The following is a 61,324-nucleotide window of genomic DNA, read 5'->3' on the forward strand; positions in this document are numbered from 1 at the left end:
CAATGCCTATACCACCCTCACATCTGTAAAGTGCCTTGGTAATGTTTATGACACTTACTTGTGTATGGTATTCTGGGGGTTAAAGCTCCCTTCTTGAATCAAGTTCTATACATGCCATTTTAAAATTCATAGTCATTCAATGTTGAGCTCACTTTAAACATATTAATCCACCAATCCGTCACAGAATTTCGAAGCTGAGCCCACCAACTCTCTATTCTCTAAAGACAGGACATCATTGCAAATCATACAAACATGCACACAAAATATAGTAATACACTACGACTGTAGTATAAAATTCACAGTTGGTACAACCATACGCATGCAACAAAATTTAACAATATCTACAATTGTGCTCCAAAAATCTGAAATTTAAACTCAACTGTGTTAGTTGTTGAAGGTCCAAAGCGAAAGCTTCTTTCACCGCTAAATTCATCATCATGCTCATGACGTAATGCCATGTGACAAGCTGCTAAAGTAGTGTTTTCAGTACCGTGGTCTGACCGTACAATACTCGGACATCCTGTATATACAGTGTATCATATACAAGAATTTAAAGAGAAAATAATGTACCATTGTTTTCTAAAACAGACAGCAAATATGGTAGTAAGATGACATTGGGATCATTGTTGGTAGTCATCACTTTTAGCCATATGACTTTCCGCGAATACCTGAAAAATTAGCGAATCTAACTATATGATAAAAATTTATGAAAGAATGCTAACGCTTACCCATCGATGCAACCATGAATAGCAAAGCCATAAGGTTTTAGTTTATCATAGCCATCTAAGTGCCACACAAAATCCGGTCCCTGTTGTTGCATAAAATCAAATTACAGTTGATGCACTGGCACAATACTTTGTTTTGATACACACGCCTTTTAAGCTGATGTTTCCTTCTTCGTTTAGCTCCTTGTGGATCAAGTATAGACATCATCATTTGAACTGTATTCCTATATTTATGGTCACAAAGAAAGACAATTGCCTGCATAAATATTATAACAATTAATTCATATACCTTTTAACAACCAGTTTATGTCTTTGCTTTAAAACTACCCACATCTGTCTATAACCAATGTTGTTTCTGCATCCTTCTAGTTCTGCCTACAATGAAAAACATTATTGTTAGTTACTATGGAGCAATTTTACCTAAATGTGGGATAGTGCTTTCATCAAATGCTGCTTTTAACGTGATCGCTACTTATTGTTGAACACAGGAGTAAAATCATGCAATAGTTTTGTATCAAAAAATTGTGACTAATTAAATGCAAAGAATGTAAGTACATGGATATAGAATGCATTCAGCCCCACTGAGTAGGAGTTGTGGACTACACAGACATTTCAGTAGGTCTCACACCAGTCACGACTGTTTTTGTCAACAAGTAAAAAAAGAAAAGAGCTCATCAAATACCTGAGAAGCCTCAATGCAACTGCATTTTTGTCAGTACAACTGAGCTAGCTAACATGAACAGATCTGGGTCAGATCCAGATATTCAATAAAGTGGGTAAAACTAATTAGATTAGAAGAAAATGTGGCTCAAAATATGACCCAGATAATCCAAATGATTTGACCCACTGGCATCCACCCTATTTTGGGATCACACAAGACTAGAAAGCCACCAATGGAAAACAGCTGGCATGAAGGTTAGAAATGAGTATCACAGCTACCATTCTATGTTGCTGCCCTCCTTCAATACTATATTCCACCATGCAATCACAAAATGTAATTACATAGGAATAAATAATGCTTACTATGCTTCCAATCAATTTTGATTATAGGCCATGCCCTCTTTACAGCTGTTGTGGTTCATAATAAAATAAAGGTCAAGTTGAGGCATACATGGGTATCTTTTCTTTTCTTGATAAAACACAGCAAAAATAAAACATACCGTAATGCCACACCTTCAATAATAGCTGCACATAAGTGGTACCACAACTAAGTTTGAAATTAAAGGCTTAATTATTACTAAGCATCAAGTAGTGGTCAATTTTGAATAGTCGACCAACAGAACAGTGTTTCATCTTTACGTACATTAAATACCTCACATGAGAGAGCCTAGTGTTATGAATTAAACCACAAAGCCTATCAAGCACCAATTATCGGTACAAGGTACATATTATTGGCATCCTGTACTTCAGTGATTGATCAATATTATCAACAGACAAGGTAAATCTGTATGCAACTACCTGAAGATACCTTGAGAGATGTTTACAGAATATACAAATTTGAATAACTCTGTGAGACCAGCCGTTCAAGAGATATTCAGGTTAGACTCAACAGCAAGCTGCCTTTCAATGCAAAACCATATTATTAGCCATGTAGCAAACAATAATGCAACAGCCCACGGTGGTACTAATTGGCTTTTATATACTACTTACAAGTGTCAAAAATTATTATTGCCTTGGTGACCTGCACTAAACTGTGTGTACCTACACAGCAGTGGAATTCAGCTTGGTGATACAATATAAAGTAGCTGTATAGTCTACGCCAATCCATTTAACTTGACAATAGGACTAGGACTCTGACATTTAAAAAATCTGTTTTCACATAAAGCTGTAACATGTGATGATAAAACTTTTGAAGCAAGGACAAAAGACATGATGTAAGGACAAGTCAACAGAGTATAGCAGAAGATTAACATAAATGACAGGAAATATTGCTTACTTCAATAGCTGCTTGCACATGAGACAATGGTGAATACTGCACTAACACTCCCTTACGGTGCAGTCCCAAATCATGAATCTTCTTCTTTAACCATGTCATACTGTCATAGACAATATATAGTACAATCAGGGATTTGTAGTGGTGATGTCACTACAGACAATCCTGTTATGGGTTTGGTTTTGAATTAATAATCAGTCTCGGTTCACAAAACATAGTCTCCATACAGATATTTAATTATTGTGGATGTTATAATGCTGAAAAACACTCATGGTCCTTAGTGATAACAGCACAAAAGTTACTGATCATGATGCCTTGTCTGGGCAACCACAGTGATGAACCTAGAGGCAAACTCACTGCATACTGCTGTGATTTGTTAAAAACGCAATAATGAAAAGGAAACTGTCAAGAAAAATTTATGAATAAACAGTGTAGAGTTAACAAGATATGGCCACTAATAATCTGGACCCATAATGAGAATTGCCCATAAATAAAACTATAATAAAACTATTGGACCCTACGTAAATTATATTATAATGACATCACCATTGAGAATCCCTATTGGCTAAGATACTGTATTATATAATAGCAAACTAATGATAAATTAATGCATATACCCAACTGAAACACGGTGTACAATCTGAAGATACGCAAGTATCACAGCGATCTTCTTGTACTGAAACCAGTACTTGCGTATAAGTCCTGGACAAAACAAACAGAGAATATCAGCCAACAATTAGTATAGTTATTATTACTGAGTCATACATTCAATCATTCACTGATGAGCTGATCAGCAAGACCATAGATTATAATATTACTACTGATTAAGACACAATTAACAGGGACAAGGTACTAGTTTCACCAGACCAACCTGTACAGGCTGGCCTGGTGAAACTAATATAACACAGAATGCCAAACAACTCTAGGCTTAGTGGCTACATGGTGAGCATACAATATGTTATTACCATCTACTCTAGGATCTGACTTCGACATAGCATAGCAAACGTTGCAAGTGACAAGAAGCAATATGACCACACACAAAGGTAGTCTGCAGCACATGGCGATGGTGCTAGTATCATGCACGTGAGTTAAAGTAGGGTGCTCCATTTACAGCGCGATTCACCCGCCTCGGATTCACCTCCTGGCTGCATCGATCATCGCATCATGACTGTCAACCGTCGCATCGTCACCGTCGCGTGATGATCGGCAATCATCGCATCATTATTATCTCATAGTCATAGTCTATCGTCGCATAGTTATCGTCTATCGTCCCATAGATATCGTCTACTGTCGCATAGAAACCGTCGATCGTCGCATAGATGATGTCGCTTGGATATTGGCGCATGGCGCGACCTTTAGGGCCACCGTAAACTTCAGTGATTGAGTCAGAAAGCATGCATTATCAAAAAGCTACTACATACTTGTGCTGTAAAGTAAAAATGGTATAGGCAATGTTAGGCATTGTCGAGTATTGTCTTTACCGGTAGATATAATAAAGCAGTACTGTTGTTATCTTGTGTATTTTTTCCTTGGAGCATTACTCACGTCCCCTTGGCACATCGGCATGCCCAGCAATAATAATAAAAGTAGCTGATGGTGATACATGTGATTAATTAAGTATATTGGAATTGGTTACTATTACATGGTTGCGTGTCATCAGTGGGTCCACATGATTTCAGTTACACTTTTATCACTGAATCATGGTGAATTTAAAACAGTATCTTTGGTAGGAGATAGACTTGGACTCAATCAGTAATGATTAGGTAATGGAAAAGGTGTAAAATTATTTACAAAAATAGATAACAAACAAGTACACAGAAAAGTTAAGCACAAAAGAATACAAAGACTAGCAAATTACAAACTACCACACTAATTACAATAAACTAAACTACTTACAAGCTACACCTACTCAACTACATTATAAAACCTAAACAAAATCTATAATGTACTCCGAGCAAAGAGCATAGTGTCTGAGGACCATTTTGGCATTGTATTTCCATAAAGTCACTGATTAGGTAATTGTTCTCCGTAAAATTTGTGTGCTATACACTGTTAGCTCCAATGCATCCTGCATTATCAGTTCTTCAGATAATATAATGCAAACCAGTATGATGCATTGCCAGCAATGAACATACCTGCAAAATTTAGCAGAACTTATAAACCTTATCTGATCAATATGTGATGTATTTAATCTGCATGAAACTGACTTAGCTATATGTAGAAAGATAGCTACCTGTATGTATTACCTACCAGTTTTATAATACACAATAGATTAAATCACACCTGAAAGTTGACATAAACAATATCTCTGCTAACATCAGTAACGTGCACATCCCTTCCTTCACAATGGTATTGAAAACTGGAATGGCTCTCTGTTAACAACCCTGATCTCATTTCATATTGACTAACAACCACAGTGGCAGGAAATACCTAAGTACACAGTCAACTGATCTGGATACATCCATGGTCTTCATTGTGTATGCCAGGATTGTTTTATATGAAATGTTTGCTTGCGAGTTATGTAAAGATGTTTAGTGGGTCAGCTGAACAAACAGAATCATATTATGTGAGCTAATCTTTGAAAAGTTACACCTAGTAGCTAGTTACTAACCAGTACTGACATACATATTTTCTAGACAAGCTGCATGATTATTTGTCCTGAAGCTAATGTTGGGAACTACTTTCTTTGCAAAAGTGTGCTTATAGTTTGCAGCCCTTCTACATGGTTTACCCGTTTCATCATTAACCCATGCAGTCACTATGATGTACTGTCACTTGTGGCTGCGAGTAGAGCCTAAATTGCTAGTTAAAACTGAATAAGATTCCGAGATGGATTCTCAGATCACTCGTGTGGCTCCAGCATAGATTTTAGAGGCGCTTACGCGCCTCTAAAATCTATGGCTCCAGTGATGGAAGCTTTTGACCATTAGTGGACTCAGCTTGGGCTGTAAAATTCTAGAGATTTGCAGCCGAACCAGTGCCAGATCAAGTGATTTGGGCCTTAAATCACTTCTGTTATGTTCCAATTAATAATATCGCGTAATTCAATGCGTCCGTAATTTACGGAAATATACGGAGTTTTACGATTTTCGTTTTCAAAAAGTGTGATTTCTGATTTCTTTTGAGTGTGTGATTTCATGATTTCAAATTTCTGACGAAGCGTACGAGATTTCAAGAGTGTCGGACCCTCGTTCGCCATTTCATCCGCGCCATTCATCACGTGCGCAATTGATCACGTGATGCAATAGATATGATTTGCAAGGTTCAGCTTTAATGTGATGTGACCCTCATGAGTAGTACAGAGGAGCGCCAGTTGGAAAGTAGCTACCGGAGAGCTCCAGGGCTGTAAGATTTGGTGTGATTTTTAATTTTAAAAAATTCTGCCTCTGAAAGGGGGGTCCGTCCGAACCATTCGAATCCCCCCTGCCTACGCCCTTGGGCACCAAACAGAATTTTCTGTGATATTTCTGGACTTCTCCATTCATCGTAACAAACGTATGTACAGCGTTAGATTCCATAATCGAATTGTTTTAGGCATGCCTATAAATAGAGTGGCTAGCCACCTATTGGACTGAGTGACTGGTTGCCCATTGCAGGCTATCAGCCTGAACATGCCTGGAGGGAGCATTGCAAATCAATGATCGAAAGTGAGATTTGTGATGCTTGAGGTCTTTCTGTTAGCAGATATCTAACCATTTTAAGAACCTGCCAGCAGTCTCTTAGTGGATTTTAAAGACCTCATTATCCTCCAAAGATCAAAGCATATTATGCATGCTATTTTCTAAGTACTTTTAGTTCTAGTATCTTAGAACCAAAAGCACTAAATTTTGGGTCAACTAAATGAACATCAAACAATAATTTTAAAAGTTTACACACCTTTTCACACATTAGCAAACAAAATGTGACCCACTGAGCAAAATCTGGCCATTTTCAAAATGTATATTTGAAATACACTGGGTAAAAATATGCTACATAAGAATTATGCACATTTTGATAACTTTGGTATGCACTAAAATGAAACAACTAATACACTAATGGATTTGCCTGTTCATGGAGAGTGAAAAAATCTTTCTTTTGTATCTATTCAGCAAGAATTATGGGTGTTTATCTACAGGGTATGATGCAATAGAAATAGTATTTTCTATTATCTTTTCTCTGTTTTCTTCTTTGTCAACACAGAGGAGTATAGGGATACTTTATAAATTTGCCAGTTCTAGTGCACAGATTAAGCCAAGTCCCATCTTCATAGCTCATTTCAGTTGTGATTATGCAAGTACTTGTACTTTATTTGCTGTATGGTTGCTGTACAAATCGAGTTTATTATTGTTCCAACTGTTTCGCTAAATATCCAAGACTATTCATCACAAAAGGCTGAAACTTTGCTGTCCACTCCTTTGTTACTATAGATAACAGAGAAGCAATAAAATGAAATTTGAGGAATGTGCAAAAACGGCTGTTTTTTTCGTTCAGCGGTTCACTAATGTTATCACAATTTACTCTAAACTGCTCTTTATATCAAAATGCAGCCAGATACTGTAGCTTCATGTGTGGAATATTTCACATATCTATATGCCATGATAAAAAATTATAAAGTTTCAAAAAAGTGGACTAAATTTTGTGTGTGAAAAGGTTTTGGATTATTTACATAAAAAAGAACCTTTTACCAAAAGTATCTATTGCGAAAACCTTCCCTAATCAGAATTAGCCACCGCGGCACAATTACGTATGTTATGTACTTTGACCTACTAACTCACTTAGTAGTACCAATATAGTCTATCTTTCATTCACAATAGCATTGTAAAAATTTCCTAGCATAGAGCGCTTACTGTTTTTTGCCCTCAAAAATAGTGTCTTATTGTGTGCATGTGATTTTATAGAGTACCACACTCTAGACGTCTATTATACTCACAGGTTTTTTGCTGCCTGATAGGATAACTTTTATCACTTCAAGACTTTACAGCATTTTTAGCACTTCTGTAATTACTTATATTGCAGGCATGACTATTTATGTGTCTATAGACTGTGAAAAAAGAGCCGGTAAAGTAACCCGCATACTTTTGTTTCCTCTCATAAACCTGATCTCTGTTGATTGCCCAGATTTATTGCCTTGGCATGGTTTCCTGGCATGAAGAAAACAAGAGGACAACCATTTAATTGAAGATAAAAGGAATAGCAAAGCACACAAGGCAGGCATGCATCGGAACTCCAAATGACACATCCCACCAGTGAGTTTGTTGTTGTAGCATAAATTGGTGGCCATACTTTGTTTGGCTTCTAGCCTTGTGACTGTGGTGAGGCAGGCAGGTTGGCGGGCAGGCTAATGTAATTTCAGGTTTTTTAAAAATTTCTATATCCAGATGCCTGTTTTTTTTGTGTTTTAATGCTGTAATGGGCTTTATCCAAAACTATGTGAAGCCATATAAGTACTGTATACTATCCGTTTTATGAACGCTATACTTTCGTTTCATTTCCACATCGCATCCGTGATATTTTAGTTGGGAGTGTAGTTTCTACAGGAGCCTATTGGGGAATGGTGAGTTGAATGTATAAAAGTAGCTTTGTGAGACATCAGTATGTTGTTTTGCCATTAAAATACTGCGGTCTAAGATGGAAAAACCCAGGAATAAAGATTAGAAATTGGGTTTTTTGATAATGTGTGCTAAATAGAGTCAGCACAAAGGACATGTTATCGCGTTCAATCTAGCATTCAGTATTGTTCAATTAGCCTACATGCTTTTACATTGTCTGTCCTAATGGCAAACTGCCAATTTACAGTACATTAAACAAATCTATGGAAGTTTCTAATTAGCGCATGCAGTGAAATAAACTTGTTTCGAGGCATCATTCCTGGGTTTTTCCATCTTAGAATGCCATATTTTAAACAATAAAACAACAAACTTGTGTCTCATAAAGCTAGAGCTACTCTTATAGGCTGAACGTACCATTCTCCCATAGGCTCCTGTACAAACTACACCCCCCACATAAAATATCACGGATGTGACACGGAAATGAAATGAAAGTATAGTGTTCATGAAACGGATAGTATATGGCACTTATATGGCTTTGCATAGTTTGGGATAAAGCCCATTGATGTAAAATGTAAGACTATTCTGTAAAGGTGACATTCACCGCGTATGCTATTTCCATGGTGATTTTTAGACATGGTTTTTAGCAGCTCATGTTACTTTAGGAACCCTACTAAACATTACTACTGTACTGTTTGACTATTATTCTCTACAGGTTCATTTAGAGCAGTTCTTCCACCAACCCATTCTGGAGTACCAGTATAGACCTACCCAACTAACACACTGATCAGTATTGGCATTAATTGTTAATATGTAGTGGAGATAATATATTTACTTTTCTGTTTTGAATAATATGTATATGTTAAAGCATAGCCACGAGTGCTATATGAAAAATAAAGCACGCAGCCGAGTGTTTTATTTTTCATATAGCACGAGCAAGGCTATGCTTTAAATGATTTATGGAACTTTCTAGTCGTGTAGCTTCACCATACACTAGGACTCATAATTAACACATGTTGCATGAGTTATTAGCAGCCTGAACACACACAAACTAGTTTAACAAAGTAACTCATGCGTAGTTCACCATAGTTTGGCATGGTAGACGTTCATCGCGTATTTTGGCAGGTTTTGCTCGCAACCCACAATCGATTCTATTGTGAGTCACATGGTGAAGTATTTCCATGATATCTCCAGGACTTTTCCGTTTACATTAACAAACGTAACAGCAATGTTACCTTCTCCCACCCATCATTGAAGCATTTAGGTATGTCTATAAAAGCAATCCAGTGGTAGAACTTGTGTTGGTTGGGGTGATTGATCACTCAGCACAGCGAGGCTATCAGCCTACCAGCTTGGGTCTGGGTGATTAGTTGTACTGGCACGAGCCCCGCAGGCTCTTAGCCTGCACTAAGGCATGTGGGCAACTGCTTTATTGCCCACAACAAAGAGTTCTTTATTGCACACAAAGAGTGCTTTCTGTGTGGTCAATGAAGCACTGTTGGCTGGCTGAAATTGTACTTTATGAAATTTAAAATACACTTTTTCCTTTGAACACACCCACGCAAAGTTCTATAAATTATAATATTGTACATAGTTTGACTACTTATTGATATGAAAATTGTATATTTCACGTGGGCACATAATTTCTAACTTTCATGACTCTTAACATATTCATGCCATCATATGCGTACTATGACCATGAAATTTCAGCCCATTTGATTGGTTAGCAGTTATAACACTGTACATGTTAATCAGTGTGAACAACTAGTTTTCAAAGAACACAGCATGGTTGAACTAGCCAGTTATCCATGATCGGGGCTGGAGGAAGCAATTTTAAAGTGGTCAGGCCAAGGGAATGTTATCTTAATGGAACTCAATGTATTGCTTGTCAAACTTTTTTAAAAATTCACTGCATTTAGTGGTATTTCTTCCTCCTATACATGGTGGTGTCAACAAATATAAAATTATTAACTACTTATGTAGGGATCTAGGGGGGACTTGTCCCCCATCCAAAATTCCAAGATCTGCATGAGATTCAATCTGAAACTACTTTCACAAATAAACCATTGCCATGTTTGCTTCATGTGTCAAAATTTCTTATTGCTATACATGTACACACATGTAAACTATACAAGCAGTATAATATTATCATTTCCATACATTGTATTAAGTAATGATGCTACAACAAAGTAGAAAGTCATCAAAAACAAATTTGATAAACTAAGTTAACAGTTATTAAACTTGCTAAAAAGTGAAAGCCTGTGTTCATTACCACTAATAAATCCATTTAAGCATCTTTCAAGGGACAAGTGATCAGTCAACTCTTTGTGGATATGAAGGGTCATCAAATGGTTAAGACGTCTTTGAGAGCAGGTTGAGCAAAGGTCACTGACTGCATTTGTAGCAGGCATGACCATCAAAAGTTTTAGAACTAAAGCTACTCAGACATACTAGCTCTAGCAGCAGATGGCAATTGACAAAAGTAGTCCCTCATCTGAAGAATGGTAAGTGAGCTTTTGTCACCAAAACTTCTAATTTAAGCAGTAAACAGTTCTAGCTGAACTTCCAAAACTGAAGGGTTTATGTCATCCTTGTAAAAGTGAGCTACAAATTGCAGTTCACCAGCATAGCCTTTTCCAGTAGTAGCTTTTAGTAAAATTTCTTGCAGATTCTTATAGATGTCATAGCCTGGCTGGTGAAAACGGTCTTTTGTGTAGTTAACAACAAGATCAAAGATGGAATAGTATTCTTTGATAGAGACTCGGGAAAGTAACTTGCTCCACCAGTATCAAATCTCCTAGGAGCTTTCCTTCTTCTGGGAAGCACAGGATCGTTAACTGCTAATTCTTTCTGTAAAAGTAGAATTCGTTCCCAGAACAAATCAAAACATTCGTCATTTGTGACCGGATTTGCAAAAAGATACCTTTTCCACACATTTTACATACCAGCAAATAAAATGATGTAACAATTGACTCCTTATACCAATTAACTTGCTCTTAGTATCAAAATGTAGCCAGATACTGTGGCTACATTCATTGAAAATTGCAAGCAATTATATGCCATGACCAAAAAGTTATGAAGCTGTAAAGTCCAAAACATGGGTCAAATTTTGTGTGTAAAAAAGGTACCTTTTCACAAATCCGGTCACATTTCTAATCTTCTCCAATGTCTGACAGGTTAGATCAGCTAATTTCTGGCCTTCTGCAGCTGTCAGTGATGACAATTGCAGGGTTTTACTAAGATCATCAGTATGCTTAAGAATACGAGCTCCAAGCACCAATCCAAACAAAAATTCAAACTTTTCCATCTGAGCCTCAACTCCACCAATTCATGCTAGTGCGTCTTAGTAATATCCTTCACTTCTTCCCACAAGCTTTGAAAAACAGAATAATTGTCTACTACACTTTGTAGCAACTCACCTTCTACTGTCCAACATGTTGGACACAGTGTTCTAAATCCTGGCAAATTTGGAGAAAATACAGATTTGAGCTTCTCAAACACAACATCATGACGAGGTGAAAATTTTAATAGTTTGGAAATTTCAGATGTTATATTTAGAGTATCACTCATTAACTTGTTTTTTCATCAGATCACTTATGGCAAGGTTAAGTGCATGCCCATAACAATGTGTGTAGACAGCACATGGCTCTTCTTGGCAAATTTGTGTTGAAACACCACTTCTACTACCAGTCATATTATTGGCCCCATTGTAACACTGACCATGACAGTTGGTCAGAGACAGATTCATATGCAGAAGTATATCATGCAATAATGTTGCAACAATGGTATTGGACTGTATATCATCCACTTTGTACAATCCCAAAAAGTCTTCATGGGGCTCAAATTTGTCATCTACCCAACGCATGCAGCCAACCATGCACTTGCTCTCGGTTGGAAACATCTGTAACATCATCTGCCATCAGTGAAAAATACTTTGCCTGTTAAATCTTGTTTGCAGTATCTTTATTGATTGAATTGGCCATTACGTCTAGCAACTCATTCTGAATTTGATGGCAACAATACTTGTCGATTTTCTTATCTAAGTATTGCATTATGGTCGCATCATCATTGCTTTGCAAGTGCAGTAGTTGAATAAAGTTACTGTCAAGTTCATCACCATCCCCTCTAAGTGCTAATCCCTGCTTGGCTAAAAATCTCACGTTTTTGATGGACTTTCAAAAAGGTATTGACTATTGGCAGCCTTGTCCTTTGCATGAATTGTTGACAACATTTCATCCCACATATCATCTTTGGTGGTCTTAGGCAAAGTAATGACCACCTCCACAGTATGGTAATTACTTTGCTCATGTGCTGGTAAATGCACCTTTATCACCACTGGCATCCTTCCAATTATAAAAACCATGGTCTATGAATGCCAAATCGACATTCCCAGAATTCCTCATTAATATTTTTACCAGCTCTTGTGGCAGTAACACAAATGTGGCAGAAAGCTAGGTCTCTTGGTTCATCATAATGAAGCCACTTCCACTTGCTAAACTACTGAGGCTGAAACGAGCGACTAACTATTTAGTTTTACCAAAGTAGCGTTTAGGAAAATTGTAAATTGGTGGTTGATTCGGCATAGTTTGTGGACGAACATTCCTTGGCTGCTCATCACTCTCCTCGCTGGTCTCTAGGCTCCGAGTTGTCTCTGTTGGTAGTGTCACAATTCCCTCAACACTTCCAGTTTGAATTTCAAAGGATTTACAATCACAGTAATGAGTTGTGGTTGCTTCACTCAAGGCTTCACTTTCATCATCAGCTGTTAAATCAATAACTGAACTAACGATAGAGATTGCGGCCCCTTCCATTTTAACATTTTTTCCCGGCAACCTTTCTATAATAAGTAACGTATGCTAATAAACTCACGTGTAGCTAAATTAAAATTTTAAAAATTTAAGCTGAAAAAGGTGGTCAGCTGCAGGCTATGGCCGGACCGCTTCCTCCGGCCCTGAATGATACCCCCTACATAATATTATGTACATTGTCAAGTTTTATTTTATAGTATACTAACACAGCAAAGTTAACATTTGATTGATGAGTAAGAAATAAAACAAAAATTACTGTGATGTATATGGTATTTAGCTGGGTTTGATAAAACCAGGCTTCCACACACTTCCAATTCTTTGACTTTAATCGCTTGTAACAGCGTGTTTACACTAGACGTAGAATTCAAGCTATTGTAGGGTAATTCGATCCGGGCCGATTAGCGCTTCAGTGTAAACACATGCCGAATCGAGCCATTCAAATTCGAATGGGGCTACCTACCTGAGGTGGTCCAGTTCGATTCAATTCGACTCACATCTGCGTGTAAACAGTTGTGACCTTGCAGTTCGATTTAACTCTAATAAATGGAATAAAACTACGGACAGATACAGCTAAAATGGTGACTGTAATGATGAAAAGAAGCAACAGCGAAGTATTTAGGCGACGATAAGGAAACACAGCTTCAAGAACAACACAAGGGCTCAAAGCAAACATGTACGCGTGCGAATCGATAGGCAACTAACTACACGGAGTTGAGAGTAGTTGCCAACATCGAAGCCAACACTTTAGACTTTATCATGCCTACTAACCTGGCGATTCAGAGAGCACAAATCCCTTTTAACTCTATCAACAAGCTTTACTTCGATGCAAATTATGATTGTGGGTTTACGTTTTTTACAGATTGGAGCGGGCTCACCTTCATAGTATAAATGGGGCTCACAAATCGATCTGAATCGCACTGAAGCGATCTCATCCAGAGCGGTCTGCAGTATAAACATGCGGTAACTTTATTGATCTACAATTTTCACAAACATCTGTCATTGCATTAGGTCAACTGACATTTGAATCTGATGGCCCAGAAACCTGGTCTTTTCAAAGGTCACATGATTATTGTATATGTATGTGTAAGAATTATAAATTGTTGGTTACCATGGTGATCAGATGAGAGTAGTGGGGATCAAAGTACTAGTATCAGAAGGAGTAGGAAACTGTTACTTCTTGTGTACTACATTTCCTCCTTGTACTATTAATATGTTCACCTTCTCTCTCCACATTATCATTATACTGTAGTCTATAAGGAAGCCACAGTTTAGTGATAGAATTGTTATGGTATAGGCTCCTCATTATTATCATTGCTGACTCTTCATCTATTGTATCATCATCATTACCCAGTGACAGTTTCTTTAGTGTCTTGTTATTAGTAATGGCTTGAGCAATTGCTGTAGTTCCAATTTGACCAATAACATTTTCACGCATGTATAGTTCCTTCAGTGAGGTGTTGTGTAATAAACTGTTTGCAATTGCTGTAGATCCTGTGGATGTGATGTTATTGTTACTGATGTATAATACTCTCAGTGTGCTGGTTTTTGTTATTCCTTCTGATAGCATCACTGCTCCATCATTACTAAGTTTGTTGTTACTGATGTTCAGCTCTCCCAAACAAGTCATCATATCAGATATTGCTGATGCTTCTTGTGATGTGAGGTCATTACTCATCATGTTTAACACTTTGACTGTGTTAGTGTTTATTACTGCAGTGGAGATATCCCTCACACTAGTAATATTGTTATCACCTAACTTCAGAGTATGTGGCTGAAGGTGAGTGATGATGTCACCAATGAGAGGTGATGATGCTATAGTGAGGTCATTGTCACTAAGATCAATTGTTGTTATTTCTTGTTTGTTTGTTTTATCTCCACAAAGGTAGTGGTGTAGTAGGTTGATGCAATGATCTCCAATGTAACACCTCAACAGGTTTAGTTCCTTCCATTTCCTGTGTGATCTTGATAGGAAGAATCCCAGGGACACCACCCGGTGTGGGAGGAGCCTATGGTGACAGAGGTCAATCTCACCACTATCAAATGATTTGGACAAAATGTCACATAATTTCTCATCTTGAGCCTCTTGGAAACACTGGAACAAGTAGAGAACCTTTACTGGGTCCTTTAAAATGTCTTGTGAGATGTTGGATATTTCCTGGTTAGAAGTTGATCCTTGTTGGGTTGGAGCTGTCATCTTTCCTGAGGTCACTTGTGTGTTAATATTAGTAGTAACAAGTTCACTGTTGCTAGGACCATGATGACTGGATACAGGATGATACCCCAGTTGTTGTTGTTGGTAAGGATGATACACATTGTGGTGTTCCATTAATGGTTGAGGGTAAGATGTGAAGTGTTGACATCTTGATGATGTTAGTGGGTACCTGACTGGTTGGGTTGGAGGAATCAGTGAAGGGGAACTAATGGATGATGGTTGTACATGATAAAACCAGTGTGACATCACAGTTGTGGTTGATAGTGGATGATGTGGAGGTGTAATCTGATGATCAGCTGTAGAGTCATCATTTCCAAATGATTTTGTTGTGTTTTCTTCAACACTGTATTGGTCATTGTCTTCATAATCACTTTTGTTAAACAATAAACTATTTTGTGAGTAATCGTTACTGACTGCCAAACACCAAGCAGTGGTCCTGGAGTTCTGATTACTTGACAGGTAGTGTCTTAAAGAATTACACTGTCCACTGGTTATACCACAATACATGATCCACATGTTGGAGAGGCGGACACTCTTACTATTAGGACTGTCATCACCGTATCCAGTAACAAGAAATGACTTCTTCATTAGTGTGTACACTGCATCCTCTGGTAAGGTTGCTACATATTTGGCAGCAAAATATTCTTGTATTCCCAAGTGTAGGAAGTTGAAGGATTTGGTTGGAGTACCAATTTCATCTGAACAATAACATTCAACAGATTGTAATAGTCCATAACAAGTGGGATCATCCCTGCACATGTCAGGTAAGTCATCCATTGTGAATACTATTTTATCCTCTACAAGACCATCAAATGCAACTTTCTGTAGTTGTTGTAGTACTTGTTGGACTGGCTGTGGTAAGCGTTCCATTTTGTTGATGTGTTCATCTTCAGCAATCTTCCCTGTCCTCTTAAGATGACGGTAGACTGTGTGCAGGATGAAGCTTGCAAACATTTCAGTGGCAGTTGGTGGCAGGGATCCTAGTAGACACAGGAATACTATGATTGCCATGTTTAATGGTATGTAACATATTGCATCAATGTTGGGATATTGTTGAAAATGTCTCTTTATTGTTTGTAGTTTAGAAGGAGAAGTCTTCAAAGCATCATCAATGTATTGTTCCCTACTAGATTTCTCAAATCCAAGAACTTCTATTCTTCTGTCAACATGTTGATGTAGACAAGCTGAAGCAGATGGTCTTGATGTCACCACTACTCGTGCATTAGGTAGAGTGTCCCCTTCAATGAGTTTCCTAAAGAAAGATGTGTGGCGTAGTTCATTACTGAGTTCATCAAATCCATCAATGATGAAGGTTACTCCAGCTCCATCAGTGGTATGTAAGGAGCTCAAAACAGGTTGTACCTGATCTACAGGGAGTGTATATTTCACTAGCTCTTCTGTACTAGTGATCTTTTGTACACTGGCATCTCTTAACATTAGTAATAGTAGCAGTTTATCTGATGTGAGCAGTTTATTGTTAGCCCACTGTAAACAGATCTCCTTAGCCAGTGTTGTCTTCCCAATTCCAGGGTGACCCTCTATTAGGATACTATTGAGACATTGATCATCTGAAGTGATAGGAGTGAATATTTGATGGATATTGTCCAGTTTAATTGATGATGTTAGTTCAGATATTTTGTGTATGTCTCCCTTAGTGCGTATCCTAGCTGCCATTGTTGTGTCTTCTTTAACCTGTAACTGTTTAATTTTCTGATGTACTAGGGCTAAGTTAGTGAAGGAGTTAGCAAGAAATGGAGGCCATGGATCTTGTTCTGCTAAAGATTTCACCAATCCTTTTCGTCGGTACCTTGCCTTGATATTGTCAGTAGCTTGTGACAACTGGCCACCTCCTACAGAACCTACAAGCGTACATACAGATGAAGTATTGTAACACAGAACACATATTACACACACAACCTATTCAGTATAATATGAAACATAATAATGTACTATAAGGCCATACCTATTTGACCTTATTTTGCGCGGACCCGACCGACTGCATTTTTCTTCAAATGAAATAATTTTGAAAATCACGTGTGCGGATCACGTGTTCTTAATTAAAGACAACACCCTCGTGATATAGTCCAAAAGAGACCATTGAAGATCGTCCAATGCTCTAAAATTGTACAATACGATGGGAAAGCTCTTTTGGAGATATCTGTTGCTACTAGAAGAGTATGAAACCTAGCCAGATTTTTAACTGTGTATGTACTATTATAGCTACATTCATTATTTGCATTTTGTATGCTTGTGTTTAAAATTTTTATCATTTTCATTTTCAAACCGACTTACCTACCCAAATTTAAAATAATTTTGCCAGCGCAAAATAAGATCAAATAGGTATGGCCTAACGGACAAGTGCTTTAATCTACAAGTGTTACTTTAATTAGTGTAACACTTGTTAAAGTAATAGTAGCAGTGTAACACTTGCCAGTTTGTGTTCATCTAACCATTGATAAAAATCAATAAGGGGTGTCAGAGCAAAGTAAGGCTTACCTACCACAGTGTTGGATAAAGTGGAGGTAGCTTGTCTGAGGGCAGCAGTGTATCTAGGGATGGCCTATACCAACAAACATTGGTGCCCTACCAATATGCAAGATTAAGATACTCTAATAGAGCAGTCAATGACTCTAATAGAGAAGTAACAGTATTCAGAGAAGCAGTGTAGCAAACTATGTAGTTGTAAATAAGAATTTTTATTACCAGTAATATAGTATAGTTGGTGGAGGGTAGCTGGCAATGTTTTATCCTTTATTTATTTTCTTTGCTTTGCAGTGTGCCCTATCAAACCAGAGATATGCCACTATCTGGGAGTATGTTCCCTCAGAAAATAAATATTTGAAATTTTACAATAATAGTAATTACTAGGGATGCCATCTGCATGGAGGCTTTTCGAAGCTCCAGTTCTAGTTAGATACCAACCACGAGGATCTTTGTGGATTTAAAAAACCTGAGGCAAAGCCATGGGTTTTTAAAATTTATTTTATAATAATATCATATAGGTATTATATGAAGCATTCATAGCTTGTCTGTTATTGTACTCTTGCAGTTGGCCATCATCTCTGCTCGGGTGTTTCTGCAGCTCTGTGTATTTAGTGTTGGTTAGAGACCTAGCACAAGGATCTTATATGCGAAGATCTGAGGGCGTGGTCTCTAACTGACTTAGAAAATGCATGTATTATATATATGGGCATATAGGTGGAGTCATTGTGGGATTGGGTTATATGTCGTACTGAAATCGTTGTGCAATGTTAAATAATCACGGAAGACTGAACATGTTTTTGTTGAAGTGTTGAAAAAAATTGAAGCTCGCACCGCTTCCTGTCACAAGTTGTGCCTTCAGTGGCACCACAGTAGCACGAAGAACATGCAGGGTTTCTAATATGGACCACACCTACATTACATGTAGCAAAAAATAACGTTCTACAAGGAAGTTTACCTAGTTAGGTCTTGGTAAAGTCCATCCATAGTTCAATAAACAACGAAAACAGCCATAAAACACTGTAGAAACAGATGGGCGCTTAACAGAATTTTCTGTGATATTTTTGGATTTCTCTGTTTATCGTGACAAACATACGTACAACGCTAGATTGTATCTCCCATAGTCGAATTCTTTTAGGTACGCCTATAAAATGAACGGAGTGGTTAACCACATGTTGGCCTGGTGACTGGTCACCCATTGCAGGCTATCAGCCTGATTATGCTTGGAGGGAGCATTGCAAGTTAATGATCGAAAGTGAGATTTGTGATGCTTGAGGTCTTTTCTACTAGCAGGTTTCTAACCATTTTAAGAACCTGCTAGCAGGTCTCTTAGTGGATTGTAAAGACCTCATTATTCTCCAAAGATCAAAGCATATTATGCATACCATTTTCTAAGTATAATTCCTAGCTAGGCCTGAGTTAATATGCGCAAAATTTTGCCAAAAATGTTTTATGGATCCGGAATTTCCCAAAATTTTCATGATCAGAGAGTATGATTAAGAGTTATTATTAGAGTATCGATCATTTTATACTGACTGCTCTATTAGGAAGTGTCAACCTATTTTCAAGTACCCCAGTAATTAAGCTCCATAGCTTCAAAAATCTGGGTCATTCCATACCAAATCAACAAAAAAAAAATCCGAACCCCTTTCAATATACATACAGAGATGTATGTATGGAATAAGAAAGGCCAATAGCTAGCTAGCATTCATGGTACATTAGTCATCTTGCATACAGTAGTGTAGGTAAACTATACGTAGTGATGCATACACATTTTTAAATGCTGTATTGATGTCCATATGAAGATGGGCATGTGTACGTGTTGAATGGCTTGCCCACCTAGTGCCTAGGCATGGCAAAAAGTCTGGTACCTTGACATTCTGTGCCTTCTTCTATCATGAAATGGTGCATTCACGTGACAAGCAAATAATTAAAGATTGGTGTGGCTAAAATTAATGTAGGCAGTGACAGGAAAAAAGTAATTAACTTTAATAATGGATGACCTTATTTGAGACGTAGTGCCAAGGGTGTAGCCAAGGGGGATTTGGATGGTTCGGACGAGCCCCCCTTTCAGAAGCAGAATTTGTTTTTTTAAATTGATAACCACATCTAATCTTACAGCACTGAGCTCTCTGGAAGTTACTTGCATACTGGCAGTTCTTTACTACTTTTGAGGGTCACATTGCATTATTTTAAATGCTGAATTATTGATGAATCAAGTACTGCGTCACGTGATCAATTGCACACATGATTTTGGTGAACATGGCGAAGGACCGTTGGTTCAATTGGTTGTGACATACTACAAGGTAGCAGCTGTAGGGTGGTTGTGTTATACATGTGTCAGGTTAGCACAAACCGTGAAAAGTTGGAGTATACTTACATGATGAATGTTTTGTTTATTTGTTACATGTTGCGGACATGTGATGCATAGGATATAATGTTGGAGTACAAGCCAAGCCTGAAGTCAACAGGAGGACTGACCGAGAAATACGTATACCCAGAAGAAAGTATTGTTAACTATAAGGGATTTAAATGTGGAGGGTTCCCATCTGCTAGAAGTTCAAGCTGTCAGTATAATCTAATCCAAAACAGCCAAGCTGTAAAAAAAGAGTGCGGCCCTCAGAAAGGCTATGGTGAAAAAATATGTGAAATCCAACCAAGGTGGCGGCCAAGAAATGGCTGTGATGGTAGTTTAATGGTAAAAATTTTAATAACAACAATTCAGGTGAATTTGGTGCCGCTTGGTCTTGGCACAAAATTCCCCTGAGTTGTCGTTATTAAATTTTTACCATTAACCTACCATCACAGCCATTTCTTGGCCGCCACCTTGGATTTCACATCTTTTTTCACCATATCCTTTCTGAGGGCCGCACTCTTTTTTTACAGCTTAGCTGTTTTGTATTAGATTTCGCTTCTTTTTGTATTTGTATACCCCAAAGCCAGCCTATGGCCAGCTTTAGGGCTTTTTAACCTATCATTTTTTTTTCTTTACCACAGGAAGAAGAATAGATGAAGCAGGGTGATTTCTTTGTAGCTGAACTGTCTACAAGGTGATCCTTCTAGCTGATCTCTCTACCGGATGACTTGTTTGTAGCTGAACTCTCTACAGGGTGTTTTGTTTGTAGCTGAACTCTCTACAAGGTAATTTCTTCTAGCTGATCTTTCTACAGGGTGATTTGTTTGTAGCTGAATTCTCTACAGGGCGATTTGTTTGCAGCTGAACTCTCTACATGGTGCATGGTTTCTTTGTAGCTGAACTCTCTACATGATGGTTTGTTTGTAGCTGAACTCTCTATTAGGTACCTTCTTCTAGCTGATCTGACTACAGGGTGACTTGTTTGTAGCTGAATTCCCTACAGAATAACTTGCAATGTAATATAATTGAGTAAATTATAAACGCAGCTGAATGCTTTATTAGGGTGACTGTTCTATTAGAGTATCTCGATCTCGCATTTGCTACACGTAGTGCTTTTCGAATCATAATTCAGTGATTCGTACTCCAATTCTTCTGTACTACTGCAAGGACTTTCTATGATGATTATTCCAGCTACATACTGATTTTCAGCTCGTTGCTCTAAGCGGTTTACAACTAATAGTTTTTTTATTCATAAAAATCAATCACGTAATTTTGACACAGGTTGGGTTTTGTGTCATACCTCCATGGTCTTTATCCCGATTCCTTTCAAACCACAAAAAGGCACTCCTACGATGGTTGCTCCATCTACATATCAATTTTCATCTGATTCCTCCAAGGGGTTTACCCTGTAGGCGTGACAGACCTTCGACCTTATTTTACGCAAATAATCGGTCATAACTCCATGAATGTTCATCGGATTCCTACCAAAGTTGGTACGGAGATCCGCCTTAATGAGCCCTTTAAGTGTGCCAAATTTCAGCCCAATCCAAGCACGCATTCGTGTTTTATGGCGAATTGTGCTAAGTGTGCAAAATGAAGATGAAGAAGAAAAAAACAAAGAAATTAAAACAAGATTTTGTTCGCTCGTATCTCGGAAATGGCTGGAGCAATTTTCTTCAAATTTGGTATGTAGACTCCCCTAACTGGGCGGCACGTCTCTAGCTAATTTGGTTCCAATCGGGTTAGGGATCACAGAGCTACATAGGTGTGAAAATTACGTTTTCTTTCTTCCTGTTAATATACTCACGGTGTGGCATGCCACCTTTTTGGGTCACACAACACACTACCACGTGTCTTGATATATTATGTCAGTGTCTGTAAATGATTTTTAGTATTACAATAGGTTTATAATTTCTATAAGCTGCATAAACAGCGGTGTGTAGGTTTTAGCTAGTGAGATACACAAACAGCACCTTTTAATGTCAGTGCCCAAGGGCACATTTTTTGTATGCATCATTTTCGTTCAAAGTGGTTCAGGAAAAGTATCCAGGCTTTCCCCAAAGACATTTGTGCACTTCAAATTTGAACCCCCTTCCAGAAAATCCTGGCTATGCCCCCTACTCTGCTAATAGCAGGAGAGTATCTGCACTTCACAAGTGCTTTCATTTGTAACTCACTTTCTCCTCCTAGCAAGTGTTGAATGTTACTGGCCACATTGTTCAGTTCGATATGTGTAAGAGCTTTTATCACTTTATCCCAACTAGCTAGCTTATCAGTGCTCAGCCATTTAATAAGCATTTGCCTACAAGATGTTTTGGTGTCATTCTTATCTCCTTCAATGATGTCTAATTCAATTTCATATTTTGGGTCCAGTAACTGTAGTCCTAGGTCATACCAATGGTTGTCCACTTCCCTGGTGTGGGAAGTGGACAGCCTGGAACAGCTAAATCTAGAGAATTTGTTCTATGAGACACAATTTCAGCTACACAATAAGAGTATCTGCACTTCACAGGTGCTTTCATTTATAACTCACTTTCTCCTAACAATTGTTTAATGTTACTGGCCACGTCGTTTCGTCCAATAAGTGTAAGAGCTTCTATCACTTTATCCCAACTAGCTAGCTTATTAATGGTCAGCCATTTGTCAAACATTTTCCTACAACATGTTCTGGCATCATTCCTCGAATCTGTTTCAATTGTTTTTAGATGATTTTCATATTTCGGCTCTAGTAGTAGCAGTCCCAACTCGTACCATTGGTCTGCAGCGTTTGGTATCACGTGAATTAGTAAATCTCTCAATACAGGACGATCACAACCTACAGTATCATAGATAATGTCTATATGACAGTGTCACACTTACTCACCACTTGCATTGATCCTCTCTTCAGCCATTCTAGCATTAGTGTCGACGATAATTGATACGTGGTGGTGCCCCACTCTTCTTCACACGTGACGTACAACAAAAAGATTTAATGCATGCTGAGTTATTAATCCCTTGCTGTAAACGGCGCTTCAATGTAGTATTACCGAGTATTACTGAGGTTTTCATCAGTGTTCGAATCCCGTAACGCCGTGCGTGACTGCGTAGAGCAGTTCGTAGATGTTATTATATCACACTAACTAGCTTGGCATAACCACCTCCCATCATGTAGTGCTAACCGTGGTTAGCGTGATAAAAATACCTCTACGCAGTGTTTTACGCAGTCACGCACGGTGTTACGGGATTCGAACACTGGTGGAAACTTCAGTATGTGTTTGCCCGTCATCGCCGTACTGTGTTCTCTGTATCCAGGATTTTGATGTGCAATATTTGGAAGAATGAGAAGTCATGCAGCTCGTTAGTCTGACGCCGCCCGCCTCTTCACAAAATAAGGTTTACTTGCGAAGGAGCGGGCGGCGCCAGACTAGCTAGATCCAAAGGACGATGACTCGGTGTTACTGTTAGCGACCCCATCCGGTATGTATGCATGAGGGCTGGATATTATTCTGTGAATGCTACCCTCTGTGTGTGTTGTATTGTAATTGTATGTACTTGCTCCTGCATGGAAAAACGGCTTTTAGCCAAGCCATTGATTCTGCACACATCAGCAAGTTTGGTCGTCATGCCACCTTGTCGTCATAGAGACAATTACGTATTTTTTATGCTGAATTACTCTTAGCAAGACCAAGAGTTCATAATATATATACTAAGGAGAGTATCCTACTCTCATATACCCCTGTAGAAAGGCGTATCGTGAAGTTATGACGTAACGACAAGATGTTGTGGTTTGTGACGTACAGTAAGCCGTAAAAGTGCAAGAATCGTTAGCACCGTTTCACACTTGCGACGCTCAGGATAGCTGTATTCGCGAATTTTTTTATTTTTTTTATTCCGGCCCTAATGGCACTCCCATCCTCCCCGATCTCTAGCTAGAAGTTAAACCTAATTTAATGTATAAATGACAAAAAGCAAAAAGCAGTAGGCCATTCGCTGTATTCGCGAATGGCCTAGTAAGAAACGCCTACGAAGCGGTCTTAAGCCATGAGGGAACGATTGTAGTTCGGTGAGAAACGCTTAGAGCTGGAGATGATTTGGTTGCTAGCGACGTTGTTAGGCACGCGCTCAATCGATACCATGTTCAACTAATGACATCATTAATTATACAAAGAAAAACGGGCAAACTCAGAAGTGTTACATCATAACTTATGTGACAAATCTTGTATCATCAACAGAAAATCTCTTTGGCACTACCTGAAAACCCGTAAGCAAGATAACAATGGCATTGGTACATTAATACATCCCGAAAATGGCAATGCTTTAATACACCCAATTGAAAAGGCAACTGTTTTAAATGATCATTTCAAATCTGTATTCACAACAGCGTTGAAACCGGGTCACTACTGCTGACCCGGATGACCCACTGACTCGGATAGCAATCCGGGTCAGACCCGGATGTGACCCGGATTGACCCGGATTAAATTAAGCCGAGGCGCGCGATAAGAGCTATGTTTCGGGTATTCTCGAGCGAGCGAGACTACGTTTGAGCGTTCGATTCGTGTTGAGTAAACGAGTAGTTATGTGATAACTAAGCCGGTAAGTTTATAATTTAAAATCAGTCTGTGGGTTTGGTTCCACGTAGCTACTGTGAGTTTACAGACAGCAATTGGGTGTGGCTTCATACATACTTAGTATTGCAATTTCCCAATGGGTGTGGCTTACAAAAGTACTTAATATCCTGCTGCAAGACTAGACCTAGACTATATACAACTCATACATTAATCGATTGGTGGGCGTGGCTCCACGTAAGCTTGCAGACTGAAACGGACACAGTTTCATGCTACAGACTGCACTTACTAATAAATGGGCGTGGCTGAGCGTATGTTTGTAACGCGATAAGTGGGCGTGGCTCATGAAAGAGCTACGCGACTAGCGTTTATAGGTTCCACGTCGCCAAACGATCAATTTCGTTTCTCACGTGATCCAATCCGGGTCAGACCCGGATAATTTGTAAACCGGGGAAAATGTGACCCGGTTTACACCTCATATCAATCAAGTTATCTCTAAAGCAACAAGGATGCTAAACTTTGTTAAACGTAACCTTTATAGATGTTCTGCAGTAACTAAATGTTTAGCCTACACCAGTATAGTGAGACCACTGTTGGAGTATGGATCGGCAGTATGGGACCCCTACTTGCAGAAGGAGATACAAAGTATAGAAATGGTACAACGACGTGCTGCTCGTTGGGTCAAGTCAGACTACCGATATAACAGTAGTGTTACATCTATGTTAGCAGATCTACAATGGCTATCACTTCAACACCGACGATATGTGACTAGATTAAAAGTCTTCTACAACATTGTTTACTCCTCATCAGTCTTAACAGTCCCAAATTATTTCACTAACACCACATATCCCACCCGCCACCACCACCCCTTCCATTTTGAGATTCCGTTTGCTAGAACAGATCATTATAAATTCAGCTTGACCCCAAATCTATCCGCGATTGGAACAATTTACCAACTGACACAATAGAATCCCAATCTCTACAAGTATTTTTAGATAAATTATAACTGACTCTTATCTATGTGATTTGTAATGTTTTTTCCTTACCTGAACATATCAGTTTGTAACTGTGTTTTCAGTAATCATAATCATAATCATAATCCGGATGACCCGACCCGGTTTCAACGCTGATTCACAACTGATGAAGACAGCAGTACCATTCCTGACAAAGGTCCTTCATTACATCCATCTCTACCAGCATTTGAAATCACTGAACAAGGAGTTTACAACATTCTAACCAACTGTGATCCATCAAAATCTCCTGGTCCAGACTCCATACATCCACTTGTACTAAAGACAACAGCAGCTGAAATTTCTCCTATGCTCACTCACATATTTAAACAATCGGTAGAAACTGGAACTGTACCATCCCAATGGAAACATGCCTATGTCAGTCCAATATTCAAGAAAGGCCAAAAATCTGACCCAAAAAACTATCGCCCCATCTCATTAACATCAGTAATATGCAAATCAATGGAACACATTATAGTAAGTCAAATAATGAAGCATCTGGAAGATCAAAATATTCTTTCTGACAGACAGTTCGGATTTAGGTCTAAGCACTCTTGTGAGTCACAATTATTTATCACCATCAACGACATCGCCAAACAAATAGACACAAATTTACAAGTTGATGCTGCAATACTAGATTTTTCTAAAGCTTTTGATAAAGTATCTCGCTCAAGATTCCTCTACAAACTAAGGCGCTATGGAATAAGAGGGAATGTATTACACTGGCTTGAATCCTTTCTTCATGGTCGCACACAGCAAGTTATAGTAGAAGGTTCTAAATCATCCACTTGTGATGTAACATCTGGTGTTCCCCAAGAGTCTGTTCTTGGACCAGTTCTATTCTTGATTTATATCAATGACATCATTGCCAACATCCAAAGTGAGATCCGTCTTTTTGTAGATAATATCCTTATTTACAAAACCATTAAAACACCACAAGACCATAAAATACTTCAAGATGATTTAAACTCACTGACAAGATGGGCAACTGACTGGATGATGGAATTCAACATCTCCAAATGTAAAATTTTACAGATAACAACACACCATAACAAGAGTACTTTCACATACAAAATGTCCGACATTCCACTGGCTACAGTATTAGAACACAATTACCTTGGAATCCGTCTCCATCACAAATTATCATGGGATCCTCACATCAATTACATCTGTAACAAGGCAAATCGACTCCTTGGATTCTTAAAAAGAAATCTCCACAATGCACCATCAGAAATTAAAGAACACGTCTACAAACAATTGCTCTTACCATCATTAGAATACTGCTCAACCATCTGGGACCCCTATCATCACACTAGTATTAGTAAACTAGAAATGATTCAACACCGCGCTGTTCGTTTCGTTTTGAACAAACCCTGGCACAGATCTAACCAAAACCATGATAGCATCACAGACATGTTAACCAGCCTTGAATGGCCTACACTTCAAAACAGAAGAACAATTGCTAGACTCACCTTCCTATTCAAGATTGTCAGGAACTTACTAGCAATACCTGATCATTGCTTACCGTCACCAACTTCAGTGTCCTCCACCCGTGCTCAACATCCTCTCAAGCTAACCCAATTGCAAACAAGAGTTGATGTGTACAAATACTCCTTCCTCCCTCGAACAATTATTCAATGGAACTCCCTTCAAATTCCTAACATCGACACAATAGATCTTGAAACATTTAAGAACGCTGTAAGTAATATAATATAATATAATGTGTGATTGTAATGCTCATTAGCGTGTTGCCCCTAGTGGGCTTTGCTAATTAACAATAATAATAATAAACTTCACGATACGCCTTTCTACAGGGGTATATGAGAGTAGGATACTCTCCTTAGTATGATTAAGTATGGTAGTACTTAATGGTAGGGATCGTCAAGGTTCACGATTTCCCGCCAAAAAATTACGCACCAAAAGCAGACTTGCAAAACCATCTCGGCGATTCAGCAGTATTGTATTACAAAAGTGAAGCACGATTTTGCCTTCAAAATGACACGAAATGCATCCTATGAGTTTCCACGAATTTAAAAAAATTCTATCTGATCGAATTTTCTAGTGACTGACTCCCTAACTGATGCCTTCAGCCAGGACTAGCGGGAAGATGGCAACAGCTACAGTCCTACTTCTTGCATGAAAACGGCTCACTTTGCCTATAGATTAAACCTTTCCTACACCGATAGAAATACAATCCTTGCACTAGGGTCTTACCTTTCATCGTTCTTTAATGTCGCCATCGTCCTGGATTCACTACAGGTAGTGTTAATAACTCCACAAATGGCTTCAATGTACGGTGCCGTCTGTTTCAATAAGAGTGCTCGCTAAATAGAGTACACAAGCATCCCAGTTAGCTTAGTTGTTAGAGCATCAGACTTTTAATCTGAGGGTCAAGGGTTCAAATCCCTTACTGGACCAAGGTTGTTGTTCTTTATATCTCCTCACTGTTCAGTCACCTTTTTTGGCACCATATATGGTAACATCACATGATTCTTCAGATCAAGAAACGTTATCATTAAAGGCTTTATTGCTGATGTAGCATCTTGTAAAATTGTTGACAAAGAGTAGATGAGCTCATAAACACCAGGTAGGCTGGAGATAAAGCCTTTCTGAATACTTTTATCAATTACATCATGTTATTCTTCTGAAGGTAATCTTCCTGAACGATAACTTAAAATGTTTGTGAAAAACCAACTACAGATCTAAGAGCAATTGGTCAAAAATTAGTGGATTCAAAGCATCTCCAGCATTGTAGATCAGCTTAACATGGGCTAATCCCCATGTAGCTGGGGATGAGCCTTTTTCCCAAAGGTTATTGAATAAAGTAGCCATAAAATTAAAGGTGACTAGATGGCAAATGGTAGAGGTGAAAATATGTGATACCATCACTGCCAGGGGCAGATTTCATTGAACAATGTTGAAGGGTGGATTTGACTAATAAAGGAGTGATTGCGGTTCTATAAAGAACGATGCATCACAATCGGGTAGGTCATCTGTGAACCAAGATGGTAAATGACAATACTGAGTATCATCACTAGAATAGGATTGTATAAAATGCTGGACTGCGCATGCAGTGGAGACACTGAACGATGGTTCTATAGAGTCCTTTGTAGACTGTAGTTACTTCTGAGTATACAACCAGGGGTCATGTCTAAACTCTCTTTCACAGAATTGTATCATAAAAACGAACAATTTTACAAATTTGATGAATGCTTTATTAGAGTCAGTGTAAACAGTCATCATGGATTTTGTTACTATACAGAACATTTCAAGAATGCTTTTAAGCAGAAACACTCAGCACAGTGCTATATACAGTACACCATAGGGACTAATGAATTTCCTGAATCATGTTTTAAAAGTCAAACATTTCAAATAATTATGTCGCCAGGAGTGGTGTGAATTTATAGTTTACATTGTATGGCTTTCATCAACAGAATCTACAACACAAGAGAAAGGGACTGTTATAAGTCTCTTGCTCACCTTTCTCTGAAAGTATGTATGTGTTTTGTGTGGTCACCATAATTATACTAGATAACATAAATAAGATCACAATGGTACAAAGGCATGTCGTATGATTTGCTACAAATACCTAACAGCAGATTTGCATGCATTATACTTTGACCATGCTGGATAACCTGCTGTTGTGACTCCAGGGATTTTAGTGACCTGAAGATATACCACTATACTAGAGTGAACATTAATCTCTAATTCAGTCATAGTAGCTATATAGATTAAAAGTCCACTACAGTATATCTTCAAGTCTCTTGTTTCACCACTTCTTATTTCTTTGATCCCTAAATTTCCTAATTTTCCTGATACTTGTACAGTACACTATACCATATGATCTGCAAAACTGGAATTCTTTCAAATTCTTCATTTATAATCTCGCTACATATCCAAATAATATATGCTCTGGCTAAGTTTCAGCCTTGTATATATGCCATTTTTTGTGAATTACACTGTGATCACTGACAGCATTTATCATCATACTAATAACAGTCTAGCAACTGTATATCTCTAAACCTGGTAACTAACCACCAACATCTAGCTAGCTATATGTGTACAGCTGATATTTGAAGTCATTACATATTCTAGCATGCATGGATCCAGAGTGACAATCAAATCTCTCAATGAGATCATGCATGTATAGTCTCTGATATCTACTATGTAAGTACAGAAATCAGCTACATCTTATTGCAATCCTATCGTGAGTCAGTTGTTGACTATAATGTACACAGTCAAGACCACAGTATTACAGGAAAAAACTCAAGCAGAGAAATACTAACATATTAATAATTATGCCATGTACGTATATTATACATACTGTATAAGCTTGCATGTATAAACATTCATTACAAAGTTTGCATGTATTGATATCCATTGCATACTTCTATTCATAATATTATCTTTAGAACCAAGCAGGAGCAGAGATATAGGGGTATAGGCTTTCAAAAACCATACAGCTCACAGTTGAGGCAGTGAAATTTTTTTGTAAAAAAGTTGTTGTGTGGCATAATAGAATTTTATGATAGCTTAAATCATTATTCCCCATATAAGCTCCATGAACTGTGACCCTTTTAATGCTAATGTTGACTATTGGCCTGATCCTCAACCCCTGAACCCACCGGTCAGGCTGATGAGATTTGCTTAAAAGAATTGTCTCCTTGATTGGTTACAGTAAATATGAGTATTGAAGTCAATAGAATGTCAACTAGATTACTCCAACTAAATAAAGTCCCATTTTAGATGCCAGAATTCAGCAGCAAAGTTAGTACAGTTTACTCTCCAAAGTTTACCTCTATACAGCAACACTTAGATCCATTCAAAGGCCTTTACGAGTTTACAAGAATGAAGATAATGTAGCACTTTGCTGTTTTCACTTCTACCTAATCACCTAACAACATGATTATGATTGTCAACAGGCAGGGGTTATACAAATGACAAAAACCTACAAGGTCCAGTACTCTGGAGATAATTATTAGCATATAGCTACAGGGGCGGATCTAGGATTTCAGAAGGGGGGGGGGGGTTATATAGTGCAAGAAAGTTGATACAACTACAGCATGTTCCGCATGCTGTATCTGGGGGGGGGGGGGGGGCATGCCCCCCACAGAAAAATTTTGCAAATTTGGCCGACTGAGATTGAATTTGGTAGTCATTTTGAGTGAAAAATGATGTGATACCATTATTCCCCTACAGCTTGTCAATATAGTCTGGCAGACAGCAGGGTGAAGTTTGCAAAATGGTCTATAGTTTATTTTAATGCATTTTTGGATTGTCCTGTATACCTAAAACAATATTTGCTGGACAGGTGTCAGCCTTGGGAATTTCACCATAGCAACCAAAGTTTAATTACCTGCATAGCAACCATACAAATTTCATAAAATAGCTTCTGTGGGTTTCAGTTTTACCCAAAATTGTTTGATAACTTGACCATTTAACAAATCTGAGGTAATACAATTAATGTCAGAAAAAAAACTGAATGATTAAATAGTCCCATAAACCCTTGAAGGCATCATTATGCATACCATAGTTACGTATGCCCCAATAACTGTCATAGGCCCTGCGGGCGCAAACTACACCCTGTCACACAACAAGACATATCTCGGTATTGGAGCAAAACATTTGAATTCTGCTACTTGTATTATAAAGCCAATCAATTGCATAATACCTGCTTAAGTTTTCAAAGCTATAACACATCGGTACATAATGTTATGGGTGATTAAAGTTTGAAAAGTAGGCAAATTTTATGTGCTCATATGCCCTATATTCACAGGCCCAGTCACATTTGCTCTCTTGACTTTCTTTAGTCTGCTTATTTAAAAAAAACGTTTGTTTCAGTTTGAGCTATACTATGTTGGTTACCATTACTTTTAGACTTGAGAGAACAAACACATTTTCTGGTAGGAAATTTAATTCTGGTATTTTCCTGTTGAATGCTTCTAAATCATTATGATAGAATCAAGTGCCTTGGTGATAATGATTTGCCTCTTTTTGGTTTTGCTGGTGTAGAAAAGCTCAGTTGATACACCCATTCTCCAGCTAGTCTATGAAGTGCAAAGGTGCAGTATTATATAACATTGGTGCTAAAGATAGAATTTGAGTTTTATAGATAAAGAAGTTAATGTACATGTATGTAGATCATCAAATGTAAGCTCAATAACTAGTACTTGCTATATACTTGTAGAGTATGCACAAAGCACTCACTATACAATGAATAGAATATGTGTGTTCTTCATCTGGGTCATTCCATACCAAATCAACAAAAAAAATCCCGACTCCTTCGGATTTTTATGAAAGTTTGCATAGACATGGACTCTACTAAGAAACTTTCTCACACCAAAATTTGGCTCATTCTATTGATCTCCCTTTAAGATATGACCACTCCAAGTTTATTACAAAATGCTACACTGGTTTGATAAAATGGCCATAACTTTGTCAGTGATTATCACAAAACCAGTTTGTTTAGATTTTTGGAATGCTTATTAAATTCTCTTTCAAGTGATATATAATTCATCATAATTACTCAAAGGAAAAGGTCAAACCACAAAAATGTGACTTTCCCTTACTTTTTTCAAAAAAGGATATTTCAATTACTTTCATTTTTTGTTCAAATATTCTTTCAATACCTTTCTTTGATGACAGTAAGTTTGAAGTTGGGATGGCAAGTAGATCATGAGTTATGGCTACATACGTAATTTTGCATACTACCGGGGGTATAAGTAGGAACACTACTAAAATTTACAAATTAGTTTAATCCCCTTATGATACTTCTATACTATGCCTCCAACTGTATGTGTATTACAACTTGACCACATTCTGATGAGATTCCCTACTATAATTTAAGAAGTATCAATACTCACCATTGCTGAAGCCATACCAATATCCCATATTAGTATATCGATGCAGTTATGATAACAACATGTTTGTGGTGCGAACACCATCAGGAATCCATAATAGAGATTTTTATGAACTCCTGATGCCATATAGTGGGAGGGTTTAGTAGCAAATTTTTATCTTATGAGACTGTAAGTCTTGTGAGAGACAATATTGTGGAAACTTCACAATAGGCCTCTATTAAAATTATGAAGTTGGAGGGTTTTAATTTAGTACAGTGACTGTATAGAAAGGTCACCGTATAATGGTCAACTATAAATGATATATCTATACACCAATCCACCTGATCCTTATTCACCAAATTCTCCACCAAATATTTCCTGCACCAAATTTCCTGTTATTATGTAGTGTCTGCTGACATGTACAGATGTCCTACAGAATAACAGAATAGTTTGGCTGAGGAATTGGTGAATTTAGTGAATAACAAATGATTTACCAACTTCATAATGTTAATGTGAAGTTTCCACAATTTTGTCAAACCTTTCTCTCACTAAACCTACAATATCATAAGATAATTTGCTACCAAACCCTCCCACTATATGGCATCAGGAGTTCATAAAATCTCTATTATGGACTCTTGACGGTGTTAGCACCAAAATCATGTTGGTATCATAACTGCATTGATATACATAATAATAGAGGATATTGGTGTGGCTTCAGCAATGGTGAGTATCGATACTTCTGTTTAATCACCTGATGATACATCTATACTATGCCTCCAACTGTATGTGTATTGCAACTTGACCACATTCTGATGAGATTCCATACTATAATTTAATTGTAAAGTTTATATTGTTATAGTAGTGTTCATACTTATATCCCCAGTAGCATATAAAATTACATATGTAGCCATAACTCATGAATGATCTACTTGCCATCCCAACTTCAAATTTACTGTCATCAAAGAAGGGTACTGAAAGAATATTTGAACAAAAAATGAAAGTAAATGAAATATTCTTTTTTTTTAAAATAAGATCAAAGGAAAAAGTCACATTTTTTGTGGTTTGACCTTTTCCATTGAGTAATCATATTGAATTATATATCACTTGAAAGACAATTTAATAAGAATTCCAAATATCTCAACAAAAGGGTTTTGTGACAATCACTGACAAAGTTATGGCCATTCTATTAAACCTGTGTACATGTGTAGTATTTTGTAATAAGCTTGAAGTGGTCATATCTTAAAGGGAGATCAATAGAATGAGCCAAATTTTGGTGTGAGAAAGTTTCTTAGTAGAGTCCATGTCTATGCCAAATTTCATGAAAATCCAAAGAAATCAGGATTTTTTTTGTTGATTTGGTATGGAATGACCCATCTATGCTTATTAACTGCCTGTTCCACTATCATCTAGCTCACGTATATTAGCTGATTTTCAAGAAATAATGGAAGTTATGCCGTATTTGGGGCATCCTATGTGGTGTCCATGCAGTGCAGTAGCTGCCTCTTGTACCCCCTATATGCCCTGAAATGTGGACACCGTGATAACCAGAATATTATTTTGTCTAAGGTCTCATTTGTATATAACACATACAAGTAAGCCTCTGAGATCAGGACAACTTTCCAATAAAAACAGTATAGTGGGGTCTCAGAGTAGTATTGTGAGAGCCTCTAGCTATATTGTATATAGGATACACACATGTATGTATGACTGTGTGCTACCTCTTAATCAATATTTTTTATGTACAGTAAATAGATCATGCATGACATGCCTTTTGTACTGAAGTTATGTCTAGCTGTTCTACTCACTTCCGCTCAATCACTTCTGTCTGTACCTTTTGTTACTTTCATTGAAATGACCATCAAATCAAATTCTTTAAGGTGTGCTGTATACACTTTAATGCTGCTCCTCTTTCATGAGAATTTTGGTAACTTTACAATTTGGCATGCAAGAGAGAACTTTCAATGATATAAAAGTGTACCAGTCATTTTGTGACCAAATTTGCAAGAAAGGTCTTCCACACACCAAATTTTATCACTTTAATGATTCATAACTTAATTTAGATTTGAAATAAGTTATTGATTGAAATTTTGTCAGCTGTGAGCCATGACATAGAGCATTGGAGGAAGAAAAATTTCAGAAACAAAGTTATTCATACAATTGGGAATTGTGTGTGGAAGACACAAATCCAGCCTATAAGAGCATCCATTGCATTATATTGCATAAACAAAATTTGACTTAAAAGTCTTTTCTGCTGCCAACTATTTGCTCCACTAATGATTTCCTCTATTGACATTTATCAACAGCATATATTGGGGCCAGCAACAGCCTGCCATATCCACACACATATGTGGTACAAATTGGCTATTCTGTCTGCAGCTTGACTATTTTGGCATGGATCCCATCATTTACTACTTTACATGTGCTCTATTCAAGGCAGAAAGTCAAGCTGATGTTGAAAACAGAACTTAGACAATTTACTTATATCTAAAACCATTTAGTTAATGAAATTACATTAATTTAACTACTTAATCACTCTGCATAAAAGTAATAGTGAACTTGTTCATTCTGGTCACCTCTAATTAAGGAGGTGGTTGCATTAAACATGTTAAGTCACTGCATGTACACAAATGACACAACTAGGAGACTGTTACAATGGTCAGTTTAAATCAGATGACCTTATTATACAGTGATCCAGTTGGACAGGTTTCATTGTATAGTTGAATATTAGAAGTTTTGTGCAACCACAAATGCAGTAAAATACCAGTAAAGCAAACAGGCATAACATGGGATGTGATCAAAGGAATCAAATAAAACTTGGTGTATGACTTTGACTCATGATGCACTGTCTTTGTGCCAATTTTGAAGAAATTTGAAAAGAGTGGGTTAACATTAAATTTTGATAATTTAGCATGGAATGACCAAAATACTAGAATTTCTGAGATAATATCCCAATTTGCCCAATGCTGACAGAGGTACAGCAGGTGGTTTTGACTAGTCCATATAGTATGGAGAAATATTTTGTCGCATAAAATAAACTATAGACCATATTACAAGATTCAGCCAAAAAAGCCATTTATTCTACCGGACTATAAAGGGCGCAGCCATGTAGCTAAAATTCAATCTTAGACTAAAACTAGTAGTGGGAACATATGGGTATCAGCTGCACATGATCAAATTTAGTGTTTTGAAGTATAGCATAATTTACAGTCTCATGGTTCAAACTACACTAGCTGTCCAAACAGTAGAGAAGGTGTAAGTGGAGAGGGCAAGTAAATTGACTCACCAGTGTGTGGAGTGCCTGTGCACTCGCTGTATACAATTCTCCTGCTAGGGGGCTCTAGATCTGGTGGCATATATACTCTCGGACCCCCTGGAAATTTTTGGAAAATGGCTATCACAAGATTGAATCTAGAAACTATAAATGTGGGTACAAGATGAATGAGTAGTAATTTCAATTAAAAAACAGAACTAAACAATGTTTCTTGTTATTGGATTTTAAGAAAATGTAAAATAGTGGCTTGTCAAAGAGAATAAAGAGTGTATAGGTAAGGCCAAGGAGAATATTTAGCACACAGGAATCGATCTACTTCATATATAGCCACTGTTCTGTGGTGCAGGTTGCTATTTCAATCTAACTTTTAAAATGATGGATCCATCCATCAACTAGTCTACAAATACAAATAGTTTTTGGCCACAACTAACTCCTTTTTACGACACAATGATCATGACAACATAAATGCTGCAGTATCATTTAAGCTTAAAGTTGAGTTTCAAGGGATTTTATAGTGCAAACTCCAGAAGCTGCTAGATTTAGACAAATGTAGCGTGGGATTGATCAAGTAAGGGAACCAAAACAAACAGCTCTCAGATGTTGCGGCCTTGTGAACTTTATAAATGCTAAGAATTCACTATTATATAAGACTATTGTTTTACTTGCAAGAGAATCATTTCACCCAAGAATCAAGTTTGTAGCAGAGCCTAAAAAAACTTAAACTATTTGACAGAAAATGTTATTTTCAGAATAAATTTTCAATTAATGATGTTTTATACAATTTATAGTACATTATAGGTTTACCTAAAGTGATTGGTATCTGGCAAGATGTTTGGTACAATGGTGAGGGTAGTAGTGCACAGGTCTAGAAGAATAGGTTAATTTCAGCTTATGCTCTAGTAACTTCTTGAAAATTATAGTTTTAATGATGGATGTTCTGTTAGAGTAGTTGACTGTTCTATTAGAGTATTTCGGATTAAGCAGCTTCTAAGGTAAGATTTACTCCAAAAGTATAATTTTGAACCCCTCTTAGTAATTCTTGGACAAGATTAGCTATTCCCCTTGCTCTTTCCATCTTTTAATTGTCCATACATGTGTGTAAAATGCAACTGCACCTGTACTACAGCTTCTAGAAGCTTCCTAACTTGCTCATTGTAGACTTTTGGAGGGGGGTGCTTCAGCCCCCCAAGCACCCTCCTAAATCCGCCCTTGAGCTACATGCTGCCTGTCCTGTAATTAATTCAAAGTCAAAGTGATTTCTTACACAACACTCCTACAAACAAGTACATGGCCAAACTGACATATCACACGTTTCATTAAACACAACAACAGACTGTACATGATACACATATAAATATATGCATTGACAATGAAAAGTTTGTGTTTTAGTCACTTGATTAAACATCAAATGAAAGTGAGAACAGCTTGCAGATTAAGTAAAGGATGCGTGGAAAACTATTAGTGATCAAAGGAGGTACGTACTATTATAATTCAAAGCTTAAGCATATCTCAGCACAGAGCAGTAGTATAACGTAATTAAAGCTGTAGAGTCACCATCAACCGTTACCTTCCAACAGCTACAATATGACACACTCCTACTGCCATGTTCCCCTTTATACCAGCACTTGAACTCAAATACTAATAGCAACATAAGCAAACCTCATCAATAAAGTACGGAGAAGTTCGGTGTAGTATTTGAGACACACAATAGTATGTAAATGAACCTTAATAATATATAACCAACTAAGTCTATGAAAGCTGAATGCAGTCCTTCATCAATCTGAAGGACTGACCAAGCATTTTGAGTATTGAAAACGTCAACTATTCAGAAGCCACTGACAACTCAAAATTTACAACCACACAGTAGTGGCAGTGTGTTAAGTGTTTGCGATGTTACAATACATCTTTAATAACATCTTTGATCAACTAAATAATATTATGCATTTTCCTTGTACAAAAATATCCATAAAGTATCATTATGTACTGTACATGTAACATTTAGAAATGTTAATGTTTTAACTAGCTAAGTAGCTAGTTAGATCATCAGTGACATCATCAACATTACAATCATTACTATTCCATTAACAGCCCATCCTCCTGGTGCAGCACTAGTACTACTATCCCTAGTAGGTAGAGTTGGTATTGTAGCTGTAATCCTAGGGTCTATAGTAGTTGGAGTTGTGCTCCTAGTAGGTGGAGTTGTGGTTGGAGTACCAACATCCTGTGTATACGTAATATATCAAAATAATAGCTATTAGAAAATAAATACTATATATGGATTGTGTGATGTAAATATCTGTATGATGGTCAGATCCTCTGACATGTATAGTTGTTTACCTGACATGGTTGGGGAAATGGCAAGTTACAAGTCCTGTAGGCTTCCATGGCATTCAGATATATTTGTCTATTGCTACTAAACCTGCAGAGATGATTCATAACATCACATTATGTGCTGGTGATCATGACTTACATTGAAAACAAATATAGTGTTTCTCCAAAACAACATCCCAACCGTCGCATCCTATCCATCAGATACTGTCAGATAAATACACTTAAATTATACACAGCATGTAATAAACTACATATTGAAAGGATGTTGTTAATGTTGCTACAGTGGTAGGCTATAAAGGTATCTTATAAAAAACATGATGAATAAAAATGTTCTAACTAATTCAACAACACTCTTATGCATAGTACCATATGTGTATCTATGTACTGTAAATATGATATGTATTTTTCTTAGCAGCCATGTATATAATAGGCACATTTGTACAAGCTACTAAGACCTGTGAAGACCGTGTATTATATTGGTCTTGGTCTCATATATAAAACTTGTCACAGCTTTAGGGTCATTGTACCTGAAAGCTAAAGTACGTTAAAGGATCTGAGAGTGAAAGAGTGTTAATTCAAAGCATCCTTTAACAAAAACTTAACACAACACATAAATGCTACATATTTTTAGACAATAACTTAGTAGCACACATTCCCTTCTTATTAGCCTTTTAGAACACATAGTTTGTCTTGAAAATGATACCTACTCTATGCACACAATGTTCACTAAAGATCTATATATGTAATTGCAGTATACTACTGTACACCAGCTTACGTTAGTACAACCTGCTGGACACTGTCCTGGAGTGGTGACCACACAAACTCCTTCATTATTATTCATCTGAAGCAATCATATAATAGATAGATCTAACACTACATGTATATGCTTACATCATCATCAAGATCATTGAACACTTGAGCACAATTGTCTCCATCTGGTTGTCTGCCACAGGCAAGACGATATCCAAGCTCGGCAGTATCAGCCTATCATAATATCAATACTACACATGAAATAATATTATGTTGCTGCTGCTGCTGCTGCTGCTGCTGCTGCTGCTGCTGCTGCTGCTGCTGCTGCTGCTGCTGCTGCTGCTGCTGCTGCTGCTGCTGCTGCTGCTGCTGCTGCTGCTGCTGCTGCTGCTGCTGCTGCTGCTGCTGCTGCTGCTGCTGCTGCTGCTGCTGCTGCTGCTGCTGCTGCTGCTGCTGCTGCTGCTGCTGCTGCTGCTGCTGCTGCTGCTGCTGCTGCTGCTGCTGCTGCTGCTGCTGCTGCTGCTGCTGCTGCTGCTGCTGCTGCTGCTGCTGCTGCTGCTGCTGCTGCTGCTGCTGCTGCTGCTGCTGCTGCTGCTGCTGCTGCTGCTGCTGCTGCTGCTGCTGCTGCTGCTGCTGCTGCTGCTGCTGCTGCTGCTGCTGCTGCTGCTGCTGCTGCTGCTGCTGCTGCTGCTGCTGCTGCTGCTGCTGCTGCTGCTGCTGCTGCTGCTGCTGCTGCTGCTGCTGCTGCTGCTGCTGCTGCTGCTGCTGCTGCTGCTGCTGCTGCTGCTGCTGCTGCTGCTGCTGCTGCTGCTGCTGCTGCTGCTGCTGCTGCTGCTGCTGCTGCTGCTGCTGCTGCTGCTGCTGCTGCTGCTGCTGCTGCTGCTGCTGCTGCTGCTGCTGCTGCTGCTGCTGCTGCTGCTGCTGCTGCTGCTGCTGCTGCTGTACTTACATTTGCACCAAAACAACGACGAACAACAGGGCTAAATCGATCCCAACATGATGTAGAGCAGACTTCATCAAGAGTTGACTGAGGAAGATCAAAGAAATTCCGAGTAGTGATTAAGGTGTTGAGTTGAGAACCACAAGTACGGTCCACCCTTGAAATATCATTCACTCCATTAATCAAACACAGCCCTATTTCAAAACTAGATTGACTATTCACACCATTCAGTGTGATGACCATTATCAGTAGACCAGCTAGTGACATCTCCATTATTAACCGTCAAGTTTAGTGTAACTGTGTTGATCTGACAGTTCCTTTATATAGGTTACTGATATGTCTGAGTTGTGTCATCCATCACCTATTATGGTGCATGCAGTTACAAGATTCTAATTGGATTCTTGTCTGAATAAACAGCATCACATTACTTTGGGAATATATATTATTAAAGAGTCATCTTTTATGCATACGAGCCATCATTGTGTCTGCGTGTATCACTGCACATGTATTCATTGCATAGTAGTTCATTTAACTCAGCTAGGTGGTATGTAGCACACTATACACTTCAGAGTGATTTACATTTATAAGTCTAAGGTATGACCTGCACATTGAATTAAAGAAATTCATGCATGCTATTACATTTTCCACTATAGCTATGCATACAGTATGTCATGTTATGTAGTTATAACTACTGCAATATTAAGTCTATACACAGTTAATCAAAGACGAAGCCGTGTATTGTATATAGTATAATCACTCAGTCTTTGCTTATAGTAAACGTTCAAAATAGTTATGTATATTATATACATAAAATGTGTTTATGCCTCATCATTCACAAACTACTGAACTTATTTGATTGATGCATCATAATCACACTTACGTAAAGGATAACAGTGTAATAATCTTATGCATGATAAAAGTGGCTGGAATAAAAATTTGCACATTTTGGAAAGGTGGATATATATTGGTTGCTCAGATTTCTTATCTTGACTCTTCAGCTACTGTGATTACTAAATCTAAATGCACTTTAAAAGAATTTCAGGATGACTAGAGGTTGTAAATTCTATGAAGTTGAAGTGTAGTGACACATTTCTTCAACATCTTTTATTAAACTAGGTGATGGCTTAAAATAGCAGCAATAAACTCACTAGAGGTTATTAAAGTCGTAATTCACAAATTAAGGCAAATGTCACACTTGCATTTTTTTATGTGAGGGCCGTGCACATGGTAACTAAACCTGTTTTAGCCAGTGGAATACTACATAGTCAGAAGCCTTAATTGCATTCTACAGGTGAACAGATTAACAGATGAATGAATTAAGCTGGTTAATTTCTGTAAATTCATTCAAGATATATATCAACAAATAGTAGTTACAGGCCAGACTCTGATAATGTCATGTATGTAAGCAGTTATCCAAACAGATAACACAGATTATGGTTATAGGGAGTAATTTCATGTTTAGAAAGGTATGCGGTAAAGTGATTATATTAGAAATGACAAACAGGTTGTGTATAATTGTCAAGTGTTAAGTGATTACTGATGATCCCAGCTCTATTATGCTCCATAAACCTTAGGCATAGATATATACAAAAGTGTACTAATGATCTAGAAACCCTTTAACTTCCAAGTGGGCCTGGTTAACTGTTAAAATAAATAGTTCCCAATTAACTACCTAGTAATGGTCTGGTCAGAACAATATATGTACTGTATTCCCCAGTTAGATGCATATAGTTTATAACTATATATAGTGGTCAGGTTCCTACACCGTAAAAATTTAGTAGTGAATTGCTCTGCCACAATACTCACTACTTTTAAGTAGTGACATTCACTACTTTTTGTAGTGAACGTCACTACTTGGTAGTCAATGTAGTGACGTTCACTACAAAATTAGTAGTGAACGTCACTACAGAAAAATAGTGAGTATTGTGGCAGACATTAGTAGTGACATTCACTACATTTAGTAGTGACATTCACTAGTTTGTTTTTACTGTGTAGGTCTGCCTGAAATCCATTCAAATATCTTTCCCAAGACATTCACTTGTATGTATGATTTCATCACACTAGTTAGATTATATCACATCCATATATTTCATTTAGTGTGTGTACAAAGATGCTGTGGTGTACAAGAGTGCATAGCCACTACATTCGTAGTATATAGGCTTTTTCATTAGCTTTATATTCAACATAAAATAATTACAGTATTCACAGTGCATGTTTTCTAAATTGTGTTCATCAACACCACTCAGATGGCTGGACTATAAGTTATAGTGATCATTGAAAGTGTTTCCATGACTATCAAGTACTATAATGTAGAACTGTCATATTGCTATGATATTATGTGGTTGTAATCACGGTGATTTAGCCTAATAATTCATGTGGCATAGTATTATCACATCAGATTTTTACAGGAAATGCCTAAAAACATGTCTATGTAGTCATACAGTAGACAATAGATATACCCAAAGTCTTGTACTCTGTACTTCTTGATGTGTAGAGGAATAACTGACATATGAGCTTATTGTTCTTGAGAAACTGACTGCTATAACAGTCATCTAAACAACCAGCTCTAATGCCTCTATATAATGTGATTATGAAGTTCCATAAGCTCAGTGTGTGTGCCCAGGATTGATGAAAGTAGGCAAGTGAGTATATAGGTGAGAATGTGTGTCATTTCGCATGTCTAGTGTAATAATCACAACAGTAAAGTGTTTGCATCACCAAGCTTTATAATCATATATATTATGTAGCTACATTCAGTGTGATGGTACATACCTGTAGTGATCTGTATAAAGCAGTATTTTGATTAAAAAGATCCCACAAAATGTGGTCATGGACACCTTGATAATCATGACAAAATAGTCAGTAGCTTTTCATATTAATGGACACAGTGGAGTAGCCGTGTTTCCAAAGGCAATATTTGGATGGTGCAGAAATTTTTAAAAATATGGCACAAGTGTATTTTTCCATTATGCTGAACCCTTAATAATCAGGATGTCTTGGTAGTGGTGTGCCTTAGCTTTGATTGGGACCTGCATACTTACATACTATAATGAGGTGGTCTTATTAATGAGGTCATGACAGGGCCTACTTGACATGGTCACTATGCCATATTGACAGTAGCTACACCTTAGCTGTACATGTACTTTTTACTTATAAGGTGAACATGAGGTGGCTGTTAAGTGATGTTTGCTAATAATCAAGCAATCCTCAAAACTTCAGGAATGTTATCCATACAATTGTAGTGAAAGTTATAGGACTTCAGTTATTGACACATCAGTGTAACTCTAGATCTTCTTGTGTGGGTGTTATAATTATGATGTCTCTTGGCTAAATTTCCCAACTTCCTTGTTTGTGAGTGAATCCATTACAATGGAAATGTAATCGCTGTTAGTGTACTGTGACATCTTAGTTGGACAAAAGGGAATTATTAATACCATATCCATTCTAGTTCAATGGAGCTCCACTCAATTAAAGGACACCACTAAAAATAATGTTTAATGTGGCAACTTTAATATAAAGAAAATCTGCCCATGTCCCAAATCAACAGTACTATAGACATCTGTCTTAGAAAATAGTATTTACCTCAATATATTGAATAGATTTCCCACATTGCTGTCCCTATAGAGTACGTAGTGTAAGAGTGGACCACACCATGTAACACATGGACCACACCATGTAACACATGGACCACACCATGTAACAAAAAGGACAAAGTTTGTTCTATAGTCATATTCACAGAATAGTAACTCCAGAATGTCACATTTTATAATCATTGATTCATTATGTCAACAGTGAATGATGTGAGAAACTAAAGTCACAATAATTTGAAAAGATATCACACACTGTAGATGTTACATGCCACAGCATAATATGAAAATATAATGTTTAGGTTGTTTAAATGTTTGTCAAAACATCATGATTTTTCTTGAAAAGGTTAATCATTGCTCTACCTAATAGTAGCATTCTTCACCTACTGCACATACATACATACAGTATATTAGATGGATAATAAGCCATATATGGACAACACTGAAACCTTATCAATGATGCAAACAAGAATAGTGAAATTAAAAACCATCAATAATATAACACAGGTTATGACATGACCCCAACAAGTTATGACATGACCCCAACATGACCCCAACATGACCCCAACAAACAATCATCAGCAAACATATTAGGTGAGCAGGTGCAGAACTAATTATCATTAGTTGCAAAAAAAAACAAAAAAAAAACAGGAAATGGTAGATTGGCAATATTGGTGTGACAGCAGGCCTGTAACAGCTCCTTGAAATATACCCTTAACAGTTGATTTGTCTGCTGAAGATTATACTTACTATACTGTCAGTTAATTATAACCAAATATTTCATCCAGCCAAAACTTTACCTTGTATGTCATCAGTTGGATGACTTAGTGTACTCCTACTATTATACGTATGTCAACTATGTGTCATAAAAGTGTTAGTGTAATTGTTTTGACTGTGAGTAATGTTTCATTATCAGTCCCTTGTTTTCCCAAAAGACTGATAGCAGTTAGGAGGCAGCTAATTGTTCAACTCTGATGTAACAAAATGTTTGTGCACCAAGTTATTAACTCAAACGTACTTTATTCTATAGTTGGGCATTGTATAGTGCAGGGAAGATACCACTACCATTATTAATACTGTATGTTATGTATGTGGTTCCCTGTGATACCATGGCCAGTCCAAGTATGGTATATATTCTATACTATACATTGACATTGTAAAAGTGTATGAAGTACCCGTGAATGCTAAATCCTCAAAAGTTAGTTACCACTGTAATTACTCTGTTGTGAACTTTGATTTAGATACACAGTTCTGTGAAGCATTTAAATTAGTTTTGCTTAATAGCAGCACACATCAGTAAATTAATGAATTATTTTACAGCATACAGAGATACAGACAATGCTCTATCCGTGGGGGCCACAAAACAGATACCTTATGGCCAGACAGTACTTGAATCCTTATATAAGTTTTTGGAAATAATGATGCAATGATGAGCTGTCTACACAGGAAATTGACAGCAATTAACAGTTTGTTTGAACACACTATTGAGTGATGTGGATGTTGCTTGTGCTACTCAGTTCGCAAGATTGCTGAATAGTCAGAGTTTGGACACCATTCCACAATCAACTCTTGATGAAGTTTGCTCTACATCATGCTGGAATCAAATAAGTCCAGTTATTCAGAGCTGAAAATGTTAGTGTCTAAATGTCGTGCTATGGTAGGGAATATGTATGTAGAGCTTTGCATCTATTGGCTGAGTCCAGGCTGCCAGCTCACTGATTTGAGGGTTCAGCATCAATGCATAAATCTTGTAGACTATTGAGTGTGTAATTAAAATTTCAATATTTGTTTGGTATACACTGCTACAGAACTAGCAACAAGCCTTAAAGCTTTAGATAAACATTTACCGGATTTTTATGTATGTGAGTTTAGACTGAGATTAACTGTACAGTTCTCAAAGTCAAAATGATCTCATTGCTAGGTTTTCAATTGTATAGCTATGCACGTAGATAAGTGAGAGTTTGCAAAATAGAAAGGTTAATACAGAGACCATGCAAGGGCATCCAAGAGTGGGGACATCAGAATGGCATTAGCAGCAATAAAACCCTGGACTTATATTGTGGGGTAAAATTTAATGGGACTACAAGGCCAGCTCAAGGGTGGTACAGAAACTGATCAAGCAATAGATGCATGGAGATACTCATTAGCCACAAATCCTAAACTAAAGTCAACATTCTTGAATGTACTGCTCCTCAATTTAATCAGTATAATGGTAGAACTAAGCTGAAACAAAGTGGAATGGCCATAGTAATTTCCAATAAATGATAGTTGGGTTGTGTTAAGTCCTTCAATTGACCTTTAAAATGGTTATAGTCTCACATGGCATGCCACCAGATCACTTTTCCTCAGTTTTTGAGTGATGGTTGGAAAGAAAAAAGGGTCTGTATTCGATTTTTAGAGATGTCAGGATGAATAAAGAAATGTTGACAAGGTGCAAATGATATATTTAAGGATTGTAGTACAGAATAACAGCCATAAAATGATTAGCATCTTGTCAATGCTAGTTTACTTCACCCATCCTGGTCAATCGACATCTCTAAAAACAATAAACTAGTAGCCAGAACCAAACGGTATATTGCCATACCCAACTGCATTACCCAAGAAAGGAAAGAAAGTAGTGTGTTCACATGAGACTAATGTATTGCCAGCACCATACAGTACTTTCCTTTGGTATACATTGCTGGCTTCACCAATTATACAAGAAATGTAAAGAAAAACTTGAAATTTAATACTTGAGTATATAAAAATTAAACTGAACAATTAAACGAGGGAGGTTATCTGCAGCTATAACACTAGTAGACATTTACATTACAAAATTAACGTTTACTACATAGTATACACTGAGCTACAGATGACCTCTCTTGTTTCATTGCTTTATATTTCTGTGATCCCTGTCTACTCAATCATTAAATTTTTCCTAACACTTGTATGACTGGTGATCCAACATAATTATATCTGATGACAAAGGAATATCCCTACTTCAGTCATACGCTATATATGAGTGGGCCTGTGAAAATAGGGAGTAATGTGGGCACATTAAAATTACCCAACTATCATGATATATTATACTATAGTCACACAATTTTCAGCACTTATTAAATATTTGATTGGCTTTATAGCTAAAGCTACAGAATGCAGATATTCTACACAGACAGCTATACTGAAATATGGTTGTTTTTACATATGTGATGGGGTGTAGGTTGTGCCCACATTCCCTGATTTCACTTTTACATAGGCTGGGTCATGTAATAAACTGAAAGTCTACTAGTATAGCTACAAATGTAGAGGTTTAGATGACCTCCCTTGTTTCATTGCTTTTAGTTCTACATATAATATCCCTACCCAAATATTAAATTTCTTACATAATAATTTTCTTTATTATTAATTTCTTGTTCAATACCAATATCTAACCAATATAATATTAAATATTTAATCTGCTTATAATACTAATACTGTACCAAAATCAAGTTTCAATATCATGTTTAACATCTTAGTATTAGAGCTAGTGTGGTGCTAATTATACAAAGGATTATTATAGAACTGACAGACATTACAATGACTTTGTAACCATGGTGAATGTGTACACATTATAGTGTTTATAATTTATCATGTGATACACTAATTCAGCTGAATGATTCTACTAATGGTGTTTGTACTGTCACCACAGCTGGCCAATGTCCAGGCAAATGGTTGTACCAATGTAAGTTATCAGTCATACCAGCCCACCAGCCCTTATATATATAGAATGTCCGGTAATTGTGCTATTGCTTAGCTATACATACTAGTGTTATTGTCATATAGCTATGTAGAATAAATATATTATATTATTATGTATATACGTATACAAGGTAATATTAATTCATACTTTTCAATAGTTTCTGATGGACATTAGGGAACAAGTGGGATGTTGTTATGGTGAATTATAATTCTTGACATCAATGTGAGTGGCCAAACACCATCCTGCAGTTGGATGCTATATAATAATTGTGTTGCAGAAAAATTCAATAGACCTTTCTGGGGAAAATTTTGACACATTGATTTGTTCGCAGTTCATCATTTATCAAAAAGGATGACAAGTATTTGACAAAATTAATATCATTTTTAACATCACTAAGAAAATTAATGTTGCCATACAGAAGCACACATTATAGCTATTAGTGCAAGCAAAGTGACCATTGCAGATAATGGTAAACCCAATGCATGTGTTCCACAATTTTAATGATGTGTACGTGTGCATTTCCCTATATTAAACTGTGATTCTTGATGGTGTTACTTGTTTTGTGCTGTTCACCTCATATCAGTAATGTGTTCTATTATTACAGGTTTAGCAACACTGGGGATATATTCCAGAGGGCTATGGATGCTTACAAGACTTGCAATCTTCCATTTCCTCAGCCTTGTCAGGTATTATATCATCTCAGTTAAAACTTTGATATCGTAATATAACTGACAACACTTATGAAAAACATATTAGTATACAATTATCATACAGTTCCCATATGAAAGTGATTGTACACATTTACCTGTGTTGTAACATTGCTTATATGTATATTTGTGCTTGAATATTGTTTTTGCATGGGCTAGCAATAAGCACCTGTAATACAAACACTCTCACACGATTGTAGTGCTTTTATGTTCAAGGCTTCAATCCAATAGAGTGATCGGATCCAATAAGAATTAAAACCACTACCTTGCTCATGCCATACAAAAGTATTTGACATTTAACCTTGGCACTAACAAAGCACTCGGCTTTGCCTTGTGCTTTATTAGCATCTTGGCCATTTGACATGCACATATATAGCATGCTAAGTATGCTATGCTTTGATGTGTACGTAATTTATGCAGATGTAGTAAGGGTTTAAAAACCATCTCATGTGACATACTGGTCCAATAGTTTGCAATTTGCAGCACAAACACCATACTGTAAACTATGCAGTGTTCAACTTGCTGTACAAACTTTGTGAATTTATTTTTTATCGTGTAGGGGATGAGTGCAGCAAGTGGATGGGTAATAAATGGAGCAATGATGATGATATTAATAGTAGCATCATTGAGTTTACAATAACATGCATACTTAAGCAACTACAATTCTATAGCTAGCCATATTATATGTATGTAGCTATAGATTACTGCTCATTTTTGTAAATAACTATAACATGCATATATGCATGTATATAGTTCCAACACTATAATACATGTAGCTACATACAAGTTAATGTATTTTACTCATATTGTATACTTACTTGGTATATACAAATATCATTATGTACATACATTGTATGGCTATACGAGATAGATCACTTCCATATACACAACTGCACACTGTATACATAATGCATACATGCGTCAGTGGCAGATCTAGAAATTTTCAGAGGGGGTTTCAGATTCCACTCAACTTCAGAAAAAGTTGAAGACCAAGAAAGAAAGGAAAAAAAAGGTCACATGCAACCTGCTATTGAACGCCATAATTGCGATTTCAAAGGCAAAAGTATGGAGTTTCGCCAGTAGAAAGTCCTTCTATAACACACAATGTATGACTCGTGGCGATTTTACCACCCACACAACAAGTCATCAATAAAGTTGGGGCACGCGCTATTTTCAGAAGGGGTTTCAGCTGAAACTATTGCAACCCCGCTGTATCCGCCACTGTGCGTGCTCTCTCTCTCTCACACACACACGCACTCACACACACACACACACACACACACACACACACACACACACACACACACACACAACACACACATCATATTACCATATTTAGCTACACATGTACACCTTCTAGATCTCATTCACTGGCTGGAACAATTGTTACTTCAGAAAACCTAGAACTGTTACTGGAATCCATTACAGCACTATACAGGAAATACTAGAATAGGTTACGTAGTGTAGGAAGCTTCTTTCATGTTTTAAAAGTATACGAAAAAAATTGGAATTTTCAACTAGAGTATAGGGACCATAGCACATCGATAAAAAGTATTGAAACAAGTTGGAGTAGTCCATGATATTAAATCACATTTAAACTATAAGAAGTGTTATATCCCTACTGTGCATTTCTGTTATATTACCTTGAGTACTATACATGTCACTACTATGGGCTCCAGTTAATCCCCTAACCACTAGGGAATAATATAGATCAATAAATGCTATCTTCTTGTCAGGGTACACATTGCATGCATGCATATAGCTATAATAATTATATCAAGAGTTTATAATACAAGATCCCTCAATATTCTATATAATGAACTGTTGATTATATGGTACACTGTACATGTGTGAGTTCATAATTCTGGCACTGAGCGAATAACACATTTAATATCTACATAACAGTAGTGAATATGTATATAGGAAGATGACTGCTTTTGGGAAGTTCAATTTTCTTAATGTACAGATAAATGCTTAGAATTTCCTCGATCAGACAGTTATAAAATAAATATATTACACTAGTGTAACAGCACAAAAAACTTTGGTATGAGTTTCTAACACATACATCAGTTGTCATTATAAACTGTACAAACACACATAATGTATCCTGACACATATAGTGTTCCCATGGCTGGGAACACAAGCTAAACATCTAACTAGTAATTAAATACATGTGAAGAGAAATGGCTTGTCAATTGCAATCCCCATGTCATGCCGACTATGCTTGACCTCAGTGACTCTCAATACATTTTACTCTGCTATAATGCATGAGCTTTTAAAGTGTTGCATATTATCTCAATTTTTATCCACATTAACAACAACAAACCATATCAAGGACCTACAACAAGATGACATATCCATGCCATACAATGCTGATGATGCATTGGGAATTTTATGACATCACAGTATCTGGTGTCCACATTCAGCCATAACGTAGTGGGTGTACAACCAATGATGTAACTCACTGGTGGCCTATATAACTGCACCATCAGATCAATGCAACTATATAATGTGTAAAACTAGTATCAATTCAGTGATCAAAATGTTTGTAGCTGCTCTACTAGTCACCTTCCTCACGCTGTATGGTGTGAATGGACAAACTTGTCTGTCAAATGGATTGAATGATATCTCTAGGAGGGACCCAGCGTGTGCTAATCAAATAGAGCAATTAAACTCACAATTGGAAAGATCAATGTTGGATATTCCTCAGTCAGTACTTGATGAAGTCTGTTCTGCCTCATGTTGGGATCAATATAGCAGAGTAGTTCAGCGTTGTGGTGGATCTGATGTAAGTATTGTAGTTTCATTTACAATATAATGTAGTCTTGAATATATACGTAGGCTATGCAGAGTTTTACTAATTATTGTCATGTTGTGTAGGCTGATGATCTAGAGGTAGGCTATCGCCTTCTGTGTAGCAGACATCCAAATGGTGACAACTGTGCTGAAGTGTTTGATGAAGCCACCATCACAGGAGTAAGTGTACCCATGGGATCTCTCTAAGATACGTAACAGAGCTTGTAAAACCTTGGCATGTGGTAGACCTCATCACATAGCTACATAGGTTGCGTCTCAGTTATTGAGCAGAATGCTTGACTTATTAGCATAAAAGCAAAGCAATGAAGTTTGAAAAGTATTTTGAAAAATTTTATATGCCCACATGTTCATGTTTTGTACATGTGTCCCCGTCATTTAGTTGATTGTATACTGCATGCTACAATAGGAATGCTGAATTATACAAGTATCTACATTGTTAACATCTATTACAGATGGGGCAATGTGCAGTAACTAATGGACAGTGTCCAGCTAGGTGTCCCCAAGTAAGTCATATGCACACATTACATATTAGCTGTACTATATGATGCAATGATCAGAATGTGTTCAACTGATGAATGTGTTTCTTGTAGTATTTTCAGGATGCTATACAGCAGTGGGGGTGTTGCTTTGGTGAATCATTATCACTATTTTCAATGTAAGTCCACATATTACCATTCTCCCTATTGATTTCACAAGTGTTCCCCCCACAGGTTTGATAGTACTAGGAATGTATACAGAGCTGCCCAACGAGCATATAGAGCATGTGATACTTTACCAGTTCTCCAGACATGTGATGTAAGTATGATATAACTTTACAGCAAGCCACACATGTGAGCATTGCACAGTATTCACCATAATATGTTGTTATGGCTAACTACATGGTGAAGTGTATAGAATGCAATGACCACAACTGTCCAGCTATCAGCCAGTAGCTACTGGGGTAGTAGCATATAGGGCAATCCATCACAATAAGCTAGCCTGGTAAAATTCTATCCAACAAATCAATATGTGAACAATTAACTTTATCACTCAAAGTCATGTAACTTGTGTTAATACTCAGGGAAGAAACCTCACAAGTCTCCTTTCTACCAGCAGTTCTAGCAGTGGTGCAGTAGGTGGGTGGGCAGTAAATGGAGTAGTGATGATGTTCTCAATTGTGGTTATCCCACTGATGATCAACTCATTGTAGATGATGAACAATGTTATCTCTTACACTACACACAAATCTTGTGTTACTATTAATACTTGACAACTAATCATATTATGCACAATTCTGCTATATTGTTCCTCGGAATTAGCTACTGTATGACTATTATCAATTCAGGGATATAATATTCATATTGTACATTTTCATATACCACTATTAATATACAGTTTTAATATGGGTAGATAGCTAATAGTGATCATAAACATTTATTAAACAACATCATCAACTGATCACCCTAACTAATCACTGTTCCAGTACAGGTATAGAAAGGGAGCATTGAAAAATCTGTTGAACACAGCCAGCTGCAGCTGCAGGTTGATCAGTGTCTTCAGAATATAGTATTGCATATTGTGATAGGATTCTGCAATTACACACATACAGCTGCAGGTTGTTTGTGCTTTATAAATTGTAAAGTTGACTTATTTATAATATTTTGATAAAACTCAGTAGGCTTCTTGGGAATAATAATGGGTTAAAAGAGAATTGAGAACTCGAATTTGAAGCGATTTTTGACCACAAATTGAGCACAATTTGCAAGCTAAAAAAAAGTAGGTTAATTCCTTGTCTAATACAAGCAGCATTTGTGCTGTTTCTAAAATTTAATTTTGTTGAACATTACTACAAAAGTTAAGTAAAATTTCTAAAAGAATTGAAATAATTTTGAGAATAGTTTTTATGTGTATATTATGCGAGTATTTACACAATTAGCGTCTCAACTCAAACTTGTTGCTATAACAATGCATTAAGTTATCTTCAAGACACCAGCTACATAAGCTATTATAACTACACATACATTTTACTCCTCAAAATTATGCAGTGCAAGCGAATGGTATACTGAATTATATATACCTATCACAAGTAGTGATCATTCCAGTAGGGAACCACTTCAGGGCCTGAAGGGAGTTACAAATGAAATATTACCAGACCAATTTGTGAGTAGTTAGTGCACAGAAGCTGTGAATTTAGAATCCAGTATATCCTATAAAGAATTCTGAAACACTTATCCCTTCTACGTAGTTAGTGGATTGTACACACCAGCCTACTATGCTGCATGTGCAGAATTTGACCATGTTTTAGTAATTACTATCTTTAATGAATAGTTTTTTGTACAGTGAGCAGGACTCACAGGCTTATGCCTTATTTTTCCTATAATAATAATATAATATATGTTTTGTCCTTTGTGCATGCATTTATAAGCAAAAACGTATTGTTGCAAATGAATCTGTAAATTTTTTCCATTGCTGCTTTAAACATTATGTCAATGTACTCTAATACGACCATAATATTACAGCAAATGGCTACCTGCCTGCTCTATTTGAGTAACAAACTACAATATTGTATAGTAATTGTAATGTTTCAACAGGGGTTCCACTCAGTGTCGAAACTCTATTTTATTAAGTAGCTAAAATATGTTGTTGTTTTTTTACAGTATACATTTCAGATAAGGTCTTAGTATTAATATTCTGCCTATACTGTACATTAACATTATGCTCAGTACCTATTGTGCCACAAGTCGCTTTATTTTTGTGCAAAAAATTTTCGTGTAAAAATATTTTCGGATGATTTAGCTTGCGTGCTCTATTAAAGTAGTTCGATCATGTGTAAAAAAATTTGTTTGAGAAATTATTGTACAAGTATAGCTACTTGCATACGAAAACTTCTACAATGAAGAAAGCACACTAAAATAATCATATCCATGACCCAACCACAATGAATTGTGTTATTCAATGAAGTCCCCTACCTGTAGCTACACTGTTCATCAAATGAAGCCTTATAACAAAATACTCAACTACATCCAACAGTATATAGTATGTCGTGTCATGTAGCCACAAAAGCTGGCACATTGCACAGTTGTGTTGTTTACAGGAAGAACATAAGTTCTTTATGCACACATAACATAGTAGCTAGATGTTTATAAAGTAACCTCACACACATCAAGATTGATTGATTGATATTTATTTTATTATGAACAACAACAATAATATTACATAATGATATTAAGTGGATCATGTGATCTATGGTGTGTCCGCCACAGTTGTTAGGTAATGGCTAGTCATAAATTTCTCAGCAGGACGAGGTAGTGGTAACTGTACCACCTTAGCTGTCATGTCTTCCTTCATCCCTGATAGCTTGGAGAAGCGGTTTCTTGCTAGTACATGACGATGATTAACTTCTGTACCAACACTGCTCCATAAGACCAGTAATGGAAATAATGTTATGATGACATGCTACATGTCAGATATTATGTTATAGTCACAGACACTCCCATCACTTCTGTAACACCCTCATGAATGAAATCCCACAATTAAAAACTTCTTTGATAGTATAAAGGTACAAACTGCAAAAACTGTAGAAAGGCAAGCAAGTAATTAAAGTGTATATTTGTAGTCCTGTATTTCACAGGTCAATTGTGTTTCTTAAAATTAATAACTATAAATGTAAGTGAAGGATCAAAGTGGTTCCACTCCCAATCTCCCATCAAAGCTTCGGAAAATTAAAATAAATTCCTATTGTGCCATCACTATAATAATACCTTAGGTGTTACATTTCAGCATCCCTCAGTCTGTAACACCCTGTGAGTGTCATCACTGCATTTTTTAGAATGCTATATTTAGACATGCAAGTGGACCCCATAAATTGTTATGATTGCCCCCAAATTTTAACAGTGCATAGTCAGTTTAGCCTGAGCTGATCATGACTGGTACACAGGTGCTTCTCATCACATGGAATATTTCTATGATATGTGATGTTGTATAATTCTATTTGTTTATATGCATGCATGGGGTTTAGGGATGATAATTATAGGTACATGTACTGTGCAATAATTACTACATAAAATGGTAAGCACCACAAATAGTGATAACAGTTAAATATTGTACATATTGAGTTTACATTATAATCATATGGAGGACATAGCTAGACAAAGGTGTGTATGGTTGTGCACAAGATGTGTGTAGTGATCCACTATAAAACTTCTATTTGATAGGTTAGGGTAATCCAAATGCTGCAGCACAATCATGTTGCTGCCAGACCTTCAGTGCTAATGGCTTCATGTTGCCATGAGGAAATATAGTACATTACAATACCTCAGTATGGTTCTATAGAGAAATGAGCCAATACCAGGAGCAATTGATCATTTTATTTACATCACTCAGTCTCAGTATATTCTATGGGTACTCCACTAAATTAATGATATATATATATATAGGATTTAAGAATCATATAGCTACTGTAGGTTAAGTAATGTTTGGAGTCTCTGGTTCCTGTTTGTTAGCACATGTTGCTATATAAGACCTTTGGTGTTGGCCACTAGCTGTTAATGGCTTCATGTTGTCACAAGGAAATGGTGATAAGTTACAATACTTTAGTATGGTTCTAAAGAAATGAAGCCAAGCAAATTTACCATTTCATTTACATCACTCACTATAATATGTGGATACTAGTGTTATATAGAACCAGTCTGTGATGTCAAATGTGTTCATTATGTAGTTAATTCCAATAATGATTTATTCATCACTTTCTCATTTAGCTACAAGTCAGTCTCTATTCCACTCATCAGTTCCTTATATGAAATGAGCAATAACATTACCCTAATGTGACCTGACATAATTCTGCCTTAGTTAACAGTGAAGAGCAACACAGTATTAAAAACATTATACAGTGTAGAAAGGTTAATAACCTCCAGTAAAATTAATCTTTTATACACAGTAAAACTAACTCACTCATTAGCTGTTGTCCACTGTAGTTGGTCAGTTGTGGTGTAGTCTAGTCAGTTGTTACTGCAGCTTGTATTAGCATTACTAGAATTAGTATTTCATGGATATCATGTAAACTCTTATTTGTATTTTACAGAGGAGCCATGACAGGAATAATTAATGGCACTGTGAGCTGGCTTTAGCTGTGTGTCAAACTTGAAAACTGCACTTTTGTATAAACCACATCCACAATGACAAGTAAATTATGAGGCTTAAGGATTATCATGCAATATACACATACTCTTCCAGTTGGTACTGTGGAATGTAGAACTAACTATACTGAGCAATACTTTTCAAAAACATGTGGGTTTTCAGTTTAGAGAAGGTTCACAATGTAATGGTTTTTAAGGAATATTTCAAATTTAAGCGTATATTATTGTGTTGTCAACAACTATAGTTGTCCTAAACATGTTCACTTCATTGTCATTGTGATATTAGCTACAGTGTCAGCTGTAGGGTTCAGCTCAGGTGAATGCAAACAGACAATAGTAAGAAACCATTTTATCCTCAAACACTTCAAGTTTTGTTCTGCATATGAGAAAGCAATGTTTCCTTGTGCATAAAGCTCAGCAAGTGATGGTTGATAAGGAAATACTGACAGAATCTTCCTTATTGATATTACAACAATGTATCCACTTTACTATCATGATCACAGCAAGTATGGTGGGTGTTTAGGTTTAGTGTAACACACTGTCACTGCATGGTGTCACAGTTTGGCCTACATACGTAGCTATGTAGCTGGATCATCAGGTCAGTGTAGTTGCATGTGTATATGTGGTAACCATGGACCCATGCACAACAAACTAGTATTTTTTAACACTGTTATTAGCACTTTAGTTTTGTTTTGTATATAATTGGTGCAGTTAAATAAGTAACTTGAATTTGTAAACATAGATACATGCATTTACACCTTTGTATACACAATTAAGTACATATCAGGAAGCAATGTTTGATGAAGCAATGCAATATCCATTGTATGACTACTATTCTTCTTGTCATGGAGTATAAATTGTAGAGTATAAATGTTTATGTGTAGTAGCTATTAGACTCTATACAGCTATATATTTAGGCTGTTTTGGGTGGGTAATAAATCTCATATACTCTACCTTGTTTTCCAATATACTCCACGCCTTCAGACACAATAATAACGTATTTGATTTGATTTATTGTTTATTCTCTAGGTAACCGGCATAAGCTGTCCTTCCTTACCAGAGCAACTAAGTACATATACAACACACAGAGCAAAGCACAAACAAATTACATTATTAATCAATAGGCTCAAAGTTAGCTGTATTGCTACCTATGTGTTATGCATCTTAACTATTTACAATTTACTACAGAGATTTGACTAAAAGTAACTATACTTCAAGATCCAATATTGAGATAGCCATTCAAAAATATTATGTGGTCTAGCTACTCTTTCATTAACAATTGCCTTACAATCCTACTAGTCCACTATAAAAAAAGATTCCCTAAACTCCAATAAAACAAGGCTTTCATGTACATAATTATATTATAGCTATGTATATAGTTCTTATTTTCAAAATTTTGCAAGTCTGCTAATTACTTCCAGATCTCTCTAAAATTGCTCAGTTCCAGATTGACTCTTGACATACTTACATTTCAAAAATTTCCCTGGGGAAAATGTCTCAGACCTCAGCAGTTAGCCAGAAATATGTGTAATTCTAAGCCAGTGGCTAAAAACTATTTTTTACAACTAACTACATACTAAGCCCTATAACCTGAGACCGGAGGGGGGTGTGGGGTATAGCTATAGCTATTGCAATGATTGTAACTACAAGTAAAAAGAGAGTTTGTGTGACAAAGTACAGTGAAGAGGGATTCGCAAAATGATTATCACAGTGTGTGCTGTATGAGTGCTGATGACCAGAGATGAGCATATGTTCACAATCTAGGTTTATCCAATGAGTACATGTTATTAATGATTGTATATATGTACATTTACATGTTACCCTTACAGCTAATTATTGCTAAAAATATATGTGATATAAAAAAAATGCAGTGATGTAACAAGGATGCTTATTTTGTCACATGAGCATGTATAGTTATATTAATTACTGTCAGTGATTTGATATTGATTTTTATTAATTTGTGAAAATTCACAGGGGCTGGAGAGTAAAGGGCCTATAAGAACACCCCCTAAAAGAATGCAACATTTACACGACACACAACACAAACTGCAAAAATATTTACATAACACAAAATTAATAACAAAAACAAACAAGAAGTTATATACATGCAGTACAGCAGAACAAAAACCTTATGTGAATTTACATTACATATTATATACAGAAGCTGGTAATGTGTTCCCCAAGAGATATGTACAAAAAAAGAGTAACGATATGCATTAATCACTGATGATTTGTTTTAGTCATGAGTGTCCTAGAATGAGATTTTGTGTTGTTAAAGTTAAATTTGAAGTGATCATCAAAAGTAATCAAAGTTTGGTGATGCATCAAGTCATACAAAAATAACAATGATATGGTGATGAGCCGTGTGTATATGGAAGGCCAAGTAAGTTCAGAAAGGCAGGATCCTGATAATGGTGATCATGTAAACGTAGAAGGATTAAAATGACTGCCACAAATCCAGCGAGCATCCCGATTCTGAATAGATTCAAGTTGTTTGAGGTACTTATTATAATGAGGTAACCAAACTGGACAGCCAAACTGGATTAGCAGAAGAACAAGAGCACAATATGAATGGCTTTTAGCAGATTGTGAACAACAGTATAACAAACGACGTAGCAGGTTCAAAACTTTAGTAGCCTTAATGCATGCTAACTTACATTGATCTGTCCATGTCAAATGTTGATTGATGTAAACTCCCAAATATTTCACCACTGAAGGGGTTGACCATCAAAGAGGTATGCGAAAGTAGGAGGATAATGATTGCTTGAGATACAAAGAGCTTCAGGCTTTGGAAGCTGCAAACGCATTAACCACCTTTGGCACCATTTAAGGAAAGTGTATAGATTTTCTTGCAGATATAAACAGTCAGCATTTGAAATAATCTGATGGTAGAAAGTGAGATCATCCAGCAATAAGCTTGAACTTTGCCAAGCCATTAAAATACAAAGATACTGTGCAGCAATCAATACAGATTATAATGCAAGGGTGTGTTACTTTGTACATATGTGACCCAGTCTGACAAAATGGGGTTTATAGCCCATCAAATTCTGACCATAATTTCAAAATTTGAAATTTTATAACGTTTTCTGTAGACATGATAATTATTTAAATTTTTTATCACTTATGTGGAAATTATGAAGAGTTTACTGAAACTTGCAGAATTGTTATAGCTTACACAGAAATGGAGATACTCATAATTAAGCAAACACATGTATTTCCAGCTAAAAGCCCCTTTTTGTCAGACTCGGTCACAATTTTTATTTGCTTGTCTAAATTATGTCAGAAGTGATCAAAGATTGAGGAGTTAGCTACAAAAAAGTCTAAAATATTCCAAATTTTATTTACAGATGGGAAGAATGAAACCATAAAGGAGTCAATTCTTGTAGTTATAGTTGTCATGAGTGAAGTATCCTTTTCTTGTGGAATGGTAATTATAGGTACGAAGTAGCAGGTGGGTAAGTCAGTAAGATGATATACATACTATTCTATTGCAGAAGTTAGTTTGGTATGGTTTTAGTGATAGTGGTCACTATAGGTTAATACAGGGGCGGATTTAGGATTTCTAACAGGGGATTTCCAGTGGTAGTAGGACTCAAATGCAGGAAACTGGGGGTGCAGCAAACCAGTTGCTGGCAAGATTTGTAATGTTTGGAATTTAATAAAATGTTGTGGTTTAAAACTAGGTAAATGTATCTACTGAATTCACTAGGCTTGAAACATTTTTGCAATAATCTTTGAACATTTTAATCAGTGAATGTTCTATTAGAGTATTTCACTACAAAGTGACTGCTCTATTAGAGAGTATCAATCTAAGATTTGCTTTACAGCATCTCAAAATATATTTATGACACGAGACTGCAGGGAGAGGCTGTGCCCTACTTAAACATCTGAATCTTGGCTGTAGCATTATATTTTTGTACTTTCACCTTTGCCACACCCACATGGTTTCTTTTTTTGAGCCAGTCTTTGTGGTCACATGTGACCAAGAATTTTCATGCATATACTTAATGTATTACATTCTCTCATTTTAATAACAATCAATAAAACTAATCAACTCTTTGCTTCTTCATCTTGGCATTTGTCCTTCATTGCATCACAACTGCCATCATTTCCTCTGTTTGTTCTAAATGTAGCCTTGGAAGTTCATTACTAAACTATATTGATTAAATGATAGGCATTAAAAGCTTGGGGTGTGATCCTTAAGTTTTGCTATAAGGAAGTGATGGTATCAGTTACTGAGCTGATTCATGTGCATGTTATGCTCTCTGAGATGGTTTAGTTGTAGTTAAGGAACAATTGGTATAATATTATCAATAGCTAATTGCCTGGACAGCTGTTCTGAAGTAAGCCAATTCCAAAGGGGTTTCTGGAAACCTTGGAAAGCCGCTTCTGGGTTAAGGAATTTTCTAAATAATAGAACACAGCAGTTTGCCTATGAAGGCTGGTTGTCATCCAGTGGGTCTATTAAAGTAGGCAGGGTTCAATCCTACTGCCCTTACTTTTTTCAATGTATGTCAATGACTTGCCAAGTATTATATAGCTATTTCATTGTCTGACATTAGTATGTATGCAGATGATACTGAGCTGCACTTCGGCCACAGTGACCTTTCTGTAGTTGAGAATGCTGATGTTGAGAATGTATCCACATGACTGATTGTTAACAGACTGAAATTGAATGTGATAAAGTCATTATGTATACTGATTGGTTCCCGCCAGTACACAATCTTACAGTAACATTGAATGGTGCTAGTTTGTACTACCAAGAATCTAGCTAGGTACATATCTAGATCAACATCTCACTTGGCAAGCTCATGTGGGTATGTTCTGAGAAGAGTTAGAAAGAAACTTTATGCTGTAAATCACGTTAAGCATACTTTCTCTAGAGTTATTCAGTTGTTGTATATATATCGATACAAGCTTATACTATCAGTTTTGGATTACTGTAATACTGTGTGGTCACCATCAAACTCTACTAGCACTTGTCGTCTGGAGAGACTTCATTCTAAATTTACTTCATCATTACCTTCTTCTTCTATTAATTTGAACTTGCAATCGACTGTAACTGAAAGGCATACTTTTCATAAAGCGTTGCAGGTTTTTAGAATTGTTAATAAGATCTGTCCTCCTTATTTACATGGAATTTTCTCTTATGCTGTTGGTGTCACTGGTCACTCTGGTAGAAATGTACACAGATTGTTTGTTCCTAGTGCGAAGACTAGTTGTGGTAAGCAGTCACTGGCATTTGGGGGCACAGCCATTTGGAACAGTTTACATAAAGCACTGTACAGTGCTAAAACTGCCGATAAATTTAAAAACTTATATCATGCAATGTAGTTAATTTTTCTTTTGTGAACTGTATCTTGTATTTTACTGTGTTCTTAGGGTACAGCTGAAAAGAAGCCTTCCTTGGCTGATGCTGTTTTCCCTGACTAAATATTTGAGAAAAAAAGTTATACAGGCACAATGTGGAGTCTATGAAGTTTATAAACCTTCAGGTCATTAGTAGCGCCCTTGCAATTGCTTCACTCGTGTGCTACAGATTAGGGCCTTCAGGTTTATAAATTTAATAGACTCCACATTGTGCCCGTATAACTATTATATGTAACTGATGTGTATACAAGTAATTAATGGTCATCCAAGTCAGAAAACTAATTAA

At 36.8% G+C, this 61,324-nt stretch overlaps 4 protein-coding genes, 1 long non-coding RNA gene and 1 other non-coding gene across 6 annotated transcripts in view; 3 read left to right on the forward strand and 3 right to left on the reverse strand.

Annotated features, from left to right (window-relative positions):
- LOC136253948 (uncharacterized) overlaps window positions 1–3,977 on the reverse strand; it is a 4,452-nt gene extending 475 nt beyond the window's left edge. The window contains exons 1-11 of the mRNA XM_066046605.1: window positions 3,624–3,977; window positions 3,276–3,360; window positions 2,662–2,761; window positions 1,015–1,100; window positions 856–949; window positions 729–808; window positions 571–668; window positions 381–520; window positions 153–218; window positions 59–105; window positions 1–6 (exon numbers count right to left, since the gene is read on the reverse strand). The exon at window positions 1–6 is cut by the window's left edge and continues 146 nt beyond it. Coding sequence (XP_065902677.1) covers window positions 1–6; window positions 59–105; window positions 153–218; window positions 381–520; window positions 571–668; window positions 729–808; window positions 856–949; window positions 1,015–1,100; window positions 2,662–2,761; window positions 3,276–3,360; window positions 3,624–3,765 — 944 coding nt within the window. The 5' untranslated portion in view covers window positions 3,766–3,977. The remainder of the gene's footprint in view (window positions 7–58; window positions 106–152; window positions 219–380; window positions 521–570; window positions 669–728; window positions 809–855; window positions 950–1,014; window positions 1,101–2,661; window positions 2,762–3,275; window positions 3,361–3,623) is intronic.
- Window positions 3,978–13,175: 9,198 nt separating this feature from the next.
- On the reverse strand, window positions 13,176–23,183 carry LOC136252614 (NLR family CARD domain-containing protein 3-like). Its single transcript, XM_066045115.1, has 3 exons — window positions 22,904–23,183; window positions 22,574–22,855; window positions 13,176–17,062 (listed from the first exon to the last, which is right to left on the reverse strand). The coding sequence occupies exons 1-3, from the start codon at window positions 22,929–22,931 to the stop codon at window positions 14,142–14,144; spliced, it is 3,231 nt and encodes a 1,076-aa protein (XP_065901187.1). The 5' UTR covers window positions 22,932–23,183; the 3' UTR covers window positions 13,176–14,141.
- Window positions 23,184–27,938: 4,755 nt separating this feature from the next.
- Trnak-uuu (transfer RNA lysine (anticodon UUU)) lies at window positions 27,939–28,013 on the forward strand. The gene has a single exon. It is a non-coding gene; the product is annotated as a tRNA-Lys (tRNA).
- Window positions 28,014–37,597: 9,584 nt separating this feature from the next.
- LOC136254337 (uncharacterized) lies at window positions 37,598–40,001 on the reverse strand. Its single transcript, XM_066047016.1, has 6 exons — window positions 39,735–40,001; window positions 38,927–39,019; window positions 38,811–38,876; window positions 38,175–38,239; window positions 38,042–38,123; window positions 37,598–37,925 (listed from the first exon to the last, which is right to left on the reverse strand). The coding sequence occupies exons 1-6, from the start codon at window positions 39,996–39,998 to the stop codon at window positions 37,740–37,742; spliced, it is 756 nt and encodes a 251-aa protein (XP_065903088.1). The 5' UTR covers window positions 39,999–40,001; the 3' UTR covers window positions 37,598–37,739.
- Window positions 40,002–47,188: 7,187 nt separating this feature from the next.
- LOC136253108 (uncharacterized) lies at window positions 47,189–48,415 on the forward strand. Its single transcript, XR_010699960.1, has 3 exons — window positions 47,189–47,252; window positions 47,635–47,716; window positions 48,297–48,415. It is a non-coding gene; the product is annotated as an uncharacterized lncRNA (long non-coding RNA).
- Window positions 48,416–50,258: 1,843 nt separating this feature from the next.
- Window positions 50,259–51,825, forward strand: LOC136252624 (uncharacterized). The gene is made up of 6 exons (XM_066045139.1): window positions 50,259–50,525; window positions 50,618–50,713; window positions 51,007–51,057; window positions 51,145–51,209; window positions 51,265–51,349; window positions 51,615–51,825. Exons 1-6 carry the CDS (start codon window positions 50,280–50,282, stop codon window positions 51,741–51,743), a joined length of 672 nt encoding a protein of 223 aa, XP_065901211.1. The 5' UTR covers window positions 50,259–50,279; the 3' UTR covers window positions 51,744–51,825.
- Window positions 51,826–61,324: the final 9,499 nt, after the last annotated feature.

The sequence above is a fragment of the Dysidea avara genome, chromosome 4 (genome assembly GCF_963678975.1).
Source record: "Dysidea avara chromosome 4, odDysAvar1.4, whole genome shotgun sequence".
In the NCBI taxonomy this organism is placed as follows: Eukaryota; Metazoa; Porifera; class Demospongiae; order Dictyoceratida; family Dysideidae; genus Dysidea; species Dysidea avara.

What these genes read in the sequence shown, in the direction of transcription:
- LOC136252614 (XM_066045115.1), bottom strand. Translation starts at nt 22,931, where the DNA reads ATGGCTGAAGAGAGGATCAATGCAAGTG. An exon ending in AGAGAGGATCAATGCAAGTG is followed by an intron (nt 22,856 to 22,903) that starts GTGAGTAAGTGT and finishes ATGATACTGTAG; the next exon opens with GTTGTGATCGTCCTGTATTG. An exon ending in TAAACAATTGTTAGGAGAAA is followed by an intron (nt 17,063 to 22,573) that starts GTGAGTTATAAA and finishes GTACGCTTGTAG; the next exon opens with GTTCTGTAGGAGGTGGCCAG.
- LOC136254337 (XM_066047016.1), bottom strand. Translation starts at nt 39,998, where the DNA reads ATGGAGATGTCACTAGCTGGTCTACTGATAATGGTCATCACACTGAAT. An exon ending in TCAATGATCTTGATGATGAT is followed by an intron (nt 38,877 to 38,926) that starts GTAAGCATATAC and finishes TGATTGCTTCAG; the next exon opens with ATGAATAATAATGAAGGAGT. An exon ending in CATTTCCCCAACCATGTCAG is followed by an intron (nt 37,926 to 38,041) that starts GTAAACAACTAT and finishes ACGTATACACAG; the next exon opens with GATGTTGGTACTCCAACCAC.
- LOC136252624 (XM_066045139.1), top strand. Translation starts at nt 50,280, where the DNA reads ATGTTTGTAGCTGCTCTACTAGTCACCTTCCTCACGCTGTATGGTGTG. An exon ending in ATGAAGCCACCATCACAGGA is followed by an intron (nt 50,714 to 51,006) that starts GTAAGTGTACCC and finishes CATCTATTACAG; the next exon opens with ATGGGGCAATGTGCAGTAAC. An exon ending in GTCCAGCTAGGTGTCCCCAA is followed by an intron (nt 51,058 to 51,144) that starts GTAAGTCATATG and finishes TGTTTCTTGTAG; the next exon opens with TATTTTCAGGATGCTATACA.